Source organism: Amblyomma mixtum, chromosome 1 (assembly GCF_055824585.1).
Source record: "Amblyomma mixtum isolate Tamu chromosome 1, ASM5582458v1, whole genome shotgun sequence".
In the NCBI taxonomy this organism is placed as follows: Eukaryota; Metazoa; Arthropoda; class Arachnida; order Ixodida; family Ixodidae; genus Amblyomma; species Amblyomma mixtum.
In genome coordinates this window covers 67565147-67636207 of record NC_143012.1, presented here as the reverse complement: position 1 = coordinate 67636207, position 71061 = coordinate 67565147, and the positions used below count along the sequence as shown (strand labels likewise).

At 50.2% G+C, this 71061-nt stretch overlaps 3 protein-coding genes across 3 annotated transcripts in view; all 3 read left to right on the top strand.

The window, feature by feature from the left end:
• The window catches only part of LOC149366604 (carboxypeptidase M-like), a 19578-nt gene extending 16615 nt beyond the window's left edge, over window positions 1-2963 (top strand). Inside the window, exons 7-8 of the mRNA XM_089563723.1 lie at window positions 1-8; window positions 2831-2963. The exon at window positions 1-8 is cut by the window's left edge and continues 135 nt beyond it. Of these exons, the coding sequence (XP_089419849.1) occupies window positions 1-8; window positions 2831-2938 (116 nt within the window). The 3' untranslated portion in view covers window positions 2939-2963. The remainder of the gene's footprint in view (window positions 9-2830) is intronic.
• Window positions 2964-6128: 3165 nt separating this feature from the next.
• LOC149366603 (uncharacterized) lies at window positions 6129-30321 on the top strand. The gene is made up of 6 exons (XM_089563644.1): window positions 6129-6689; window positions 8696-8875; window positions 10534-10659; window positions 20100-20350; window positions 27646-27796; window positions 29574-30321. The coding sequence occupies exons 1-6, from the start codon at window positions 6129-6131 to the stop codon at window positions 29868-29870; spliced, it is 1566 nt and encodes a 521-aa protein (XP_089419770.1). The 3' UTR covers window positions 29871-30321.
• A 3063-nt stretch (window positions 30322-33384) lies between these two features.
• On the top strand, window positions 33385-65938 carry LOC149366602 (uncharacterized). The gene is made up of 10 exons (XM_089571496.1): window positions 33385-33423; window positions 35230-35253; window positions 38246-38433; window positions 40922-41010; window positions 42168-42526; window positions 53337-53774; window positions 54408-54692; window positions 59646-59990; window positions 63708-63911; window positions 65617-65938. Exons 1-10 carry the CDS (start codon window positions 33385-33387, stop codon window positions 65779-65781), a joined length of 2136 nt encoding a protein of 711 aa, XP_089427622.1. The 3' UTR covers window positions 65782-65938.
• The last annotated feature ends 5123 nt before the right edge of the window (window positions 65939-71061 follow it).

Below are 71061 nucleotides of genomic sequence, written 5' to 3'. Positions count from 1 at the left end.
TGCTCCTGGTGATGGACATGAAACACTTACGTTTACGCGTACTTATCGCGCTAACATCGTAGTCGAAATCAAGAAGAAGATATACGCGCTTGGGCAGGGCGAGTAATGCGAAGGAAAGATAGGCGCTGGTCCTTAAAGGTGCACTGAAGAGAAATCTGAACTCGTCTTTTTGCCGCGGGAACTCGATCTACACTTTCCGAGCATTCTTAGAAACTTCGACTTATTGTCTCGTGTGGCCGATTTCCCTAATTAAATCGAATTAACGTCCGGCTCCCGCCTTTATTTTTTGAATTCTCCCCGTACGGTACCTTTCAGGCGTGGAGTGCTTTTCAGCCAGCTCCGTGGAGGCTTTGCTTTCGCTTTATTTTGTTTTTTATGTTTTTGTGAATAAATAGTTTCATTCGGAGATAATATAGCCGCAAAATAAGCCCGCAGAAATAAAAATGCGCGCGGACTATTTGCTTCTACGGATTACTACGTATTACTCCGCCGATGGCAGAGCGGCAAGCCGCCACGGGACTGGGTGAAAGGCGATTCACGCGTTGGTCGACTACGCCCACTGTACGGGGGAGGATTAAAAAAAAAAGGCGGGAGCTGGACGTTAATTCGATTTAATTAGGGAAATCGGCCACACAGGTTAATAAATCGAAGTTTCTAAGAATGCTCGGAACGTGTAGATTGCGTTCCCACTGCAAAAAGACGAGTTCAGATTCCTCTTCACTGCACCTTTAAGGGTAACGGAGTGGATTCCAAGAGAAGGCAAGCGTAGCAGGGGGCGGCACAAAGTTAGGTGGGTGAAGGAGATGAAGGAGTTTTGCGAGGATACGGGGACCACAACTGGCAAAGGACAGGGTTAATTGGAGAGACATGGGAGAGGCCTTTGCCCTGCAGTGAGTGTAGTCAGGCTGGTGATGATAATGACTTTTCGCGGGACATTCCTACTTGTAAGATACTTGCACAACCCGGGTCCTAAATCCTTTCTTATATTATAAATATTAACTCGGAGTGAGGTTTCGTTGACACTGCTAAATAAAAAGTGGTTCCTACCGTCTCGAAACCGATATAGTTGCGAGTTTTGCTTGAAGCGTTGCTGAAATGGAAAAGAAAATGGTACAAAAATGGTGTAATTCTTAGAATACCGCTGTTTCTTCACTTCAGTGACAACGAGTGCGCAGGATAGATAACAACTAACTATTCTAAATTATATGCCGCACGTACGCCTTTCCCATTCTTATTAATGCGGCTGCTTCGAATTGCGCCCAATAGGTAAACGGAGCTTTGTGGCATAACTTTCAACTGAATGATTGAGTCTGTTTCAAATTCATTCTATTTAGTTCATTCGAACGTAGTCGACTTATGTCATCCATTTTTATATTATTATAAATCGATGATTTAAATCAAACTGAGTTCAGCTTGTCTCAGCTTTAGCCACCACAGATCGTGGTGCGCATGAATAGATGCACAAATTTCCTCAAAGGCCAGCGCGCAGTCTCATGTTATAGTCTCGTCTAAGCAGCCACCATATATATACCAGACTTTATACTACAGACAGTTAATGTCTCTTAATTAAACCTGTGTGTTCTGAGCTGCTTTTTCTAAGTTTTAAATGCGGGAAGCAAAATCCCACAACAGAATGGGATTTTCGCAACTTGCATGCACTCGCTAACGGCGACAGCGCCCCCTATTTCAAAACGAAAGCAGCAGACGATCAGTTCCATTCATGCGGCATGCGTTAGCATCAGAGTTCCCCCTGACCGTGGCAGGCGGTGTGATCCAGTCCACCAATCATCGTGTGACACGCCATAGCTCCTCTCCGCTCGGCTGTTCCAATCCAGCAATCACCGTGTGCCACACACTACTCCCTCGCCACTCTCACTACCCCTTGACTCTGATTGGCGACCACGGTATCCCCCTCGCCAACCGTCTCCTTTCACCGACTAGTCCTTTCTCTCCTTCTGCCTGCTCTCTCCCTCTATGCTTTCCTTTCTCTCTCACGGCATTTCTCTTTCTCCCCTTTGACTCCTCTCCCCGTGGTTTCACACGCCGCCGCCAGCGCCTGACATTTCTTGCCCTAATGGAGGTTCAAAAAGTGCTGCTGCTCGTACTTGGCAATCGTTAAGCATCTTCTTTTTAATTTAATTTTTGCGATCGTACACGGGGTCGCGTGAGCGTGGACCACTGAGAGAAACGACGTGAAGAGGCTACTGTGCGGTTAAGTGCTCGTAACTAGGGCTGCGCTGTGTTGGAAGTTTGTATCGCAGCCCATAGATGGCGCCGCTACTTAATCAGACGCACTGGTGCTGGACCAGTTTTCAGAATTCCGTATTCCTTCTCGCACCGCCGGCTAAGGAAGGTGTACACCTGCCGCAGATTTATCATCACCATCATCAGCTTTACTACGCCCACTCTAGGGCAAAGGCCTCTCCGGTTTCTTTCCAGTTAAACCTGCCTTTTTCCATCCGCGGCCACCGTATCCCGCAGATTAAGGTTTCCAAAACAGCGAGCATAAACTTTTGCTGATGATTTGTTTAGAAACGCTCCCTTCCAAAACGTTTGGCTCGTCCTAGAGGACCGGTTTCCCGTTCTTATGTTTCGTAGCAGTGCCGACAGGTGGCAGTTAGAAAGAAAGCGTGCACAGAGGCGATTAAGTGAGACAAGGAGAATGGAAGGAGTGATAGCAGCGAAACGCTGAGATCATGCGGCAGCGTGGCATTATCGGCATGTGGCATTATCGGCTGCGACGCGCTCGAGTCGGCGCTAGTGTCTGTGTTACTCCGTGTCTCGAACTATCTGTGCGATGGAACTGAACGCTGCTTTTCTTCGCGGACAGGTGAGCGCCGACGGGTACCTGCCAGCTGCTGTGGATTTCCATGTCAACAGCGGCCACGTCACAACGCTAGAGGTGAAACTGTTCACCGGCTACAAATATGAAGGTTGACAACGAAAAAAAAATAGTATCACTATCTTTGCCTCGACGTACTCATTATTTGCGAATGTCCAGTCCACAAGAGAGTCGTTTTCCGATGCCCCATTCAAGTAAAGCTTTTGGGGACGTCACCAAATAACGGCATTTGTCGGCCTCCAGTCATGAAGACTACATCTAATAAATTGTGCAAATAGCTAGCGTAACTCATTGGGGATACGTCCTCTAAGTTCTGCTTGCATCGGTGACACCTTGGTATTTCTTTTCAATGGCGAAAGGTGTCTGCGAACTTCGATTAGGCAAGGTTGTATTTAAAGCAAAGACCAGGTGCTTGCACGCTGGGGAGTATTGGACGTTTACTTTTTCCATTGTTGAAGTTTTGACGCATGTGCAGAAAATTGTCTTTCTTGCTTGTTTCACAGAAATAAAACTAGTTGGAGTACAGCGCCCGTCCTGTACATTGCCTGTGTGTCCGTCTTTGTTTAGCGCCGTGGAATTTTACCTGTGTTAAGAAAAAGCCAGTAACTCAGCAACTGGTTTCATGGAAGACCATGTAAGGTGTACCAGAGGTTCAAGATGCCAGCCATAATTTTGACTGCTGAAAGCCATGTGGCATGAGGTGGCAGGCGCACAAAGGTTTTTCAAGGGCATGCCTGTGCGTGAAGCCATTTTGAAACAGCGCGCTAATCAACCAATACTAAATATGAAACTTCGATCTGTCTGTACTATAAAACTGAGAACGTACACAAACACTTTTCGGCAAAACGGACAAGCGGGCTGACTGGCGATTTGGTGTTGAATGCATTGTAGGAGCAGCGTGCGAACACGTGTAAGTCCCGAACGTCGCGTCGGTTTTATTCACGTCTTTACCCAGGCTGTCCTGTTTGACTCCAATGATGCGTTAAGAACTGATCGTTAGTGCGGTCTTCCAGGTAAGCTGCGTACACTGCAACCGCATTCCTTCGCAGTATTACTAATGCTCCGCGATTTGTACATACTGAACCGGTCCTTGCAGCACTTGACATCACCGCGGCTCCCCAGCTGTATGACACCATACTATTAATGAGCTACAGCACTAGTAGCAAGCTGAATGCGTTCTCCAGGTAAACTAAACCTCTTCGTGTGACACTGCGCGAATGAGACTAAAAATGAGTGTCACTCGTTGGAAGTTGCTCTAAACTTGCCCGTGTGACAAGGGTTAGTGTACAGCTGGGGTTTGCGCTAAAATCGAGTGCGAACATCATCATTGGGACGGTTTCGCGATCGAAAATAAAGGTAGAAGTGAACACGAAGTCTGCAAGAACCGAAATCTTCAGGCAGACATTCACCACCTGCTGTGGGTTTGCCCTGCGCTGAAGCCGACGAGGGTTCGGCACCTGGCGGCAGCGGGTCTCTCGCCGAACAATAGTGCTTCATATACCGCTTGGACACAAGGACCACATCATCGTTCACTCCTCGACTTCATTAGATCGGCGAACCTTTTTTCATTTTTTAAATCATCGTCGTCATCCATCATTACATAGCGTTTTATGCTCTGAGGTAATAACCATAGCTTTAAAAAACTGTCAACGGGAGTTTTTGCGTAAAATTTCTATAGAAACGTGGTCGCTGCGGTCGATATCGAGCCCATAACTCCTGCTGAGCTGGATAGTGCTGCACCCACTGACCCGGTCATGTATTCTGCGTAAGATGGTCTTGAACACCATTATGCCGTCAGACACAGCACGAAAGGAACAAAGTAATTAAAAAGACCACCGCGGTGCTTCCACAATCACATTCTTTCAGCGTCTCTCAGGTAGGTGAAACGCGTTCTGGCTTAAGCATTTTCGTCCCCGTTGCTCTGCCGCCATGTTGCTATTTTTATATAAGTTGCAAAAACCACGCGCACGTCCTAACTTCCTCCCGACGCGCAACTGTATAATTACATCACTTTCATTCTGTCCTCTTGGCAGTGCCACTCCAGCTGTCCAATTTTAACGCGGCGCCTTGTAAAGCTAGAAGCTCAGGTGGATACGAGGAGATTTGAAGCACCTCGAGGAGTCAGAAGCAGTGCCTGACTACTGAGTTGGTTGCCATGACGGCCAATATTGCAACACAGCTAAGCGCGTGCTGTCTGCTAGTCGTAGCAGCGCTGATGTAGACCCATGTAGAAATGGTTTGTTCATAGAAGGCTGGGGCCATGTACTACACGAGGGTGGCTAAATCCTGTTCTGCTAGAGGCCCGTGTACTGTGCGAAGTCAGTGCACGTTAAAGAACCCCGGGTGGTCGAAATTTCCGGAGCCCTCCACTACGGCGTCACTCATAGCCTGAGTCGCGTTGGATGTTAAAATCTGTAAACCATACTAAACCAAACAAAATCCTGTTCTGATGACAAAGTGCGTCCTCGGTTCTGGCCACCAAGATAGGGCCGCACCCCACGCCTAGTAATGCAATTCCATCGACACGCGGAATTTTTTTTTTTCAAACCCGGTGGAGAATTTGCGCGGCACCGGGATTTGCACCCCGATGCCGCGTTATTCTCCACCGGACATGTAATGCGAAGGCAAGATAACCACTGCTCCTTAAGTTTAACGGAGTGTATTCGAAGACAAGGCAAGCGTAGCAGTGGGCGGCAGAAGGTTAGGTGGGCTGATGAGATTAAGAAGTTTGCGGGGATACAGTAGCTGCAACTGCCACAGGACAGGGTTAATTGGAGAGACATGGGAGAGGCATTTGCCCTGCAGTGGGAGTAGTCAGGCTGATGATGATGATGAGACCATGTCGACCTCAGTTCTGACGTCATGGCGGTCGTGGCCAATCGCTGTGGGGCGGAGGGCGCTGCTGTGCAGGCGGGGCTGCTGCGCGTATTCTTTCTTGAATTAAAGGCGTTTCCCTGCAGTTCAATCCTCTTTGCGAATATATTGTTATTATAGAGCAAACAATGCACAAAATGGTAACTTCATATTTCTATTGAAAACTAAACTACTTCGGCACCCACTTAAGAAGGCGGGTGTGATGTTTGGGCTCGAGTTTGATGCTATTGCTCTCAAATGGGCAATGACACATGCCCAATATGAAGCCACTGACCAAGGAAGAGACGGTTTTTAAGGCGGATGCATACTTAAGTTGCGCACTGCACATGACACGGCAAGCGCACGAGCGAGCTCCACGAGCATCTCCCGCTATTCGACTTGAAGAAGACGACGCTCGTATTGCACCACAGCCATGCCGCCCAAGCGCAACGTCTGCTTCAAGGGTCTCTCTTCCCTGACCAGCTCAGAGGTTCTCGGGGCAACCGGGGATACTACGGGCTCAGCAGAGGAATGCCGCGTCCCGCCATTGGCTTCCTCTGACGTCACCTCGACTACGGGCAGTGACATGCCGCAGTCCTTGGCCGGCCCTGCCCCCGGCAGCGGAGGAGAGGAGACGCCGTCTCTTCCCAGCGTCGCGTCCAGCTGCTTCGCCGCATATCTGCGGGCCGGGACCCTGTCGGGGTCCACCGGGACCGGTGACTCGGCGCGGCTTCTGCCCCCCAGTGCCAGCCCTTCCTCGGTCCTCGGTGACCAAGGGCGAGTCGTGTGGCGCCGTAACGCCCTGCTGCTCGCTGCCCTGGGAGTCTTCGCGGCGGCGTGCGCGGTCGCAGTGAGCGTGGACAGGAGATGGAACCTGTTCGCGGTGACCGGGTGGCCAGTCGTGGCGGACAGCGTTGCTGAATCGGGTGCTGCTGCTGTTCCTCTGGCGGGGCTCAGCGGTGCTACCACGGTCATCCAGAGAGAAACTACTGAGGTCATTTTGCCAGTGGAAGGGAATGATAAGGAAAAAAATGACGGTTGATTTGCGTAGTCAGGCCAGATGCGAATGAGGTGCGCTAGCAGTTCGGTTTTCACTTAGCTTCGCTGTCCACGTTCAGTGTTCACGGATGGCATTTTTGGGATACCGATAATGGGTTAATGCCCATGTATGAGGAATTGTTCATCCTCTCCCTTCATAGATCCCTGGCAGTCTTCCTACCCCTCCTGGCGCAGTGGTTCAGCGGTCAGGCGATGCGCCATTGCCATGCGATGGCAGGTGCTTCCATCGGTGGGACAAAGCCGGTTTCGGACGGACGGACGGACGGACAGACAGACAACAGACACCTTTAGCATACCGTGTACCGTGTTACCGTTACCGTTACCGGAGTACCGCGAGCCCGCGCGCAGCCAATGCGCATGCGCAAATCGCCTTGACGGCGCCAGATGGCGCCACGTACTCGGCAGCTACGCGCGCGCGGGGAGCATCGGGACGCGTGTTCGCCAAATGCAGCCGGTACAGCCAGCGATGACAGCGCCGCCCACCGGCAGGTAGCAGCCACATTAAGGCTGGTTATAAATATTCATTCAGAACGACGGCTTGGCATCGCTGCTATGGCGCAGTGGATTAGAGGCTCGTGTTGCGTATGGAAGGTCGGCCGTTCGACTCCGCTTTCTGTACTGTAGTTTTATTGTTTTTTTTAATTTCATTTTTTTCAATTTTTCCCTTTTAGGTCGCAAATCGTGATGCTTAGTGGCATATAACGCCATTTAAGAGGATTATTATCCCTTTTAGGTAAGGCGTTGTGACAATCTTCAGTCACCGTGATAAATTCACCGTGGTTTCAAGCCTTGAGGCTGTACAGGCTGCATTTGGCGAACACGCCATCGGGACCAATCAGCGCGGGCTCAGCGGCGGTGGGCGGGCACCCGGTACTCCGGTAACGGTAACGGTAACACGGTACACGGTATGCTAAAGGTGTCTAACGACTAAATGCCGGGAGCGGCCACTGTAAATGCGGGCGCACTGAAACATGAAGCTTAGGCAGGAGGAAAGCCTAAGTCTGGCTACTAACGTTTCGGCAAGATGTCTTGACTTGGTCCAGGCTATACTTATGATTGAAACGTCTGGGCTTGTCTTTCGAAACCCTTTTATTAGAACGTCTTTGCAAGTTTTTAACCGAGTTGCCTTTCTATACGTCCGCTGACAGAGTTCTTGTCTACGTTGGGAAAAGTACTCCTCCAATTTTTTCTCCCTTTTTTTTTTGCTGACACGTGGGTCGATAGCGAGCTTTTCTTCGACTGGCCAATCCTGTGTGTTGAATTGCTTAAGCAAGCCTTTCAAAGTCATTTCGTAGAAACGTTTTGTTAAGTTCTTATATAGTCATTCTGCATATTCCCTTAACCGTACGTTGGTGATTGGAAAGAGGCCCCCTCCGTTGCAGTGTTGTCAAGAATTCCATCTTCTTTACTCTCATCTAGCGCTGGAGCATGGGTTTCTCACCCCGTAATGTTTCATATATATGCCGAGTTTTTCGTTCAAATGCACTATGCTGTAGTGAGCTTTCTCCTGTCGTCCTTTTTGGTCCCACTGAATGGTAAAATATGGGCACATCTAAGGTCTCCGATTACGGCAAATGATGTGATGTAAGATGCTGTTGTACGTGGCTTAACAGCGATTGTGTTCTAGGAATTCCAATGCATTAGCGTTACTAGAAATATTACCTGCAGCTTTTTAAAGTTTACTTATGGCTCTATGGAGTTCGCGTTTTTATTAGTCGTTTTATTCTAGGGTGCAAATATTGCGTAACATGTTTTGAAATTTAATTCCAAAGATTGAAGCGAGATGTCCAGAATATAGGTTTTTTTGTAGTATCGTCATACCAAAGTTTTACACTGCTTTCAATTTTAAAGCTTTATCAATGGCAAAGATTTTGAAACATCGAAGTCTTCGTAAGGGTGCTTGCATTCCTGCGGTCACGATGTTGCGTATCAATCTCTCAGGCCGAGCTCAGTACTGCCGCTATGAGCCGCGCGTCCGCGACTACCGTTCCCTCTTCGCTTGCGGAGAGGAAAAAACCCTCAGCGACTCGCGCGGGAACGACTACCACCGCCGAAGGGTCCACCGAGCCTAGTATCGAAGACGACGCCACTCCTGACGAAGCCGATTACCTGACCTCGAAGGTGAGTCACGAGAAGAACACGCTGTAAGGAGTACTCATTTCAGAGCTTGTTCATTTTGCAGAGCAGACTTTTTCCAGCCTCTGTTGCAGGGCATAGGCTAAAGAGTGCATGCCTAACAAACACCTCTGAATGAAGGAAGCCAACAGTCACCCAAACCAAGGAGCATAGGGAATGTCTTTTTATTAATTTGTAGTTTTTCATCAGTTTGAGACGAATAAAAGCAGAAGAAAAACAACCACATGCCGCAGATGGGATCCGAACCCACGACCTCCACATTTCGCGTCCGATGCTCTACCAAGTCAGCTACGGCGCAAGGTGTCCAATCTGCTGCTTTCGGGGGTATTTATGTGTGCTGTAACTGAACCTCGAGAGAAGGGTGCCTCGAAGGGCGCGCGCATCGAGGCACCCTACTCGAGAGTGTTCACCAGCGCCACCCTCGTCCATAGTGGCGGACGGAGTACCGTATTTTCCGGTGTATAAGACGCGGAAAAAAAATCTCGCTGATGCGTCTTATACAAGGGTGCGTCTTATATGCGAATTTTTCGGTTTTTTTTTTCCGAGCTCAGAAATTATTCAGGTTCATGTTCAAGCTTTTTCACCCCAAAAATATCACTACCAATAACGTGGTTGTACCACGGTTAATACTTCAATACGGGGACGAACGTTCGCAACTTTTTTAGGTGAACTTTATCATGAAACGGCGGGAATGACGACTTCCGGGATCATAAACACGTGGCCGTTTCGGAGGCCCCAAGCAAAAGTAATTATCAAATGCTAAAAGATGGCAACAATCACGCTTCTCGCCATTGTCAAGACAAGCCAGCATTTTTTTTTTCAGTCACCCTTTGCTACTTTGTTTGCTATGGCTCTGTGTACGTAGTGCGAAGAGAATGTTTCAGCCCCGTTGCCTCTAGAAATGGGCAAACTTTTTGATAGCGCATCCGAAGATGAAGACTTCGATGTTAAGCAGAAGTAAAATGTTGTTATGAACATAAGGAGAGTTCTTTCGTTCTTTTTTTTTCTTTTCTGCTTAAACGTGGGCGGGTATGAAGTGAGTGTTGCCTTTTTCAATCACTTAGCGTTGCTTAAGAACTTCTTACGGGTGCGGTACATTTCGCAATGGTCGCACAAGCATGTTTAATTAAGCCTCATTAGCCTAACTTGGTAAATTTGGGTGCGTCTTATACACAGGTGCGTCTTATATACTAACTTTTTCAACGAGAGCCTGCATATATGGCGAATGCGTCTTATACACCGGAAAATACGGTACGTCCTGTATTAAAGCGAGTACCGCGACTGCGCCCGCCCACTTTGTGAACGCAGTCGCCGGCGGCGGCGCCGGTAGAGGTACGAGTACTCGCCGCCATTTATGAATCTTAAGTAGACAATGACCAGTTCTGCATATTTCGTCATTAATCCACTCAAGCTATCGCGTCATACCCTTAAGGGCTTAACTGTCCCTCCAACTGAAGCCAACAGTCAACGAAACAAAGGAGCGTAGGCTCCGGCACGCTTGTCATAACGAGCCCCTTTTTTGCCGTCCCTTGTTCCCTCCAATTGAAGAATGAACACAGGGTATCGCACGTCTACTCGGTTTAACTACAGGAAACCCTTACCACTTTTTTTTATTAGTGTTGTCTTGTTCTCTTCTCGTGCAGAAGCACCGCTCCTCCTCCTCCACGCGGCGCCTCGGCACAGGACGGAAGGCGGAACGAGCGGGAAGAGCTGCGCATGCGCCGCGAGAGCCCCGCATAAAGCAGAAACCGCACCGGAACTGGCAGCCGGTAAGGACCGGGGAATCAACGGAGACATTCGAAATGTCAGACACTGTGCCAAAACAACTTGCTTGCTGCGTGTCCGCTGTAGCAGCTGGTTTCCCCAATAAGTACAGTCTTTGCAAAAGTAACCAGGCGGCATGGTCTGCCTCTCATTCGAATAATAAGTCCTTACGGCATCCCTAAAGGTCAAAAAGTTCTTGGAAGGTGGGGTCAAGGGTTCTCCTTACCATACTGAGATTTAGAGCTCGAAGGCTAGCTGGCACATGAACTTCAACATACGACTGAGAAGCAAACCGCCTAGCCTGGTTACTTTTGGCAAAGACTCTACATCGGCCATTCTTACGCGTGAGTGGTGGTGGTAAAACTTTATTTCCCACAGTAGGGGTCCTGAAGGACACTCGGCTAGGCGCCAGGTGTAGAGGGCAGCTCCCACGTCGGCACAGAGAGCCCGAAGCTCTCCGCCGCCTCGCGGGCCTCCTGGACAGCCCGAAGCTGGTCGTGTAGTGAAGCACTTTTTAGTACTTTGTCCCAATAATACGCTGGAGTGCGTCTCCTAGAATTTGAATGCACGCCTTACTTCTCGATGCATTTCTGTGGCGGAGAAATGCTGCGAAAACGCTCCACTGGCCAAATCTTTGATGATAATATTACTTGTAAGCAAAAGGGAAGATTCAGTCAGTTGTCCGAACTTGGCAGCGATAGCACCGTGGCCGGTAGAAGCAAATATTGCACTCTAAGCCATAATCCTACAACCATAGAGTTATTTCGTCATTTATTATTCGAATTCATAGAGTTATTCGAAGTTATTCGTAGAGTTATTCGTTATTACCTAGAAGACAAATTGGTGCTACGATATTAAGGCAGAAGCCTTTAATGCCTCAGCGTTGTAAGCAGGAGCTGTCGACAGAAATGTCACGCTTTTCAATTCATCATCATCATCAAAACGTTTATTTCCACCGAAATGAGACTCCTTTTTGGACCCCCCGGCAGGCAGGCCTAAGGGAGCCATACTTAGGAGCCTCGCAAACTAAGGTCTGGTGAAGACACACTGTCTCTTCACGGTCTCAGCAGCCAGGCGGATGGCTTGTTGCTGCTTAGCGGGGTCCTCGCTCCGCAGCGAGGTCTCCCAGGCTTCTCTATCTTCTATCTTTTGCTCGGCGCCCGGGCTTCCAGCACATTCCCATATGACATGGTCGAGAGTGCCCCTCTCCCCGCACGTTATACAATATTGGTCTTTCTCCTCTTTGGAGATTGTTATGTATACCCAGAAGGGGCTTATATGATTCCCCCCTTGCAATCTTCTCCACGCAATTGCCTCCTCTTTTGCGAGGGAACGGTCGGGCGGCGGATAGACCCTCCTGCTCAGCTTATAATGTTCCGTGATCTCGTGGTATGAAATTAGGCTATCTTTCAAGGGGTGGAGACACCAAATTTTGAAGCTATAAAAAGCCTGCTATTGGATTCCTATGTATGCAAGGGCACTCACAGCCAGATGTTGGACGCAACAAACGTTTAAAAAATATTTTAATTCGCTTCCAAAGATTACCTAAATGCTCACTCTCACGATCTAGACCCATCGCTAGCGCCATCAACCATGACGTCACAAGGGGTATAGAAAAATTAAAGTTTTAGTGACGTCATACCAAAATACAGTGACGTACGATGAGCTGGGCACAGCCGCGTGAGCGCAGTCGACGCACCAGCGAGCCGCGTTTGCTGCTAACCGCCACTCGCTCGGTTTGCGGCGCGCTGTTGCGAACAGCGTCGCAACGTCCGATCGCAGCTCGTCGCCTGCGTCCGGCCTGCTAGATGTCAACGGCGGGCCGCTCGCGGCAAACGCAACGACGGGAAGCGACAGGCAATACGAGCGCGGATTGCGGCAGCATCATGACGACATATAGGGCGCACTCCTTGGAGCCGGACGGCCTGCGCCAGTCTTCGTGCCGACCGCCGGCATCTGAAGAACGCGATAGTATTGTTTGTTCACGTTCATAGCAAACCCTTGGATATATGAATATCAAAAATGCATCGTTTCTGACGATCGTTGGCAAATACCGAGTTCCTGGTAGAAGTGATGACTGCGATGCAAGCAAATTTCGTCCCATAGCCGGTTCTGTGCTGCTGCTACCTGGTGCGGTTCGCCTGCCGTCTGCTAGCTCTGTTGCTGAAGACGTCGTGGAAATCGAACATATATTTTATTATGGGACGAGTTCACAGTAAAGGGGTGCCGAGCGGAGCACGTTTCTGAGCGCTGGCCAGTCCCGAAGCGCCCTCAGCTGCGGAGTTAATGCGAAAGCAGCTAGGCCTAGCGACGACTAGGGCAGTCTGGGACCAGCGCGCAGGTCGTCGGCCGGCGTTGCCGCAGGCAGTGTCGCTGCCGAAAGGTCCACTTTTAGCACAGTCATGCTGTCGTATCTCGAATCTAGAAAGCATCCTTTCTGGTAGCAAGGCTGTTTTGTATTTTCTTGTGCGGACGTGAAGTACGCCGAGTCTGCCGGCCGGTAGGTCAGCCTGGATACCGTCTGCCGACGTCATAAAAGCGAGCTACAGAGTGTTCTTGAAGTAAATTATAAACCATGGGACAAGAAATGTGAAAAAGGTGTCAGTTTTGAGGATCGCTGACCAATACTGAGCTGCTAGTATAGGTAACAACTGTGATATGAGCAAATTTCTCACAACCGCGCCTAGCAGCTGCCGCTGGCGCGACGTTGGGGTCCGGCTCACCTGGCGCCCGCTAGCTCCGCTGCCGAAGGCGTAGAGGAGATTGACCATACTATTATTTTATTGTGAGATAATTCTGTTAACACTACAGTTACTTGTGAAAAGTAGGCCTTTTATTATAGCGCAGGCGACTTCCGAAGCGCCGGCCGCTTGCTAAACAGGCTATAGGCCTAGCGACGACCACGGCAGCCAGGCAGCAGCAGAGCTCGTCGCCCGGAGCGCCCGCGAGCGGTGCCGTTGCCGAAAGCTCCCAACATAAGCAGACATGCTTTGTCGCTGCTCGAGTATAGCTGGCAGTTCTGATAACAAGGCGATCTTGTCTTCTCTTGTGATATTTGTACACCATCCCAAGCAGCGCTCAGTTACTGCTGCACGGCAGCGAAGTGTGACACCGGTTGTGGGCGCAGCTTGGGTAGAGCGGCGCAGCGATGCTTACTGGCATTTTGCAAAGTGTTTCGCATCATCACGCGAACCCGCGAAGGCGATATTAGCGCGCGAACAAAAAAAAAAGTCGACGTCCTCACTCATTGGAATCAGATCTGTCAGAAGCCGAGCTGCTGGGACTAGACATGCAGTTGTTTGCTTTCATGCGCTGGTCAGCACGTGTGTGAGAAAGCAGACGATGCAGCAGTAGGTGCGTCACAACTTTTGTGGGCCCACGTGACCAAGCGAAGCAGTTGATCTTCCCCCTCTGTGACGTCACTGTACAACTCGGCGTTCCGAAACCGAAAATCGTTCACCTAAAAATGCTATAATAAATTATTCACTGTGAATATATGAATGTTTGAGTGTGGATCATGCTTCCTGGAGCCATAAGAAACGTTTGAAACTAAGAACGCGCGAACCACAAATTTGGTGTCTCCACCCCTTTCATGTCTATGCTTGAGGGCTGCTCTGCGGCCGCCCGGTGATAGAGAGCTCGGGCAAGCTCGTGTGCAGCCTCATTTCCTGCAATAGACTCATGCGCTGGGATCCATATTATCTCTATGTTACGTTCTATCGGCCTCGCCTCGAGGGCGTGTTTGGCCTCTTCCGAGATTCTTCCTTTCGCGAAGTTTCTTACCGCAGTTTTGCTGTCACTTAAAATCGTCTTGGCCTTGGTACCGACGCAAGCGAGCGCTATCGCCAACTCTTCCGCCGCATTGGCATCTCTCGTGCGGCTCGAAGCCGCTACCGTTGGTACTCCTGCCCCGTCGACCACAGCGGATACAGCCGCCCCGTGCTGTCCACACGCCGCGTCTACGTACGCCACCTGGTCTGCTGGTCGCTCCTTCATCTTCCTCTCGTAGGCCTTAGCCCTATGTTCTCGCCTTTCCTTGTTATACACGGGGTGCATGTTCCGCGGCATAGGTGGGACGCATATCTTGTCCCTGATTTCTGCCGGGATGTTTACCATCTTGTGCGTGCTACTTTCTGGCCGGATTCCTACCCATTCGAGTATTGTCCTGCCCGTTTCAGACTGGCCGAGCCGTTCTAATTGGGATATTTTCACCCCCTCTGCCAGCTCAACCCATCTGTTGTGTACCCCCATTTTTTCAAGCCGCTCCGTCGACGTAGATATCGGAAGTCCCAGAGCTCGCTTGGCTTTCAAGCCGCTCCGTCGACGTAGATATCGGAACTCCCAGAGCTCGCTTGGCGCATTTCTTCAATATTCTGTCTACCTTCTCTATTTCTGCCTTGTTCATGTTTAGGTACGGCGTCGCGTAGCAGATCCTACTTATTACGTACGCCTGCGACATTCTCAGGAGATTCCTTTCTTTTAGTCCTCGCCCTTTTACCGCTACCCTCCTGAATATGCCTACCACTTGGTCTGCATATGTGGCATATGTGTGACCTCACGAAGGCCTTCGACAACGTCCGACACGCTTTTCAGTTGGTCGAAACGGTCGTGACGTCACAGTGCGCGAATTTCAAACGGGGCCAATTGTACTTTGGCTACTAACCATGCAACCAATTAAATTGATCGTATAGTGATGCTCCAAGTAAGTTTGACCGAGTTTAGTTAATTGCTTACTTAACAAATTAGTCCAATTAACCTTTCTAGTCAGACCAGATAAATAAATAAAACCGAGTAGGAAATTGGCTGAGCTTGGAAATCCAACCCCGGTCTCCGGAGTGCGAGTCGAGCATGCTACCACTCCGCCATGCCAGCTCGATGCTTTGGAATGAACAAAGGTGCGTCTAGTGAATACGGTGTCTTTGTTCACTCCCATCTTCCTCCCTTCCCGTTACAGCGAGGTTTAGGTGTCCACCGAGATATGAGAGACAGATACATTTCCTTTCCTCAAAAGCCAATTTACCGACGAGCAAGGCGTATTTGTCCGTGTTTCAGATTGGTCCAAATTGTCGTGTCGTCACCACGCGCGAATTTCGACGGGTGTCCACCGAAATATGTGAGACAGTTACTGCGCAACTTCCTTTCCTCAAATACAATTTTCGACGAGTGTCTACTGAGATATGTGAGACAGTTAATGCGTAATTTCCTTTCCTCAAATGCAATTTTCATTTTCTTCACTATGGCCCCTCTTTCTTCTTTCACTCACACTTCCTCCCTTCCTGTACCGTGCGGCTCAGGTGTCCACCGAGACGACAGAGAATTACAGCCCCATTTCCTTTCCTTAAAAAGCGTTGCGTTCAAAGGGCAACGCATCGCGCCGAACGGGTGGTGGCATTGCGTGGACTCCCTGGCAGCGCTACAACACGCTGCCGCGTTCCACTCCTAAAGGCGAAGCTTAATCGTCATTAATTGGCAGTTAATTAATGCACCAACAAAATGTGAAGTGAACAATCGCGTAGCAGAATGCAGCACTCAGGCTTTCGCCTTTCACCACTTTAGCCGCTAAAGTTACTCGTAATTTTTTCATGCACCATGGAGAGGCGCAAAAATGTCAGGAAGGTGAAGTTTCGCATTCAGCTTGGCCATTGTTAGGCATGAAACGCAGATTCAGCCGTAACAGGCCAGGCACTTCTCGCTGCAAACCTCGAAGAAACGCTTGAAAGTTTCCATCTTAGTCTAACGCTTGTGTTAAATTTATTGCAGTGAAAAACGCACTATTAAATGAACTTAACCTGTGTTTTGGTGTGTTTATGCTGAGCCTAACTATGTACTGCTTACACTGTCGTGCTGTGCGATGTCAGTGCACGTTAAAGGGGCCCAGAAACAAAATCTCAGTTAACTGTTTTGCCTGTTGATTGCATACAGTGAGTTATAATGGTGCTATTAGCGTCGGTAATACCGCGTACATCCCGTTTTTTAATATTTTAATGTCCTCCCAAAAACTACTTCATGGCTCTGATGGTGTCGCCACACAGTGGCGGGTTTTTAGCAGTGGATATGACATCACCTGGCGCGAGCTTGATGACCGGACAAACAGTAAATATACTGCAAATTGTGTGAATAAATAGAGACACATTTTGTCACCTGTCTGCGTTTTATATTAGATCAACAAAAACAATTTGTTTCCCTTAGATGAAAGCCCTGCAAATCAAGTAAAATAAAAATACACCACCAGGGGCGCTCTGGCATGGAAACAAAACGCTGCCAGTCTCACAGAGAGCAGGCAACCATGGAGTACAAACTTCCGCGACGTGCTCTGGCTGGCTGTTTTGATTGGTTGCGCCAGGTGCCGTCATTGGGAGAGCGAAATAGGAGTGGGAAGCCCCGCCAAAATCGAGTTGAGGGCAGCGTTTTGTTTGCTTGTATTTTGAAATTTCTACACTGAATAACTCCCGTTCCTGTGCATCGATTCCTGTAATTATTTTTAAGCCAGCATCTGTGTGACATAAAGAACCCACCTGAAGTATAGCCGGTATTCCCGCAGGCAGTGTTTCGCAGCCCCTTTAAAGAACCCCAGGTGGTCGAAATTTCCGGAGCCCTCCACTACGGCGTCTCTCATAGCCTGAGTCGCTTTGGGACGTTAAACCCCATAAAACCAAACCAAACCAAACCAGCAACGACAGACTACGAAGTACTTCTCCAACTTTGCACTAGAATTTACAATCCAGAGGTAGAATTCGTGTGTTTTTGTCGCAAGATATGCTACGCCAAGTACAATACCTCCTCTTCCCTGCATTTAGCGGTGAATGAAGTCCTCTTTAAGTAACTCGCAAAGATCGTGGCTGCAGCTTTTCCTCTAGGCAATACTGAGAAAATTTATTCCAACCAGGAACCCGTGGGATCCTGGACTTAGGAACACCAACGCTCAAGGCCCCTCAATACCCCTATTCTCCTGCTCATTTTGCGGAATAAAGCTTTTTGTACTACTGCTACTACGCCGCCGTGGACCCAGATAGGGCTGCCATCTTTGTTTTTGTTGTGCAGTGTTGCCAGACACGTGACGTTTTCCTGAGTTAAGAATAAATACGACCGCTGTTGCGGCTACCCCTGAGAATGTTCTCTCGTTGTGCAATAGCGAATTTCGCTTGCTCCTTTCCCTGATCACCGACGTCACCTTGTGGCCCACGTAGACGTACAGGGACAGCTACAACCTTGTTCGTACTTCGTATGGAATTTGTATCAGTGTCACGCCACCGAAGTGACGTGGGGGCTTACATTTAACGCTTCGCGTGTTCGTACATACGGAGACCTTGTACTATCAGGGACAAAAATACTGAACCCCCTTACATTTGTTCCAGAAAGTGCATTATGAACGCGAAAACCGAAAGTGGACTTGTAAGAACCCTAGCGGCGAGACTAAAAATGAAATTGCCTTTATATTGTGCGCCCATTCCGACATCGTGCAGGATGCTCAGGTGCTAGGCAAATTTGGGCATAGCGAGCATTGGATGATGAGGCCTATAATTTACTGGGCGTGATCTAGGGAGCAGAAGAAGGTAGGATATAGTGGGAAAGAAGCATTTTAACGAGTCAGAGCTTGGAGGAAAATTACATGAATTAAGGATCTCATCCAGTTTAGAAGAGAGCGGTGGCCTTGATGACTGTTTTCCCCTTCAAGCTAGCTGAGCAAGATCCTTGCATATTTGAAACGCAAGAGACACAACGACGGAAAGACGCGGTGCGCGTCACAGCACATGATACGTGCATTGCGAGGTTGGCGCGGTATATGGGATCTCGTAGTAGTGTAGGGCCCATCCTTACGTGGGAGCTGCATACCATGTATCCGCTATTCTGTCACGGTGCCGAGATTTGAATTAAACAGACACGTAGGTTGGTCAGGAGTTCCCAGGCCGCAGGGTCCGCTTTTCTTCGGTATATCCTGGGGCTTAACAAGCCAATAAAGCTATCAAGGTTCTGGTTTGGTTTGGTTTTGTGGGGTTTAACGTCCCAAAGCGACTAAGGCTATGAGAGACGCCGTAGTGAAGGGCTCCGGAAATTTCGACCACCTGGGGTTCTTTAACGTGCACTGACATCGCACAGTACACGGGCCTCTAGAATTTCTCCTCCAAAGAAATTCTAGCCGCCGCGGCCGGGATCGAACCCGCGTCTTTTGGGTCAGCAGCCGAGCACCATAGCCACTGAGCCACCGCGGCGGCCCTATCAAGGTTCTCAGAAGCTGGAACGATACTTCTACGCTGTACAGATATTTTGAGCATCGGTGGTCTTGTAACTGCTTCACTGTACTGTTAAAAATCAGAACCTGTGGCCTGGGAACTTTTTACCGACCCTGTACATAAAAAAATGTCTGCGGGAGATGCAAAGTCGCTGGAAGGCTCCGTTTTGTCGAATTGGTCTCACATTCTAAAACCTGCGAATGAGCTCCTTATTTGGACAATACTGTTTTGTCGCATTACCACAAAGATGAACATGTGGAGGAAATCACATAGGCCTATCATATCTGTCAAGAATCTGATAGATCTGTGAGCAGGCTTCCATAGCATTGACTAAGCGTGAGATAGGGCTCTTGGGTGGAGGTGCACACCTGTAGCAGTATCTCAATGCTCACTTTGAGATATCTTCATTTTGTTTTTTCTTAACTTGGATACGAGCGCGTTTCGCGATGACATGGTATTTAAGTGTACATTTCCTACTACAAAAAGCGAGTTGTAAGTTGAGCGCTGCACATTCATTTTCCTTTTTTTGTTATTCGCGCCCTTACGGTAGTTTGAGTCACTAGACACTAGACACCTTTAGCATACCGTGTACCCTGTTTCCGTTACCGGTACCGGAGTACCGTGAGCCTGCGCGCAGCCAATGCGCATGCGCACATTGCCTTGACGGCGCCAGATGGCGCCACATACCCGGCAGCTGTGCTCGCGCCCGCAGCGTCAGAACCAATCAGCGCGCGCTCACCGCCGGTGGGCGGGCTCCCGGTACTCCGGTACCGGTAACGCTAACACTATATGCTAAAGGTCCCTACTTTTAGCATACCGTGTACCGTGTTTACGTTACCGGTACCGGAGTACCGGGAGCCCGCGCGCAGCCAATGCGCATGCGGAAATCGCCTTGACGGCGACAGATGGCGCCACGTACCCGGCAGATACGCGCGCGCCTGCAGCATCGGGACCAATCACGCGTGCTCACCGGCGGTAGGCGGGCTCTCGGTACTCCGGTAACGGTAACACGGTACACGCGGTATGCTAGATGTGTCTGCTAAAACGAAATCCGTTCGGCGTACTTTAGCATGTTTTACTCCGTAGATCTTTCTTGACCCCAGGTGGTCGAAATTTCCGGAGCCCTTCACTACGGCCTCCCTCATAGCCTGAGTCGCTTTGAAACGTTAGACCCCATAAACCAACCAACCATCAATTCTTCCTGTGTTCCACAGGCGAAGGCCAAGTGCGGAACGCCCCTCTTCACGCTGTGCACCCGCCCTCGGCGCGAGTATTACTACCAGCCCCAGGAGGACACCTGCATACCGGCCGCGGGGACTCCGGAGGCGGACAGTGCTTCGTTGTCTCTGTGCAACCGGAGCCCCAACCGGTTCAGCTCCCTGGACAGCTGCCGTCGGAGCTGCATGACCTCGGTCATGCCGGCCCAGCGCTGCTTCGACAAGCCGGTCTTCTCGGGATGCTCGAGGTCAGTGACCCCGAACGGTTTGGTTTGGTTTATGGGGTTTAACGTCCCAAAGCGACTGAGGCTATGAGAGACGCCGTAGTGGAGGGCTCCGGAAATTTCGACCACCTGGGGTTCTTTAACGTGCACTGACATCGCACAGTACACGGGCCTCGAATTTCTCCTCCAAAGAAATTCAACCGCCGCGGCCGGGATCGAACCCGCGTCCTTCGGGCCAGCAGCCGAGCACCATAGCCACTGAGCCACCGCGGCGGCAGTGACCCCGAACGGCTCGGAACAGTTATAGTAGACACCTTTAGCATACCGTGTACCGTGTTACCGGTACCGGAGTACCGGGAGCCCGCGCGCAGCCAATGCGCATGCGTAAATGGCCTTGACGGCGCCAGATGGCGCCAGATACCCGGCTGCTGTAGAGTTATAGAGTAACTCTAGGCTGCTGCGCATGCGCCTGCAGCATCGGGACCAATCAGCGCATGCTTACTGGCAGTGGGCGGGATCCCGATACTCTGGTAACGGTAGCATGGTACACGGTATGCTAAAGGTGTGTAGTGAGGGCAGGCTGCGGGCCCTTCCATTTAACCGTGTTTATAGGTTTGATTTCAGAAGAGGTAATCTCGCCAAGCCTCACTGGCTCAATGGTTAGAGCGTTTGGCTACTGAGCAGGAGCACCCCGGTTGAAACCCGGCTGCCAAAGCTGCGTTTCAATGGAGGCGAAACTCAAGAGGCACCCTTGCGCTGTGCGATGTCAGCGCACGTTAAATAAGGCCTGCCGGTCCAAATGAAATCCGGAGCCCTCCACTATAGCGTTCTTCATGCGCATCGCGTCACTTTGGGATGTTAAGCCCCACAATTTACTATATACAGATAATGTCATGAGGATTTACTGCATTCAATTTTTCAATCGCTGTGGCATCTTTACCGTTGCAGGGGAACGGTGCATTATATTGCCACGTATCATTGCAGTGTGTGTTCGTTCACGCTCAAGGCAGCAGAAAGGGTCGTTATCACTTTTGTTCGTGGCGCGAGAAGCGACCAGACTAATCTCCATTGTTCGCAGCCATGAAAGGCTGCATCTAGGTTTTTCCAGATTACCGTAGATGATCTTGACCTGTTATCTGGAAGTTTCCTTGCCGGCTTTAAATTGAGCGATGCCGCGAGCGGCGGACATTCGTAGTTCGACGACCGACGAGCACGTTTGTTGCTTACGCCGCCGCCGCCGATTCAGTTATTTTGCGGGCGCAAGTCAGCCCAAATAAAGAGCTTCATTTCCAAGACTGGCTGGTGTCTTCCTGACCACTGGACTGCCGTCACTACAACGTGACATCTGATGGAGGTGCTGGGTAGCCTCCCATGTTCCGGACACCCCCTACAAGTCGTGACGCCAGCCCTTTGAGTCATCTACCGCAGGACCTGAGTCCAGTCCACCGCGCAAGCCGACGCCTGCAAGGGGACGAACCTGAGTTCGGGATTTTGCCGGACCCTACCCGGAAGCGAAAGCCAGCAGCAACATCTACCATGAGCTTGCCCCAGACGATGACTCCAATCATTCTTCAGCAGCCCCGGGTGCCACCAACCTTCGACGCTTCGCCTGGCGCCGACCCCGAAGAATGGCTGGAGCAGTTCGACCGTGTGGCTATCTTCAACAACTGGGACGATGCCACGAAACTTAGGTACGTGTTCTTCGCCTTGGAGGGACCAGCAAAAGTCTGGTTTGAGAATGAGGAAGCTAACCTCACGAACTGGGAAACCTTCAAGGAGCAGCTTCTAAAGACCTTCACGAACGTCGTGCGAAAGGAGAGAGCCCAGCAGCTGCTACAGTCTCGCATACAGCACCCAAACGAGACCTTTGCTGTTTACACTGAGGAAATGAAGCGTCTCTTCCGGCGTACCGACGCAAACATGAAGGAAGAAGAAAAAGTCTTTAAAGCTGCTCATGCGAGGAGTTAAAGAGCAGCTCTTTGCCGGCCTCGTCCGCAACCCACCGAAAACTGTCGCGGAATTTGTAGAAGAGGCATCCACGATGGAAAAAACTCTTGATGCCCGAGCCCGCCAGTATGACCGCCAGCAGCGCGTTTTCTCAGCAAGCTGCCTGGACACCGCTAACAGCAGTGACCTGCGGGAGGTTATACGTCAAGTTGTGCGAGAGGAGCTCCGACGATTGCTGCCAACGGGAACGCAGCCGCAACCTTCATCGCTCACTGACGTCATCCGGGACGAGGTTCAACAGGCCTTGGGTGTGACGCCGACACCCATGCAGCCTATGCAGCCCCCAGCCATGACTTACGCCGCAGCTGTGCGCCGTCCTGCACCTCGACGACGGGACCCAAGCCCCTATCACCCTCAGCCAGCTGCGTTGGACCGCCGCCCACTCGCCCCAACCCGCCCGTCCTACGAGCGACGCGCGCAGCCGAGGAAATGCGACGAGTGGAGAACTCCCGACCAGCGCCGCCCACTATGCTTCCACTGTGGCGAAGCCGGTCACGTCCTCCGGCACTGCCCATACAGAAGACTGGGCATCCGAGGGTTCTCTTACGACGCTCCACGACCCCGACCCGGCCAGCGACCAGCCGAAATCGAGGAGTTTTTGCGTCGGGAAGAATACTCATCGCCGAGCCGCCTATCACGTTCCCCGTCGCCATCTTCCCCGCGCTTTGTATCTCCTAGCCGAGGTTACGCCATGCGTGGACGCTCCCCCAGCCCCCGAAGGTTAAACTAAATAAAGCAGCCTCTGGAGGTGAGGTTGCTTCTAAGCGCAATGATAAAGATCCTCCATCGACGAGTACTCAAGACCATGACTCAACTACGACGACAACACCGACGACGACAACACCGACGACGACAACACCGACGACGACAACACCGACGACGACAACACCGACGACGACAACACCGACGACGACGGCTCCGACGACGACAGCTCCGATGACGACACCGACGACGACGACGCGGCCAGACTTGAAGCTTTTACCGTTGCCCAGTGAAGTAACGTCGCAGTACGCCCACCGCAGCCTCACTACTCGACGAAGCCGAGATCGTACACCGAAGACAACGTGAAATGCGAAAACGCGAACAAGTGACCTTGAAGTTATGATTGACGATCACGCGGTTACTGCCTTGGTGGACACCGGAGCTGACTACTCCGTCATGAGTAGGCCACTCGCTGTCCGACTCAGGAAGGTAACAACAACTTCGCATGGCCCGCTGATCCGCACCGCAGGTGGTAACCTGATTACGCCGTCAGGACGCTGCACCGCGAGAGTTACTGTAAATGGGAGAACCTACGCGACAACCTTCCTGATCCTACAGCAATGCTCGCGAGACGTGATTTTAGGAATGGACTTCCTGAATGAACATCGGGCGATCATCGACCTTCGATCCAAGTCGATCAAGCTTTCCACGGACAAAGCCATATCTGCAGCGACGACAGCGACTCATCGCGTTGCCTTAAACGTCCTTGACGAAGTACTGAGCGTGCCGCCCCGATCAAGTGTCTTCGCCTGCATAGGTACTGGAGACGTCGAAACTGCCGAAGGCGTCGTCGAGGGGAACACCCAGTTACTCCTTGATCGAGGACTGGGCGTCGCAAGGGGAGTCGTCCAAATCCGAAATGGCCAAGCCCAGGTGCTGCTAACCAACTTCACCGAAGAATACCGGCATCTAAACGAAGGTACGACGATCGCTTTCCTCGACGAGCTGGCAGACATCAGAGACATATTTGCCCTACCCGACCAACCCGTAGAACCATCTAACCAAGGTCATCAACCAACGTTTGATATCAACCCGGCATTACCACGGAGCAGACAAGAACAAATACGCAGTCTTCTTCAAAAGTACAGCGATTGCTTCTCATCAGCATCGAATGTGCGAAGAACCCGGCTTGCCAAGCACCGCATTGTCACAGACGAACACGCCCGACCACTGCGACAGAGCCCCTACCGCGTATCGCCGCTAGAACGCCAAGCTATTCGTCAGCAAGTTGAGGAAATGCTACGTGACGACGTCATCCAGCCATCAAGGAGCCCCTGGGCAGCACCAGTTGTCCTAGTGAAAAAGAAAGACGGCACCCTTCGCTTCTGCGTCGATTACCGCCGCCTGAACAGCATTACGAAGAAGGATGTCTACCCCCTCCCCCGCATCGACGACACACTGGATCGGCTATGCAACGCTAAGTACTTCTCATCGATGGACCTGAAGAGCGGCTACTGGCAAATTGAAGTCGACGAAAGAGATCGCGAGAAGACTGCGTTCATCACGCCAGACGGACTCTTCGAGTTCAAGGTGATGCCATTCGGCCTCTGCTCTGCACCAGCGACGTTCCAGCGAGTAATGGATACGGTGCTCGCAGGCTTGAAGTGGCAGATTTGCCTCGTCTACTTAGATGACGTTGTTGTCTTCTCCTCAAACTTTGAAGACCACCTCAGAAGGCTTCGGATAGTGCTGGAAACGATCAAGTCTTCAGGCCTGACACTGAAACCAGAGAAGTGCCACTTCGCCTACGAGGAGCTGCTGTTCCTTGGTCACGTCGTAAGCAAGGATGGAGTTCGCCCAGACCCCCAGAAGACAGCTTTGATCGCAGAGTTTCCACAGCCTAATGACAAGAAAGCTATACGCAGATTCCTTGGATTGTGCGCTTATTACCGGTGATTCGTCAAGAACTTTTCGCGCATCGCTGAACCTTTGACCCAACTTACCAAGGCTGACGTGCCTTTTAAATGGGAAAGGCCGCAAGAGGAAGCTTTCAACGAGCTGAAGCGCCGCTTACAGTCCCCTCCTGTGCTCGGGCACTTTGATGAAAACGCCGAAACCGAAGTTTATACCGATGCAAGCGGGGTGGGCTTAGGAGCGGTCCTCGTTCAGAAAAATGGCAGACAGGAGAAAGTTATCGCGTACGCTAGCCGTTCACTGTCGAGAACCGAAGCCAACTATTCGACGACAGAGAAAGAATGTCTCGCCATTATTTGGGCCACGTCGAAATTTCGCCCCTACCTATACGGACGACCATTCAAGGTTGTGAGCGATCACCATGCTCTCTGCTGGCTGGCCAATTTGAAAAATCTCTCCGGCCGCCTTGCTCGATGGAGCCTGCGTCTTCAAGAATTCGACATAACTGTAGTCTACAAATCTGGCCGCAAACATTCCGATGCAGACTGCCTATCGCGAGCCCCCGTAGACGCAGCACCGGAAGAAGAAGACGACGATGCTTTCCTAGGCCCGTTAAGCGCCAGCAGTTTCGCGCAGCAGCAGCGCTCGGATCCTGAGTTGCAAAGCCTAGTTGATTATTTGAAAGGCAAGACCGCATCGCCTCCCCGGGTGTTCAAGCGCCAACTGTCGTCCTTCGTCCTTCACAATAATGTCCTCCTGAAGAAGAACTTCGCGCCCAACAGGACAGTACATCTTCTTGTCGTGCCCAAGAATCTCAGGCAAGAAATTATGCAGGCATGTCATGATGAGCCGACTGCAGGGCATCTCAGGATTGCTCGCACGTTGCACCGCATCCAGGAGAAGTACTAATGGCCGCGGCTAGCTACCGACGTTTCCCATTACGTGAAAACGTGCCGTGAGTGTCAGCGACGCAAAACGCCTCCGACTAGACCAGCCGGACTCCTCAACCCCATACCACCTGCAACTAAGCCCTTTCAGAAAATAGGAATGGACCTCCTCGGCCCCTTTCCGACTTCATCATCAGGTAACAAGTGGATCATCGTGGCCACCGACTACATGACCCGATACGCCGAAGCAAAAGCGTTGCCTAATGGTACCGCAACAGAAGTCGCAAAATTTTTTGTCGAGCAAATTCTCCTGCGACACGGCGCCCCCGAAGTGCTCATCACAGACAGAGGGACGGCATTCACAGCGGAGCTGACGCAAGCCATTTTAAACTACAGCCAGACAAGCCATCGGAGGACAACTGCCTATCATCCACAAACCAACGGACTCACAGAGCGTCTGAACAAGACCATCGCAGACATGCTCTCCATGTACATCGACGCCGAACACAAGACGTGGGACTCCATTCTGCCCTACGTGATCTTCGCGTACAATACTGCCGTCCAGGAGACAACCAGGTTTACCCCATTCCAGCTGGTATACGGCAGGAAGCCCACGACAACGCTCGACGCAATGCTCCCGCACGTTTCTGACGAAGACAACCTCGACGTCGCCGCCTACCTTCATCGCGCCGAGGAAGCCCGAAGACTTGCGCGGCTTCGCATTCAAGACCAGCAGCACACCGACGCCCGACGCTACAATCTGCGCCGACGAGACACGCATTACAAGCCAGGTGATCGTGTTTGGATATGGACGCCAGTTCGCCGCCGTGGATTGAGTGAAAAGTTGCTGCGACGCTACTTTGGCCCGTACAAGGTTCTCCGTCGCATCGGTGACCTCGACTACGAAGTCATCCCCGACGGCACGACAGCATCTCAGCGACGCCGCACACGCCCGGAAGTCGTACATGTCGTACGCCTGAAGCCATATTATGAACGCTAAAGGACTGGAAGTTTTCATTTTCCGTGTTTATTTCCGTTTTAAAGCATCGAGACGATGCTTCTTTGGAAGGGGGGTAATGCCACGTATCATTGCAGTGTGTGTTCGTTCACGCTCAAGGCAGCAGGAAAGGGTCGTTATCACTTTTGTTCGTGGCGCGAGAAGCGACCAGACTAATCTCGATTGTTCGCAGCCATGAAAGGCTGCATCTAGGTTTTTCCAGATTACCGTAGATGATCTTGACCTGTTATCTGGAAGTTTCCTTGCCGGCTTTAAATTGAGCGATGCCGCGAGCGGCGGACATTCGTAGTTCGACGACCGACGAGCACGTTTGTTGCTTACGCCGCCGCCGCCGATTCAGTTATTTTGCGGGCGCAAGTCAGCCCAAATAAAGAGCTTCATTTCCAAGACTGGCTGGTGTCTTCCTGACCACTGGACTGCCGTCACTACAACGTGACAATATAGGCTCTGATACTTTGGGAACTATTTCGTGCAATAAGCAGTTTTCTCCAGTACCTTTTGCATGCCTTCCTTACTGCTTGTAGTTAGTGTTATGCGGCAGCCAGCTGAAGAACTCATCACATAGGATTTTCCATTTCGCATTTCTCCAACGTAACAGACTGCAGTGCTCTCACGGTTTTGTTATTTAGTCGAGATGGAACCTGGGCTATTTTCGAGATGAACTTTGCCTTCACCCAGGAGAGATGCTCCGCCGCGGACGCACGAAAATGTGAGGACACAAAGACGCGAAGATCTGGACGTATCATGCATTCCTTGATGGACATTGCGTGTCTGGTACATACGCTGTGCAGGCAGCTGGTCATCTCTCCGTGGTGGTTCTTCAACGGCCGCCGCTGCCAGGCGTGGCACTTCCCGGAAGGCCAGTGTCCCGATCCGGCCCACGTGTTCCGCAGCCGGGCCCACTGCAGCCGCAAGTGCGGTGCTCGCCGCACCCCCTGGAAGGTATGGCTGACTTGCCTGGATGCACCACCTAGGAGAAATGCACTGAAGTCTCGTTAGTTCGAACTCTCGTTATTACAAATTTCCATCCCCAATAAGTGAAAAAAAGGGACATAGATGGGAATAAAAGCTGTAATACTTGGACTAATTGCCGCATTCTAGTGACAAAAACATTTTCACTGAAAACGGAACTTCTCAAAGCTAGAGCAGGCCGTAAATTGAAATGTAGGTACCGCCGCCACTAGGCCTATTTGCAAGCAAATTTCAAATATCAAATCGGATGCATACATATGTTGTTTCGCTGGAAAAGTAGAAGCAGGTGGGCGAAAAAGCCCTGCATCTGCGGTTAATGTTCTCAGTGGTCTATTGCTGTGTTTCTGACGTACTGCTTCGCTTTGTACACCCTAAACACGAATAAGTCTACACGGGAGTAAAAAGAGAGTAGCTCTCCTCCAGCGCACTTTCTTTTAGGAGCAGGGCATGCTTTTCAAGTAGCGGAATAAATTTTGATCCCTAAATGAACGCAGTGCTTACTCTGGGCACCGGAGACATTCGCACCGCAAAGAAAAGCAACTTGATTAATTTAGAACTAGAAGGAGGCTCTTGATGTTAGCAAATAAAATTCACCGGTCGTCTACAGGTGTGTTAATGTGTAGTTAAGTGACACATGAAGCTGTAAAAAATTATGACGCCAGTTAGAGTGCTTAGTAACTTTGGATACACGCGCGGAATGCCTCTTGAATTTATCCGCTACACTTGCATTAGCGCCACGGCTAAGTTCAGTAAGCAATGAGTTTGGACTCCGCGGTGAAGTTACGCCGAGATTTCGCCGAGCATGGTATGTGCAGCTGTCGCTTTAAAGGCAACAGCTTAAAAGTGAGGAGTGCACACCTTTCCTCTGTTGCTTACTTAATTGGCATGCGTGTTGATATTATCGAGTCTGAAAGCCGTGCTACCAGACACTTGAGGCCGTTGCGACCTAGTGTTGAGCACTATAGGTGGCCGCTTGTTGAGCACTGCGTTGGCGGTGGTGGTGGTGAAAGCATGTATTAGGAATGGACAGGAGGTATGCTTGGATCAGCCCGTAAGGGAGCGATCTTTGCAAGCACTAGGTGGAGGTCCCTAGTAGGGGACCCCAGTGGCGGTGGCCGCCGCCCGGGCACCACTGCGTTGGCGGTGGTGGTGGTGAAAACATTTATTAAGGAGGGACAGGCGGTATTTTTGGATCAGTACGTAAGAACCGATCCTTACAAGCACTAGGTGGAGGTCCCTAGTGTGGGACCCCAGTGGCGGTGGCCGCCGCCCGGGCACACCCGACTAAGGTTTGTTGGGCCTGTAAGTCGTGGCAGCCGGGCAGGGTCGCCTCCCAGTCCTCCCGGGTTTGGTTGGGGAGGGGGGGAATGGCCGGGTTGGAGGGGCAGGCCCACACCATGTTATAGGTGTTCGAAGACACCGCACTACAAAGCGGGCAGCTGGCGCTAAAGGAGGGGTCAAAATGTTTTAGTGCTGCCGGGCACAGCAATGTATTGATGAGAAGGCGGAGTAGAAGCCGCTTATCCGGTACTGGCTTTAAACTCGCATGCACGTATTATGGGCCCTAAAAGAAAAGAACGAGACGAAAGGGCTCGACTCTTTGGAAACAGCGATGGTTCTAAACCATCAACAAAGCTCCCTTTCTGCGCTGGTGACTGTCCAGAAATTAACCAGTGCCCTCACGGGTGAGGCTGTCGACCTCTGCACGCGGCAAAGACGTTCTGCAGCTGTGTGTCTTTGCTCGCAGCCTCCGGAGAGCTGCCGCGCGCCCTCGGCACGCCCCTGCGGACCCCTGCAGCTGCGCTTCCCTTACTTCGCCGAGATGTCCCGCGGAGGCCACTTTCGTTGCCGGCTGACCTTGGTGGAGAACCTCCTGCGCTCCCCTAGGTGCCTGGTTGGCGCCAACCGACACCGAAGCCTCGGCCGGTGCCGCTCGAGCTGCGTCCGAAGCCGCCGAGAGATTCGAACCCGCTTGCTTCGGAGGAACAAGGAGCTCGCTGTCCCAAGCACTGGCTGGCAGTCCGAAAGAAGCATCCTCCAGTGAAAGGCGAAATAAGAGCCCAGAGATAGGGGTGAACTTCGCCACAGTATTGTTCATGCACAAAAAGAATGTTTTCTTTTTGGAATTGCTGGCTGTGCAAGGTTGTGATGACTGTCACCATGGGTTTGAAGCGATGTCGGATAAAGATTGCGATTGCAATGAAGCGCAATCTGTATACAACACGTAACACTACACAGCGTTTACTGAAGAATCAGGATATGGGTTATGGTGACAAAATTTATTACTTTTTTTTTTACTGCAGCATATTCATCAAGCCAGTTATAAGCTACCTGATAGGCCTCCCACGCATTAACGGCTGAGGAGTCGAAAGGAATTTATGGCCTTTACTAGAAGCGAGGCCAACAAATATTGATATCAAAACAATATCCTTCTTGCTAATGCAGCAAAACTTTATTCGCTGGAGAAATTTCATGCTTATGATCAACTATACTGAATGGGGAATTTTCAACTGTTTCGAAGAGATTTACAACCAGTTGAAAGAATAGTTAATCGGTAGGCCTGTTTTATACCTTTGCATGTGCTCTTTATTAGCTGTAAGTTCGGTTCTGTTGAAACTAACGTCGTCTTTATACTTCAAATCATTACTAAAAGGAAGTTTAAATTGTCGACGTAATATATTCTATGTCAATAAAGAAGCTAATGTGCACCTCTTGCAGTGGTTTACTTCAATATACTCTGTGCATGCATACATGGTTATAGCTCGATGTACTTAATTAGTGTTTTTGTATTCACTACGCGTGCAGTGCAGTCTGTTTTAGAGATCTGAGGCCCAGTCAGGCCAACAGTTTTTCGCAGTTTCCCGTTTTTTGTAATAAATTAACACGAAACGAACCAAAATAAAACTCTTTGCTAAGAAACATGAGGTTCGAAACAGGTTATATTGCCGCCCCGAACACCGTCTATAGGGGCGCCACTGAAAGCCTCCTAGCGGTCGCTTTAGAAAGTACGCACGGGACGCAGAGTCAAGCACTTCAAGCCGCGCTCCCCAGGTTTCAGCAGTGCCCGTCTGTGTAGTAGTAGTAGAAGTAGTAGTAGTAGTAGTAGTAGAAAACTTTTATTGAGATCTTTTAAGAGATTCGCGGATTCGAAGCCTCCGTCGTCTTTCGTGGCGCCGGCGACTTGAGGCTTCTCTTCAGCAAGGTTGGGCCCCTAGTCCAGGGCTCCACTGAGTCGCGCTGCATCAGTAGCGTGCCGCACTAAGGCCCTTTGGGCCGCGAGCTCGCTGCTGGTGAGCCGGCTCTCCCATTGCTCAAAGTCTCCGGGTAGCACTGTCTCTCTAGATAAGTGAACACCTCAATCCCGCCTTGAGGTACGTGGCTAACTGGCTCCCTGGATAAGTGAACACCTGAATCGCGCTTTGAGGTACGTGGCTGTCTCCCTGGATAAGTGAACACCACAATCCCGCTTTCATGTACGTGGCTAACTGGCTCCGTGGATAAGTGATCACCTAAATCGCACTTTGAGGTAGGTGGCTAACTGGCTTCCTGGTTAAGTGAACACCTGATTCGCGCTTTGAGGTAGGTGGCTAACTGGCTTCCTGGTTAAGTGAACACCTGAATCGCGCTTTGAGGTACGTGGCTAACTGGCTCCCTGTATAAGTGAACACCTCAATCGTGCTTTGAGGTACCTGGCTAACTGGCTCCCTGGATAAGTGAGCACCTCAATCCCGCTTCGAGGTACGTGGCTAACTGGATCCCTTATTAGTGAACACCTCATAAGTGCTTTAAGGTACATGGCTGTCTCCCTGGATGAGTAAACACCTCAATCACGTTTTAAGTTATGTGGCTAACTGGCTCTCTGTTTAAGTGGACACATCAATCGCGCTTTGAGGTACGTGGCTAACTGGGGAGTTTAACAGGAAAGGCGTTCGGAACAAGGCACATCAAAGTAAAATCCACAACATCAATGCATTATTGACACAAAAAGTGATCAAGAAAAATGATTGAAGGGCAATATAAAGTGACTACAGTTCCGCACTTAATTAAGGTTCAGTACATAACATACAGTCATGGGATACAACAGTAGGATCGTCGGAATGTACAGTTAGTCGAAGACACGATCACATGTTCAATACGTGGGATATATGTGTAGATTAGAGACACACAAAGACTGGTGTGAAAATGGCAAGGCAATAAAAAGGAAGCTGCCAACAAAGGCTCAGAATTGAAGTCTCATTACGAGTGAAGATAATTTTTTATCAACTGAGTAAAGATATCTAGTGATGTGCTGCTGGTAACGGAATTATCGAGGGTGTTCCATTCTCTTATAAGTGGAACAAAGGAGTATTTCAGGCAGTGAGTACGAAATATGTGCTCTTTTAATGTTTCTGAATGTCTGTGACGTGTAGGTCTTGTCTCTGGGGCCATCAGGTACCTAGTTTTATCAAGGTTAAGTTGATTGGGGAGTAGCTGGTAGAGTAGATTTAGTCAAACTGCATAGTTTTCCATTCTATATCTGGAAGGTAAGATAAGTCCTGAACCTAGCGTGTGACGCTGCATGTAGTTGACAATGAGGTCATCGCGGAATGGTCTGATGAAGGGCTACGATAAACACACCCCACTGTGATAAAGTGCTAGCCAAGCTTCATCTTGCAAAACATTTCCTCCGCATCCCGAACCTCTGGCAGAATAGAGAAGGAAGTCTGCTTTTTTTTTTATTAGAATAGCCACTCCACCGCAACGTGTTTGCCTGTCCTTGCGGATGATTACGTTATTCGGAGGTGTAATCTCGCTGTGCAGGATATCAGGCGTTAACCAAGTTTCTGTTATCGCCACAAAGTCTGGCTCGACACCAAGAAGTAACGATTCGAGAGAACCTGATTTGTTCAAGGTGTTGCGGCCGTTAACGTTTGCAAAACTTTTCTGCGATGTTGTTGGGGCCGCTGTGGGCGTAATGCCGGTCCCTCGCCTTGTTTTTCTTGCATGCTTTTTGGGTGTCAGTGGTGTCACTTTCAAGTACGCCTTGTTTTTCTAGCATTTTTTTTTTTGGCTGTCAGTGATGTAAGTTTCAAGTTCAGCCTTCTGATCCAGAAGTGGTCGCATGGTACTAGGCCGGCCGAGAGCGTGAAGACGACGCAAGAAAGGCTAAGCGGGCGGCCGAGACGCCCGAAGAACGAGAGGACCGTCTCGCGAAGAGACGCCGCCAAGCTGCTGAACGACGACGACGGCGTGTCGCTACCCAAATCTCAGTAGCCGAAACTGCTTTCGCTACATATATCCTGGCCTAGCTGAGTTAACCCACTGCCAATTTTTTTGTTGCGGTGTTAGGCCTCAAGGAAGAAGCTGCCTATCCAGAGTCTTCGCAACCTTTGAACGTCTTTACACTCTGTCATCATCAATGCTTTCCTGCTCTAGGCCCAGCAACTCACGTGAGAGCGCGCGTGCCGTGAAGACTAGAAGAAGAAGATTCCTCTCGCCTGCGTGCAGACGCCGATGCACCAAGGTGCGGTCTTTGAAAAGCGCCTGGTTCGTGCAGCTACGCCTGCCGCCGCTTCATCATGCTTCCTCCTACATATCGGAAGAAGATAGAGCGCGAGGTGAGTTTCCCTGGTTGCGACTCAGTGCGAGAGTACTTGCCGTGCCGCGGAGCGAGAAGCCTTGACGAAACTTGGCAGACAGGAATTCGCCCTGTGCGCTGGTGGAACGCAGTATCCTTTTATTATCCTCAGCCATCTATGCTGACCTACGGATAGCTACGCTATGCGTATCTGCGAGATGCCTGTACTAACTAAGGTACCCTTTATAGGAGTCTGTTGTCGCCAAAGGGCTGTTTGCAGTAACTAACAGAGATCCTTGGTAGAGCTTCAAAAAGAGCCCACATGCTAAGTACGCGATGTTTTGGGTGCAGTTGTGCCGTTCCTTCCAATAAAGTGTAGTACAGGACGTCTTTCAAGGCGCTGCGACGCGAACGACTAGCGGTACAATCCTAGTACAGACCAGAGGAAGCGATCGGTCCAGCACACGCACGAGCATCGGAACGGTTTTCACTTGTCGTCGTCGTCTTCCTCAGCGCAAGCCGCCGAGAGTTCGGGAGCCGAAGGCCTGTTTTACAAAAGGCGCTGTTCGGGTTTCCGACTGTAACTGAGTGTTTGTGCGCCTTTTCTATCCTTAGCAGCGAAATATTCTACATATGCAAAACCAAAAATTGGTGTTTGAGGAAAGGAAACGGCGCAGTAACGTTCTCGCATCTCTGTGCACACCTGAACCGCGTCTTAACGGAAGGAATAAAGTAGGGAGTAGGAGAAGAAAGGAAGAAAGAGGTGCCGTAGTGGAGGGCTCCGGAATAATTACGACCACCTGGGGATCTTTACCGTGCACTGACACCGCACAGTACAAGGGCGTGTTTTGCGTTTCGCCTCCATCGAAACGCGCCCGCCGCGGTCGGGTTCGAATCCAGGTACTCCGGTGATAGCAGTAGCTGAGCACTCTAACCACTGAGCAACCGCGGCCGGCGGGAATGCATATGGTCCCTTCTTCTGAATTAGGGCGCTTCTTAGAAGCAGCGATAGGTGTTTTTCCTTTTCGATTCGTGCCGCCACTCTTTTGTTGCGAAAGCAACACTACGCGAGTGGCCGAGCCATTTCACGGAGCTGAGGCAAGGCCATACTGCGCATGCGCGAGGAGCAGTGACGTCACACGGCGCACAGCTGGCGCGCCGTCGGGCGGGTGACTCAGAGGAGCCGCGCTGACTCAGAGGGGCCGCATTCTAGAGGCCCCGTGTGCTGTGCGATGTCAGTGCCGCGGCCGCTTGATGCAAAGCGCAACACCTCGCTTTGCGCTTTGTATCTAGCGGCCGTGTCAGTGCATCAAGAACCCCAGGTGGTCGAAATTTCCGGAGCCCTTCACTACGGCGTCCGTCACAGCCTGAGCTGCTTCGGGACGTTAAACCCCAATAAACCAAACTAAAAATCAATCAGAGGGGCCGCCTCTGAGCTCGCCGATTGCGCATGCGCAGTAGCGGCGAATAGCTAGCGTGCTGGGGCCGCCGCCGCTGCCGCGCGCTTTCCATCGCCTCTCTCTCCTCGTTGCTTTCGCAATCCTTCGGGTTTAATCAGAGCTAAACAACTGCCAATTTCTTCGCTACAACCAATATAGAGGGGCCAGCCAACTGGCTTCAGCATGGCCTAAAACAACCGCAAGTGGCACAGCAGGTCAATCGGCAAAGACATATGAAACACGTTGGGCTGCTAAATTTGATTCGTTCGTTAACCCAAGAAATGTATTACTAGCTCCCAGTTATGTCATTAAATGCAGCGCTCGCCTCGCTGGGCTTCTACGACAGCCATGATGCATACACCAATGAGTCCTCTGTCTCAATGTCTTTATCTCTCTCTCTGTTGCAGAACAAGAAAATTAAGTCGGCGCAGGTAAGTACAATCAATATTTTGGGCATATTTACGAGCCAGTGTGTCTAGGTTCTGTAAGGCTGGTCAGCAAGTTCGACTCATCATCAGCCTGACTACACCCAATGCAGGGCAAAGGCCTCTCCCATATCTCTCCAATTAACCCTGTCCTCCTGGACCAGTAGGGGACCACCCCGGAAGGTTTTTTTTTGTGTAATAAAGTTGTTTCCATCCATCCAACCCTGTCCTTTGCCAGTTGCGGCCACCGTGTCCCCGCAAACTTCTTAATCTTATCCGCCCACCTAACTTTCTGCCGTCCCCTACTACGTTTGCCTTCTCTTGGAATCCGCCCCGTTACCCTTAAGGACCATCGGTTATCTTGCCTTCGCATTACATGCCGGAATACCTTCTGTAAGCAGGCGGTGAATAGCATTGGCGAGATCGTGTCTCCCTGCAAGTTGGACTAGTTGGGTCCCATTGCTATTTAAAAAAAACAGCTAAAAAGAAAGGAAGGCAAACAAACGATAACAGAAACGTCTCTATAGGGACAACTGCCGTATGTGATCTATATGTGTACCACTATTTTCCGAGTTATATAGAAGGGGCTCCAGCAAGAGATGTATAAAGTAGCCCCAACAAGCCCAACCTGCATCTCCAGAAAAAGTCATACATCAGTTTGTTTCGTAGGCAGTACACGTTTTTTTTTATCAATGTCTGCAGTCATGTAGAGTTCAGCTCTCAGGGCCTTATCCTTAAACTGCCACTGGCCTCCTTCCTTGTTTCTTTGGCCACGAGGAATACATTTTAATGTTTGTTTTATATTTTCAGCTGTAAGGATGGCAAAGTCTTCGAATTCACTTCCAATTCATTGCCATTACGACATGTAGAGTCTTGGTCAGAAGTCTCAAGGCCTAAGACTTTTCAGTTCAGCCCCATAATAGATCCATTATGGCACTATTAAAGGACGAATGACATTAAAATAGTAGCAGAAGATTTCTTCTGGATCTAGAGAAGTTTCCTGCTTGTCTCGCATTTTGAATGATCCGCTGGACGCAACATTCTAAGGACATTCATTTCGCATCAGGCGAATGCTGTAGCCTTATTATTTTTGACCAAGACTGTACTTATGAGCCCACGGATTTGTTTGTTTACTTTTTCACCATAGTTAACTCTCTGGTCACATCTTCTGGCCTGCATTCATTGTCCTGGGGTTGATTACCATCAAGCGTCTTACTGTAGGTTTTATCGCTATTTCCGTTATTTCTGGTAAATGAAGGTACGAAATATTGCAACAAATACTATACCGCGTGAAAAAATTCAGGGGGCACTTTGGCTCTCTAAAGTGCTGCAAGGCGAGAGCATTTCCTGGCGCACTGTTTAACATTGACTGCGAAACTGTTTGTGCTGTGCTAGTGCTTAATTTGACTACACACTACGACTACACATTAAAACTACACACTTTGACTGCCGACTTTACTTCTCAAGCAGGACTCTTTTTCTGCTTCGATGCGTTCGGTTGTATCAATAGCTCTGTTCGCAGTAATGAGGTATGCAATGTGGTCACCCACGGACGCCTTACGTCCTCTGACGGAGCGGACGACAACTATTTTAAGGCGAAAGCCTTTAATGTCTCATCGTTGTAAGCAGCAGTTGTCGACAGAAATGTCACGCTTTTCAATAGGTCTAAACGGCCGTGACGTCAGAGTGCGCGAATTTCAAACGGGGCCGATTGTACTTTGGCTAGTAACCATGCAACCAATTGAAGGGATCGTATAGTGATGCTCCAAGTGTGACTGAGCTTAGTTAATTGCTTTAATTACCCAATTAGCCTACCTAACTTTTCTAGTCAGGCCATATAAATAAATAAAAACGAGTAGGAAATCAGTCGAGCTCGGGGATCGAACCCCGGTCTTCGGCGTGCGAGACGAGCACGCTATCCACTCCGCCATGCCAGCTCGATGGTTTGGAATGAACAAAGGCGCGTCTAGTGAATACGGTGTCCTCGCTCACTCCCGTCCTCCTCCCTTCCCTTCCGGCGAGGTTTAGGTGTCCCCCGAGATATGAGAGACAGATACATTTCCTTTCCTCAAAAAGCAATTTACCGACGAGCGAGGCGTAGAACCGAATGGGCAGTGGCGTTCTATGGACTCCATGGCAGCGTTGCAAGATGCTGTCGCGGTCCACTCTTAGAGGCGAAGCTTAACATCTTAACTACACATCAGTGACCACACTTTAGGTCAAAAAAGTGCCCCCCTGAATTTTGACGGGTGTTCACCTAGATATGTGAGACAGTTACTGCATAATTTCCTTTCCTCAAATACAATTTTCATTTTCTTCATTACGGGCCCTCTTTGTCTTCTTTCACTCCCACTTCCTCCCTTCCTCTGCAGTGCGGTTCAGGTGTCCACCGAGATGACAGAGAATTACTCCGCCATTTCCTTTCCTCAAAAAGCGTTGCGTTCAAAGGGCAAGGCATCGCGCCGTACGGGTGGTGGCGTTCTGTTCCGTGGACTCCCTGGCAGAGCTACAACACGCTGTCACGTTCCACTCCTATAGGCGAAGCTTAAGCGTCATTAATTAGCAGTTAATTAGTATTCAGGCATTAATCAGTAATTAACCATTAATTAGTGATTTGTCATCACTTAGTAATTAGTGCTCAATTATATATGACGCCACCAGTGCCACAGAAGCACTGAAAGTGGTTCGGAAAACGCTTTCGCCTCTACGCACTTTAGACAAAGTGCCCCCTGAATTTTTTTGTTAGTTGTCGTCTGCTCCAAAAGGGGGCGCCAGGCATCCGTGGGTGACCTCATTACTTCGAATCCGCGCACTCTTACGTCATAACCATTTCGACCTACCGAAAAGCGTGACACCTCTGCTGACAACCTTCTGTCGACAACCTCCTGTCGACAACGATGAGGCATTAAAGGCTTTCGCCTTAAAATGAGCGAGTACTCAGAATGTCAGCTACGTAGACGCTATTAAGCGGTCTCTTTGGCGCGCCTCTTTCCGGCAGCATCGTCCTCGGAAGCCGCGAACGGGGACCTCGTCGGTCGCTTCTCCCGACCTCGCCAGCTCCGCGCGCTCGCCTCTCTCTCTCTCGCCGTCGGCCATTCCATCGCCGTCAGCCCTTCCTTCGCCGTCGACCATTCCATCGCCTCTGTCGCAAGCGCAGACCACCGGTCCGCCGTCGACCGAATCCAGGTGAGGCGGCCTTTTGTGTTGTTTCGCTGTGGAAGTGGAGGAAAAACATTTATTAAGAGCATAAATACTGGGTTTGTTTAGTAGGAGAACCCATTGGTCCCCATCGTATTCCGGACTCTCTCGACCGAAAATTTCTGGTCGAGGCGACTGCGGCTATGAACGGTTGCCGCCCAGCGTTCGTATGTCGAATCGGGATTGGTGTAGAAATCTGGGTTATTGATCAATTCGCTCTCGCCCTACCATAAGCTTGCCGTCCTGGTTAGCTCAATTGGTAGAGCGACTGCTCCGGTGAAGCGGTGGTCCTGGGTTCGAACCCCGGACCAGGACGAATTTTTCTTTAACTACGAAGTTTCTGAGAAAGCTGTATAGCTTTCCTTTGTAGCCGTATGGCTGCGCTCGGGTGGATGCCAATGAGTAATTACTCCCTTATTAGAAATCTGGGGTTTCTTTGCATTCCCAAACTTTGTGAAAGAGTGTGCCAACTCCTCCACAGAAGGCGCACGACGAATTGTATCTCAATACGTTAAAGAACCCCAGGTGGTCGAAATTTCCGGAGCCCTCCACTACGGCGCCTCTCATAGCCTTAGTCGCTTTGGGACGTTAAACCCCATAAAACCAAACCAAACCAACCATTTAGACATTAAGTAGGGTTTCGGCAGAGTGTTAGTTTGCAGTCGCCTGCTTATGTGCTCTTCACACTTGTTAAGGGTTTTGTGAGGAAGAGGATATTTCCTTCTTATGATCTTATAGTACTCCGTAACTTCTGCGGAGCTTAGTAAGGGTGAGGGATCGCCAATGGCTTTAGAGTGTGGCTGCGTGCCTGCCAGATGCTCGGAGGAGGAGAGCTCAAGCGGCTATCCCAATGAACATTTAAACACCAATAGACGTCCTGCAGACGTCTAGAACGTCTTTAGGGCGTCTAGGACGTCTTTAGGACATCTAAAGGACGTCCAAGGGATCTGTACATTGGGTCTGTTGGCCGCCTACTTGCCTGTTTTTGACAGGTGCCCTATCGTCTAGAAGATCTGGACATTCGAGGGATTAGTCATTTCCAAATTTTTCAAACACGGAGCAGCCACGCGACCCGTGATGTAATCGCGTACCGCTGCTTGTCAGTCAGACATAATAGTTGCCTCGCTGTTCTTGGATATCGCTGTAGAAAAATCGACCGCTGATGACGTCTTCCGCACAAAAACTTGTAAATGATTGGAGGCGGGCAATGCATGACAGGGTCTGTTTGAAGCATTTCTACGTGGCGGCCTCCAATAGCGTAGCCGTGGACCGTAGGCTGAAACTAAGCAATAAGAGCTTAAGGTAAACACCCCGCGAAACTGTTCTATACATGCGATTGTGATTTGTTTTTTTCTGGAGTTTGCTATACTTTTGTCTTCATTAAAAGGACTGGCAGCTGACTAACACCTGTCATAAGATTATGGTGGAAATAGAGAGTCCTATGATAGTAAAGGAATCGGACATTGTACATATCCAACTTTCTCGGCCCAAAATTTTTGAAAATTGAAGTATTGTTAGGTACTCTTATGGAAATATTGAAGGTAATGGTCCATTCTTTCGATGTGTAGCAAAATCTTTTTTTATAGCGTTTCCATTGACCGCATCGAAAAGTTAAGACTGCCATAGAAAACTAATGGGGAAATCTTTTCGGGATATAAAAACGTTGATAAAAAAAAAATGCAAGACTGCCATCGGCTGATCAGCGGATATATTGATCGTTGCAGTGAAATGTAGCATTATAGGAAAAAATTTCTTTCATAAAAGGTTTCCCGCTCAAAAATGCTTTTGTCCAGATTGATTCAGTACTGGCTGCGGTAACACCGTACACGGTATGCTAAAGGTGTCTAATGTGCTACAGCACGTGGCCCAATCTCGTGAAGTGTCACCGAAGGCTTCTTTCGGTTCATCGCCTTCGAATAGACGTGCAGTGCGACAGTCGTGCAATGGTCTTGTGTGGCACCGCCGAAGCCCTGTTCCCCTAAGATCGCCTACTATCCTTCTCTCGCTCCGTCATGTGAACAGCGCCGACGACGTAATCTCGGGTAGTGCAGTGCTGACCCCTGTCGCCCTAAAAGAACACGAATGGGCCGGGAAGTGTGCCGCAGTGGCGTTTGAGGCTACCCAAGCAGCACAGGTGATCGACCCAATATTGGAAATGTATTGCCAAATACCGCTCCTATACAAAGGACCACAGTGAAACCATCCATTTGCAATATTGGGCCGATTGCCTGAACGATAACGCTCTCCATTGATACAACTTTCATCACCCTACGAAAGTAGCACGGGTAATCGGCCCAATATTGGAAATGTATTTGCCAATGCAGGTCCCACCATGGACCAGACTGAAGCCACCCATTTGCAATATTCGGCCGAATACTCGTGCTGCTTGGTTACGGGCATGTTCGAAGCATTGTGCGGCGCGCCCAGTTAGGTTCTCCACATAGGTGAATAAGCATCGCATCCGCTTTCTGCACAGACCGGATGCGGCGCTCAATCAGGAATCCAGCTTGGCGTCCCCAACAGCAGCAGCCACAGGCCAGGAGGGGGCATTGACCGATAAACCTGGTAAGCATTCCGGCTTCCATGGTCAGATTGACTGGGAATGTGGTTCAGCGTTCGATCGAAATTCGACTGTCAAAGCTTTCATTGATTAAATAGAAAAGCCATGCGATCGTTGGTCATAGTCACAAAATATATCTATGGAAACCGCGTTTAGCGTTTCCTGTTCAGAGTCGTCAGCCTGCTAATCAGCCTGCTAATCAGCACCTTTTAGCTGTACTCTGATGCATTACACCGCTGATAATGGTGTAGCAAAAAAAGCGCTCTTATAACTGAACAGCCTCTTTTTGAAAATTGTAGAAAGTGTTAGGTGAAACACACTGGCAGGTTGGGATCATGTAACAAGTTTGCTTGACCTAAGTGGCATGTGAGACACCTGCTTTTCTGCTTTCAACACCGCTGAGGACAACCACCACAACGCCGACGACTCTGTATTTTCCGCAGAGCATCAGTCGTGACTGACATGCATGCATAGAGCAGCGGTGGCTCAGTGGTTATGGCGCTCGGCTGCTGACCCAAAAGACGCCGGTTCGATACCGGCCGCGGCGGTCAAATTTCGATGGAGGCGAAATTCTAGAGGCTCGTGTACTGTGCGATGTCAGTGCACGTTAAAGAGCCCCAAGTGGTGGAAATTTCTGGAGCCCTTTACTACGGTGTTCCTCATAGTCTGAGTAGCTTTGGGACGTTAAACCTCATGAACCTAAGCCTGTAATATACATTGCGTCATGTAACCACTCTGGTTCATCTATTCCTATATACCGCGGGTTCGATCCCGGTCGCGGCGGTTGAATTTCGATGGAGGCGAAATTCTAGAGGCCCGTGTACTGTGCGATGTCAGTGCACGTTAAAGATCCCCAGGTGGTCGAAATTTCCGGAGCCCTCCACTACGGCGTCTCTCATAGCCTGAGTAGCTTTTGGACGTAAACCCCAAAAAACCAAAACCAAACCAAAAACCGAACCGTTTCATTTCTTCATGAAAGAAGACACTGGCAATACCTTTGCGTACCTACGTTGATTGATGTAAAAATTGTTTCGCATTTGACCTACCCGCGAAAATCGGCTGCCATTGATTGTTCCTCCTCTTCTGTCCTACGCGCCGAAAAAAACACTACGTGTTTAGTCGAGCGGCCACACACCATCCATTCTCTTTCTGCCCTGCGCAGCTGACCCGGTGCACCAAAAGGCTCCACCAGCGCACCCCGGAGGCCGGAGCGCGCAGCAATGGCGCAGGCGCGTCGTCATCCTCTCCGCCCTCGGCTTCGTGGTTGCCGTGGCCGTCTTGGCGCTGTTGATGCTGGGCCGGTTGGTGCCCGTGGACTGGATCCGGGGCACCACCTGCCACACGGAGGTCTGCGAGCAGATGAACGCCATGCTGGTCGAGGCGAGGGACGCCGAGGTGGACCCATGCGACAACTTTTACCGGCACGTGTGCGGTCGGTGGCCGGCCGGGCACAACGGGTTAACCGTGTACGACGTGAACGTCAATGCCTTGTTCGAGAACCTCAACGCTTTCCTGGCCCAGGTGGGACTGGGGAGAAGACAGCTCCAAGATAGCTGGAGGGATGTCTACTTAACGTGATTTTTTGTTGAGCTCCAATGGCAAATCGCGAGCGCTCCACCGGATCACGAACGGAGGAGGAATAAACACTTTTAGGCTTTTCTGTCGTCGTTAGCCCACTTTCGCCCCAGGTGGCCTCCATGAAGGGGCGACCTCGAGGATCTAATCCGGGATATTGGCATGTACCTGTTTGTCTTCATCTTTTCCCAGCTATCAGCTGAGGAATATGATAGGAGCTTTTGGGGGAGGGGGGGGGGGGGCAATTTCCCTCGCATCTCCAGAGAATATGGGCATCATCTGCGGCAAGGTTTTTGGTATATTTTGATTTATTCGGGTTTAACGTCGCAAAGCGACTCAGGACTCAGGCTATGAGGGACGCCGTAGTGGAGGGCTCCGGAAATTTCGACCACCTGGTCTTCATTAACGTGCACTGACAGCGCACAGCACACGGGCCTCTAGAATTTCGCCTCCCTCTAAATTCAGCCGCCGCGGCGGGGATCGAACCTGTGTCTTTCGGGCCAGCAGCCGTGCGCCATAACCACTGCGCCACCGCGGCGGACGGATGTGGAGGAGAGATTGTCAAAAGGGAATGTGGGATTCGGCCACGAGGCTTCACAACCTACGTTCATTCTGCGGTGTGTACATTCAAGTTCATCTTTCACGGCGAAAGCCATTTTACTGAGCCCCGCGCCCAGCTCAGCCGTGCTTCTGTGTAATCCGTAGACATAGCTAGCATAGCGCCAGATCCATCGCGAAACTAAAACGAAAAAAAAAGGCAGGCATTTAGATAGAACTGGGGAGCGGCATATGTTTGATGGCAGGCGTGGCGCGATGCCAAAACTGCATTGCGCTTAGCTTAGAATAAACATTTTTTTCAGGCATGACGTGGAAGAAAATAAGTGCCACACCATCCAGTACCGCTGACATGCAGAAGGCTCAACCCAGACGTAATGACAAATGAAGAACGCCAAGGAATGGGGAAAGAAACATTTGATACACCAGTATATGCCATAAAATGAAATCAATCAATCAACGAGTTTATTTTGCACTAAGGAAAGTACTTCGCAAGTTCAGGCCTGCCAAAGCCTCATTGGGCTTATGTGGAAGCGCCCGGCAGACGGCGAAAAGTCGCGTTCACTGCAAACATCATTGGACAGATACAAGAAAATTTAACTCCGCAATGCTGACATTTAATTAGAAGTAGAGCCGGATGCATCAAACCACATGAACACCAGTCAACACTTACAGGGGCTTGAAAACACACAAAAAAAAAGGTTCAAAGAAACACCCTGCCGGAGGAGAAGTGACCACGTAGACTTTTTTGGCCCGTGTACTGTGCGATGTCAGTGCACGCTAAAGAACCCCAGGTGGTCGAAATTTCCGGAGCCCTTCATTACGGCGTCCCTTATAGCCTCCTGAGTTGCTTCGGGACGTTAAACCCCATAAAACCAAACCAAACCTTTTTGACCACTATGGGAAAAGATGGGAAGAAATAGGATGGAGAGTAGATGGTATGGGACTGCAATGGGAATGAGGATACGTTGCCTGGGGAGCGAGCCCTCTCGCCCGTGCTGGACTCTGAGGTGACGTGGTCACGATGACCCTAAGAATGCTGGCAATAATGGAGACAGGATGTTTTGCGGCTATCTTTTGTACCTTATTGCCGCCGCGGTGGCTTAGTGGTTATCGTGCTCGGCTGCTGACCCGAAAGACGCGGGTTCCATCCCGGCCGCGGCGGTTGAATTTCTTTGGAGGAGAAATTCTGGAGGCCCGTATACTGTGCGATGTTAGTGCACGTTAAAGAACCCCAGGTGGTCGAAATTTCCGGAGCCCTCCACTACGGCGCCCCTCATAGCCTGAGTCGCTTTGGGACGTTAAACCCAAATGAACCAAACCAAACCTTTTTTTATGCGTATCTTATTGCAATCACTCAGTTCAGCCCTTGGGCGCGGCCGGGCAGCCACCAAACCAAGTGACGTGACGTCACGTCGTTTGGTGACGTGACGTCACCAAACCACGTAAAAAAAGCAAAAGAAAGAAGAAGAAAAAAAAGAAAAAAAAAGGACGGCTGAGCATGGTGGCGGTTGCCACCGCCCCGTTTCAAAGGGGGCGCTCCTATATCCATCCATCCATCCATCCATCCATACGTCACGGAGGAAAAGCTGCTGAGAAAATCGAGTGCCGCCAAGCAATACCTCGCGCAAAAAGACCGCGCAATATGCAACGCATTCTTGGCTTAACCAAGCTAAGCCTGGGCATTTTTTTATCTTATTCGACGGCAGACAGACCGCAGAGTATAAACTTTGTTTTCGCTTTTCTCGTTTCGTCTGCTTCTGCGGCAGGTTGATGTGGGCACCCAGGAGGGCCCGACGGAGAAGGCCGCCCGCTTCTACCAGACATGCACGGCCATAGTGGTCGACGGACAGGATCAACTGGAAGCCTTCCAGCGCGTCTTTCAGGACGCTGGCATACACTGGCCTCACCTTCGTGCTTCCGGAAATCGGACCAAGGCCACTGAGGACGCCTTTCTCGTTGCCGCAAAGGTCTACGCTTCCTTCAGCTTCGGCTCGCTCCTGGAAATCCGCCATCGTAGAGTGCAGACAGGCGAGGTATCATTATGCAATCGCTCCGTGTGTGCGTGATTAACAGTGCTCCGTGGTAATATGTTGTGGTAGAAATAATGATGGAATCGTCCGCGTACAGAGGACAGAACGTTCTGCAGGACGCATGTGGGGGTGGTACAATCCACCTTCAATATACACTTAAGACTTGACCATGAAAATTGGGGTTTGAAGAAAGCAAATAGCACAGTATCTGGGTGCCGCATGATAGCGCTGCGACTGCACGCCATGCATGAAGGAAATTCGCTGGAAACGTATTTAGCTACTCGCTTAATTGGTATATCTACTTTACATGCTCATAATTAAGATATTCATGCACGGCTTAGTGCACATCTCGAAGATACGTTTCTTAGATATTTGTGCATTCACTAGAAGCGACTTCATTCATTGCGAAAAATCGAACATGGCGTTGGTCCGGATTCGATCCTCACCCTCACAATAATTTTCTCTTTTAAGATTATATATATATATATATATATATATATATATATATAGATATATATATATATATAATATATAATATATTGCCACACTCTACCGGCGCCCCCGTGCGGTCTGTCTTCGACCGTTGTCGCGCGCTGGACTTCCTCTTCTGCTCGGTGCTAGGGTCGGCAGGGTGCGCTCCTCCCAGTGTGCTCGCCAGGGATAGAACGTTCTACCGGCGTTCGTGACATTTTGGTGGAGGTGCTGGGTACCGATCCATGTACGAAGAGGTCCCAGGAACCTCCAGCGCTCCGCCACACCCCCTGGATACGACACCTGTCCACAAGTCAAGCCGCTGCTTGAAAGGCTTAGCCCCCGAGTACAATCTCCTCACCGCGCCATCCCGCACAATGACCTCTACGGTGGCCAGCCAGACCTTCCAGCCATCTGTGAGTTCGCCACCGCTACTTCTTCATGCGCCTCGTACGCCTGCGTCGTTTCATGGTGACAAGTTTGTGGATGTGGAGGACTGCCTGGACGGGTATGACAGGGTCGCTGAATTTAATCTGTGGGACGAGGACCGCAAGCTTCGGAACGTCTACTTTGCCCTCCAGGATGCCGCCGAGACGTGGTTCGAAAACCACGAGTCCGCCATCCACACCTGGCAAGACTTCCGGCGGCAGTTGCTGGATACCTTCAGCAGCAATGAACGGAGGGAGCGTGCTGAATTGGCCCTGCAATCGAGAGCGCAGCAGCCAAACGAGAGCGTGGCGACGTACGTGGAGGACATGACCCGGCTTTTCAACCGCGCTGATCCTTCGATGTCGGAAGCCAAGAAGGTGCGCCATTTGATGCGGGGAGTGAAGGAGCAATTGTTCGTTGGGCTCGTGCGCGATCCTCCGGCTACAGTCGCCGATTTTGCAAAGGAAGCGGCAGGCATGGAGCGCGCCCTGCAACAGCGGTTTGCGCACTACGGCCGTCCATCAAACATCACTGCTGTGGAGTGCCACATGCCGAGGCCCGGGGATGAGAACACCTCCCTCCGAGAGCTCATCAGGAGCATCGTTCGCGAAGAGCTGCAGAAGCTTCGCTCTGTGGAGCAGCCTCCTAGTGTGACCGCCATCTCGGATGCTGTCCGTGACGAGATACGCCGCACGATGCAGCCCATTCCACCTCCCGAACCGCCAGCGCCCTATGTGATGACATACAGCGAGGCATTGCGAAGTCCTGCGCCACCACCGCCGGCGTTCTACTCTCCTGCCCCTACCGCGCCGTCCAACCGATTCCCGCATACGACAGCGCTGGCAGACGACCGCCCACCCGTCACGAAGGCGAACATGTGGCGCACGCCGAACAACAGGCCCCTGTGCTTCCACTGCGGCGAAGCAGGCCACATCCGTCGTCACTGCCCGTACCGCCGGATTGGCCTGCACGGCTTTTCGCCAGACGCACCCCTGCCACGCTATGGTGAACGACCCCGCGAGATCGATCAGTACCTAGCGGCCAACGTCCCACCTGCACCCACTGCCCAACGTCAGTCCAGGTCACCGTCGCCTCGACGGTTGTCTTCACCAGCCCGCCAGTCCTACGTCCGGCAGTCCTCCAGCCCGCGCCGGGAAAACTGAGGACGGCGACCCCCGGAGGTGGGGTCGCCGTCACTGGACATAACGACGAACACACTCCGCTCATCGACGTTAGCATGCGACCCGACCTCCGACCCCACGCCGCTACGCCCTTTCGACGCCCAGAGACGCCTTCGCTTGACGCTTCAATTGGACAATCTGAACGACCCTTAAGTCCGACGACTTTTCGACGAACAGAGACGTCTCCGCTTGACGCCCCAACTCGACCGCGAGGACGATCCCCAAGTCCGACCTCCCCCGCACAGCGTTTTTCCGAAGGTGACCAAGATTCGGCTGAAATCCCGATCATCGTTGATGGCCGCCGCGTGACTGCTCTCGTAGATACCGGCGCCGATTTCTCCGTAATGAGTCGTGGTCTGACGCTTGTCCTGAGTCCTTACAGTCCTTACACCTTGGCCTGGAACGCACATCCGGACAGCTGGAGGCCATCTGGTGACACCGGTTGGAGTCTGCACCGCTAGAATAGAGATTCGCGGTGTAACCTTCACTGCCTGCTTCGCTGTGTTGGCTCATTGCTCGAAGGACCTCATCCTCGGGTTTGATTTTCCTCGAGAACACGGTGCGATAATCAACCTCCGCGAACTTGTCGTGACGTTCTCACCTCAGTGTGCCATAGCCGACAGCAGCGAGCCCGACAGGCCTGTTTTTCGTGTGTGTGACAATGTCACGCTACCACCACGCTCCAGTTTGTTTATTACGGTGGAATGCTCCAATCCACGCACGCCTCACGGGATTGGGGAAGGTAACCTGTCGTTACTGCTGAGTCAACAAGTCTGCGTTGCGCGGGGTGTTACTTCCCTCCGCGGAATGCGAACGCAGCTTTTTGTTACCAACTTTAGCGCCGAATACCGCCACTTGCCGCAAGCAACAGCCATAGCCTATTTCGATAAAATTAGTGACTCAGTCTCCCACTGCGCCTTGTCCCTCAACGATACCCATGAATCCACGTTTGACGCCCCCGTTATGACTGACGTGAACCCCGACCTAACCGCCGATCAGAAACACCGCCTCCACATGATCCTCGACTCTTTTCGTGATTGCTTTGCGACCACGTCTAAAGTTCGGCAAACATCGGTCGCTAAACATCGCATTGTAGTTGAAGGCGAGAGGCCTATACAACACCACCCCTATCGAGTGTCTGCGAAAGAACGGGAGGTGATTCGGAGGCAGGTTGAGGAAATGCTCCGCGACGAGGTTATCCAGCCGTCAACAAGCCCGTGGGCTTCGCCCGTTGTGCTGGTCGCCAAGAAGGATGGCACTCTACGATTCTGCGTCGACTACCGTCGCCTCAACAAGATTACTAAAAAGGACGTTTACCGTGGCCCGGATTGATGACTCATTCGATCGCCTGCGTCATGCCCGGTACTTTTCCTCTCTTGATCTACTCAGTGGGTACTGGCAGATCGAAGTCGATGAACGTGACCGTGAAAAGACCGCGTTCATAACCCCCGACGGTTTGTACGAGTTCAAGGTGCTCCCCTTTGGCCTGTGTACCGCTCCTGCCACCTTTCAAAGAATGATGGACACTGTCCTAGTTGGCCTCAAATGGCAGTCGTGTCTCGTCTATCTTGATGATGTGGTTATTTTCGCTGCGACCTACGAAGAACATCTCAAACGCTTGAGTGCAGTATTGACGGCAATCCGATCGGCCGGTCTGTCTCTAAAACCCGAAAAATGCCACTTCGCGTACCAACGGCTGAAGTTTTTGGGCCATGTTGTGACACCTGAGGGCGTCAGCCCCGACCCCGACAAGACGGCCGCTGTAGCTGCGTTCCCGACTCCCACTGATAAGCGAGCTGTGCGCCGGTTTCTTGGCCTCTGCGCATATTACAGACGCTTCGTGCAAGACTTCTCCAGGCTGGCTGAGCCTCTCACACGGCTGACAAAAGATGATCAGCCTTTCGTCTGGGCACAGGAACAGCAGGACGCCTTCGAAAAGCTCCGCAAACGCCTACAAACAACGCCCATTCTTGCCCATTTTGACGAGGAGGCGGACACGGAACTTCACACCGACGCCAGCAACATTGGCCTCGGTGCAGTCCTCGTCCAGTGGCAAGATGGTCTTGAGCGCGTGATTGCTTAGGGCAGCCGCACGCTGTCACGGTCCGAGGCAAATTACTCAACCACTTAAAAGGAGTGCCTAGCTGTTGTGTGGGCGATAACGAAGTTCCGGCCCTACTTGTATGGTCACCCGTTTCGGGTCGTGAGTGACCACCACTCACTGTGTTGGCTCGCGAATCTTAAAGACCCCTCGGGCCGGCTAGCTCGTTGGAGCCTTCGCTTGCAAGAATTTGACGTTACAGTTGTCTACAAGTCGGGCAACAAACACAGCGATGCAGACTGCTTGTCCCGTGCTCCTATTCCGTCCAGCTCTGATGACCTCGAAGATGACCCTCTATTTATTGGCGCTCTGACCACGTCCGCCCTCGCTCAACAACAGAGGGACGACACGGAATTGCGGCCACTCATCGATTATCTCGAGGGTACCGCCTCGTTACCACCTCGTCTATTCGCGCGTAGCTTGTCGTCGTTTTGCTTGCGGGATGGCGTTTTCTACAAACAAAATTACGGCCCGACGGACTCTGGTTACCTGCTCGTGGTTCCAACGGCGCTCCGCACTGACGTTTTGCAGGCGTGCCACGACGAGCTTCCTTCCGGCCACCTCGGATTTTCTCGAACGATGGCACGAGTTCATCACCGTTATTACTGGCCCAGGCTTTCTGCGGCTGTCAAGCGTTATGTGCGCACTTGCCGCTAGTGTCAACGTCGGAAGAAACCACCTTTCAAGCCGCCTTGCTTGCTTCAACCCATTGCTTCGCCGAGAATTCCTTTCCACCAAGTCGGCATGGACTTACTCAAAAAAAAAAAAAAACAGCGCGAACAAACGGGAACGAGACGAAGAATACACAGGAACAAGCGCTGTTTTTTTTTTTGCATAATGTATCACCAACTCGCCCGCTTAACTATCCTGTTGGATGGACTTACTGGTCCCATTTCCCGCGTCATCATTGGGTAGCCGGTATATTGTGGTTGCCACCGACTACCTCACCCCGTATTGTGAGACGAAAGCCCTTCCCCGCGGTACTGCTGCTGAAATTGCTGACTTTTTCATCATCAGCATAGTCCTCCGCCATGGCGCCCCTTCTGTTGTTTTAACTGACCGAGGCACAGCGTTCACGTCCGCGCTTACTCAGGAAGTTATGCGGCTCAGTGGCACGAGTCATCGTAAGACCACAGCTTACCATCCTCAAACCAACGGCCTAACCGAGCGCCTAAATAAGACTATCGCTGATATGATTTCTATGTACGTCGGCGATGACCACAAGAACTGGGACGAAATACTTCCGTACGTCATGTTTGCCTACAATACTGCCCTTCAAGAGACGACGGGGTTCACGCCATTTCGTTTGGTACACGGTCGTGAAGTCGTGACTATGTTGGACACAATGTTGTTGCCCGATATCGCGCACCCATCTGTTGCCGACGCTGATGCATTCGTTCGCCATGCAGAGGCTGCCCGCCGGCTGGCTCGGCAACGAACCTGCGTGCGGCAAGAAGTCGATGCTCACCGCTATAACCTTCGTCATCGCGAAGTCATTTTCCAGCCTGGCGATCAAGTGTGGGTTTGGAGCCCCATTCGTCTGCGCGGTCGCTCCGAGAAGCTTCTGCGCCGTTACTTCGGCCCCTACAAGGTACTCCGCAAACTCAGCGACGTTACGTATGAATTGCGCCCGCAAGGGAGTGCTCGTTCTTCAAGACGCCCGCCGACATCCGAAATTGTGCACGTCGCAAGACTCAAGCCATACCATGCCCGCTAGAACAACTCTCACCACGTTCAGTGCCTGGGATTCTGTTCACGCACACATGTGACTCCCCCTCACTTTCAGCCATAGAGTCGATGCCTTTCCAGAGGGGAGGGGCAATGCCACACTCTACCGGCGCCCCCGTGCGGTCTTTCTTCGACCGTTGTCGCGCGCCGGACTTCGTCCTCTTCTGCTCGGTGGTGGTGGTGGTGGTGAAAAACTTTAATCGAAGAGAGCTTGAGGGTTAAAAAAAAAAAAAACCCTGCTGCATGGTCGGTATCCTTAGTCCGGTACACCGCATGACGAGGCCCCGTCTCGCGCCCGCTTGACCAGAGCCCTTTGGGACTCCAGTGTGGAGCAGTTGAGGAGGGCAGCCTCCCATGCCTCTCGGGTGGGGGTGGGGGAGGGGGGAAGGTGAGGATTCTGAGTACATGCCCACACCATGTGAAAGATATCGCAGATCTCTCCACAGTGCGGGCAGCGCCCATCTGTGTTCGGATCGAAGTGTTTTGCTATTGCAGGACAGAGAAGGGTTCCTGTCTGCAGGCGCCGCAGAGTTCGCTCCTCCGCCTTACTCAGCCCCTTGGCAGGTGCCGGGTAGAGACGGTGGCTGTCGCAATAATAAATTAGGATTTCGCGGAACCGCAGAAGCGGTTTATGAGCTTCTGAGCCATGAGAGCTAGGATGAGGAGCCCGGTGTGTGAGCGCTCGGGCGGCCGCATCAGCAGCCTCATTGCCTCGTAGACCCTGGTGGCCGGGAGCCCAGATCACTTTTGTGCGAGTTGGATCGGCGAGAGCGCGTCTTAGAATTTGCGAGGCAAGAGGTGATATTTCGCCTGCAAGATAATGTTCACAGGCCCGGCGAGAGTCTGTGATAACCGTTTTCGATTTTGGATCGGCGGCAGCGAGAGCTATTGCGACTTCCTCCGCTCGTAGTCCACCGGGGAATGAATGCTCGGTGCTAGGGTCGGCCGGCTGCGCTCCTCCCAGTGTGCTCGCCAGGGATAGAACGTTCTACCGGCGTCCGTGACAATATATGTAGGTTGGTTGGTTTATGGGGTTTAACGTCCCAAAGCGACTAAGGCTATGAGAGACGCCGTAGTGGAGGGCTCCGGAAATTTCGACCACCTGGGGTTCTTTAACGTGCACTGACATCGCACAGTACACGGGCGTCTAGAATTTCACCTCCAAAGAAATTCAACCGCCGCGGCCGGGATCGAACTCGCGTCTTTCGGGTCAGCAGCCGAGCGCCATAACCACAGAGCCACTGCGGCGGCTATATATATATATATATATATATATATATATATATATATATATATATATATATATATATATATATATATATATATATATATATATATATCGCTTGAAGGCCATATCTGCGCCATCAATGACCTTCAAGGTTTGTACGCGAGAAGTGAAGCTTTGGAGTGGAGAAGTGGTCCTTTTTCACCCGCCGCGGTGGCTCAGTGGTAAGGCGCTCGTTTACCGAGCCGGAGTACCCGGCTTCGAACCCGACCGCGGCGGCAGCACACGAAACGCAAAAGGCGCCCGTGTGCTGTGCGATGTCAGTGCACGTTAAAGATCCCCAGGTGGTCGAAATTATTCCGGAGCCCTCCACTACGGCACCTTTTCCTTCCTTCCTTCTTTCACTCCCCCCTTCCTCCCTTCCCTTACGGCGCGGTTCAGGTGTCCGCCGATATACGCGGGACAGATACTGCGCCATTTACTTCCCTCAGAAACCAATTTACCAATTTTAGGGAGTGAAAGAAGGAAGGAAGAGGTGCTGTAGTGGAGGGCTCCGGAGTAATTTCGACCACTTGGGGGTCTTTAACGTGTACTGGCATATCGCACAGCACACGGGCGCCTTTTGCGTTTCTCCTCCATGGAAACGCGGGCGCCGCGGTCAGGTTCGAACCCCGGGTACCCCGGATCAGTAGACGAGCGCCCTAACCACTGAGTCACCGCGGCAGGTCTACATATGTCCCCTCTTCTGAATTATGGATGCTCCTTAGAAACAGCGATAGGTGTTTTTCCTTTCCAGTTTGTGTCGTCACTCTTTCTTCACTACAATTAAGATAGAGGGGCCAGCCAACTGGCTTCGGCATGGCCTCGAACATCAACAAGTGGCACTGCAGGCCAATCGGCAAATACGTATAATACACGTTTGGCTGCTAAAGCTGATTCGTTTGTTAACCCACGCACTGTTTTACTAACTCCCGGTTAATTTCCCGGTTAAAGAACAATTTCCGATTTTCTTCTCCTTTTTCCCCCTTGGCAGGCATACCTGCACTTTCAGCCGGACATATGCCTCGAGATATGGCTGCCGAGTAGGGCCCTGTTCAAGAACGATTCCGACGACGCCCACTCCTACCGTAGCTACTACGAGAATGCGCGTGCCCTGTACGGTGGTGCTCAGGCGTCCCAGGCGCCCAATTTCGACGAGTTCCTGGAGATCGAGATCGCGGTGCTCGAGGAGCTGGACTCCCCTCAACGATACGCCGGCATGCTGGTGCTCAATTCCACTGCGGAGCTGGCGCACATAGTCAGCCCGACCCGGCTGGCGAAGCTCGAGAAGTACTTCACCAAGGTGTACCAGCTTCCCAAGAATCCCCGCGCCAGTGTCAGGGGAGACAAGTACCTAGAGCGCTTCGCTAAGCTCGTCGACAAACTGGGCGACGACAAGATTATCTTCTACCTCGGCTGGGTCTTCCTCCAGGTGCTTAGAACGGTCTATATGCTTTTGCCCGTGCTTACGAAGGGCCTCTTATTGATAATGATTGCCTCGCGTCTGTGCTTCGAACGGATCTTCCAGAGGATGTATGCGTGCTAGGAAAATTTCACTTCAGTGCTTGTCCAAATGCATCGTAATCTCCTTAACTAGAAGTTTATTTCTTCGAATGTTCGATATATCCGAACTGCCGTTTTCGTCACCATCCCATCGGTAGATTAAAGGTGCACTGAAGGGGATTCCGAGCTCGTCTTCTTAGATGCGCCAAAGAGGATTCTGAGCCCGTCTTCTTAGGGCCACTAAAGAAGATTCTGAGCTCGTCTTCTTAGGTGCACTAAATCGGATTTCGAGATCCCCAGGTGGTCGGAATTATTCCGGAGACCTCCACTACGGCACCCCTTTGTCTCTTTCTTCTTTCACTCCCACCTTCCTCTCTTCCCTCACGGCGTGGTTCAGGTGTCCGCCGAGATATGTGAGACAGATACTGCGCCATTTCGTTTCCTCAGAAACCAATATACCAATTTACGCATGTTTCAGTATGTGCGGTTAAGGGGACTCATTATGTGCATGGCGATGATCGTGGTTCAATTTTCCTTCAGCCTTTTCCCCTGTGCTGCGCAGGCGGTGTGGCGTGCGCTGGACAAGAAGCTGAACGCCCAGTGGTACCAAGTGTTCTCCGAGCTCCTCTCGCCAGCGGTGATCCATCAGTCGGAAGCGGACTGCCTCGAGCTCACCGAGGCGCTGTTCGGCTGGGCGCTGTTCCATCGCTTTATGCAAATCAACCGAGGCGAGAGCCCCACCAAGATCGTGAACATCATGATGGAGCACGTGGCGTCGAGGTTCCTCTTCGAGCTCACGGCCAACACGTGGCTCGGAGAGTTGGGCTTCGTCGAGAAGAACTTCACGGTAACGCTCTCCTTTCGATACAGTCATCATCAGCTTACCCAAGCAGCATATGTAAACGGCCCCATATTGGAAAACTATTGGAAAATTCTGGCCCTACAGAGCACCAGAGTAAAGCTATCCATTTTCATTACTGGGCTCTTGGGTAACTGCGTAGACTGCAGGACGAAATCCTCACCAATTAACTTCTAGTCAGCTCTGTCCTGCGCTAGCTTCCTAATATAATCGGCCCACCTGATTCTCTGCCGCACCGTGCTGCATGTGCCTTCTTTAGGAATACACTTCGTTACCCCCAAAAATTAACGGGTATTCTCGCTTGGCATTACATACCCTGCCCATATGCCAAATACTTTTCTTTTCGGCTAAGATATTATTATTTCCACTTCTTGAGTTGAGCCGCCGCGGTGGCTCAGTGGCTATGGTGCTCAGCTGCTGGCCCGAAAGACGCGGGTTCGATCCCGGCCGCGGCGGCTGAATTTCTTTGGAGGAGAAATTCGAGGCTCGTGTACTGTGCGATGTCAGTGCACGTTAAAGAACCCCAGGTGGTCGAAATTTCCGGAGCCCTCCACTACGGCGTCTCTCATAGCCTTAGTCGCTTTGGGACGTTAAACCCCATAAACCAAACCAAACCAACTTCTTGAGTTGAGTTGTTTTATTCCTTAAAGGCCCCCTTTTCCGGGTGTGTTACATAAGGGGTGGGAATACACTTGAAAATTTGTAAAAACAGCAATGATTACTTAACATTGAAGATGATCTGTTACACGCGCTTGAAAAACAGATGGCGAAGCGACGACGACGATGTCACAGGGAAGGCCGTTCCAGTCTGAAGCTGTTCGAGAAATGAGCGAAGCAGAAAAAGTAGTGTGCGATGGTCGGCGTGCAACTTGCAGTGGATGACTGGTGCGGTGAGATATGCGTGCTGCGGCTGTGATGTACGGTGCTTGATTCAGAGAAGAGTAGAAAAAAACTTGTGAAAAAGAGCGAGGCTAGCGATGCGGCGACGATATGAAAGTAGTGTCAATCAGGATTTCACTTTCAAAGTTGAGGCACTGGTGTCGTACGTGTATGAGGAATGAATGAACCGGACGACGCGATTTTGAACCGATTCCAACGCAGTGATTAGATATGCTTGATGTGGGTTCCAGATGGCAGATGACTCTGCTCTCTTTACGTCTCTTAACACTACCCTCATTGTTTTCCTGTCCAAATAGCTCGCTGCTCTGTCCTCAGTTTTTTGATAGCCTCCACGTTTCTGATCCAAAGTTAAGTATTTAGGATTCAGATATAGCCAGACGAAACTGAAGGCTCAAACGGCAATTGCACATCGAAGCAGGCGCTCCAACTGTAATCATCATCATCAGCCTGACTACGCACTGCAGGGCAAAGGCCTCTCCCCTGGTCTAGCTCTTGGCTACAATCTTTATGAACAAACCGATCAACCCAATTATTGGCGTCCACCTATTGTCTTAAAGTCGCAGTGAGCCGTTTTGAATTTTTCGCTTAGTCTGTTAGCTGCACGGTAGCATGTGCGCGGCGGTTGATCGTGACGTTATTACAGTATGTCAACAGCATTGGTTGGAGCGTGTACTTTCCGGGGCATTGGCGACTTCATTCTTTATAGATGCAGCCGATGATTTGCCGTACGGAAGACAACAGCAAACGGGATATGGTGCATCATCATCACAATCAGCCTGACTATACCGCTCCCTGCAGCGCTAGGGCTTCTGTCATGTCTCGACAGTTAACCCTGTCCTTTGCCGGCTGCGGCCTCGGTATCTCCGCAGACGTCTTAATTTCATCCCGCCATCTAAGTTACTGCCGTCCCCTACTACTTTTAGCATGGCATGGCAGAGCCGTTTGATCATACCATTTCCAATACTGCGCGTCAAAACCTGTATCGTCCCTGTGGCCACTTCGCGTAGGTTATTAGTTGCAAGCGCCAGCTAGGAGCGGGAAGTAAAACTGTTGCGCCTTATTTTGCCTCTCGAGCCCAACAATTCTGGGCAACATGCCCAACATACCCAACATAGCCTGGGCAACATACCCAACAACTCTGGCCGAAAGCTTTTATCAACCGGAAAGAGTTTATGAGAGCATTTTTTTTTCATATATAGCAAGATTTCACTCATCATCATCATTTATTGTACCCTTTAAGGTTCCTTCTGGGACATTACATAATGGGGGAAAAGACAGTAGTGTGAAGCGATCATACAAAAGCATGTGAACTTAAAAAGAACAAAAATAACAAGAATAACAAGTTTCACGTCAAGTCAACGTTAGGTAATCCAAACAATACAAAAAATATGTGACAGACAAAGCAGTAGGATATAAAACTGAACAGTAAAATGCGCGGAAAATAAATAAGTGGGAAAGTACTTGTAGGGGATAATGCAATGGCACAAGCAGTTAAAATTTCAGGCAGAGAATCGCGAGGGGAGTAGCTATAGATGGTTCAAGTGGTCTGTTATTAAATGCCTAAATCTGGTGGAATTAGATTCGATGACAATGGTTTCAGAAAGATTGTTCCATTCTTATATGGCGATTGAAAGGAAAGACGTGTTGAAAGCATTGGATGAGCCGTGCAACCGTTGAATGCTGAGGGAGTTGAATAATCAGCGAGATGAGCGTAAGGGAGCATGTAAGAAAGTTTGGTGTAGTGCAGGGAAGTTAAAATATAGTTTGTGTAAAAGACAAAGAATCGATATTTTTTTGTGGAGTGCTAATGGTTCAAGGCCGAGAGACGAAATGATTGTGATGATGATTTCACTATAGCAATCATTATATCCGCAGATCCTCCCGAACCCAACAATTCTGGGCAACATGCCCAACGTACCCAACCCAGCATTGCAACATACCAACAATTCCGGCCAAAAGCTTTTATCTACTGGAAAGAGAATTCTTCATTTATAGCAAGATTTCACTATAGGAATCACTATATTCTCAGATCTCCCGTCGGCAGTCTAAAAATTTTTTGCTATTAACGTTTTTGCTAACATCAAAAGCGTTCCCCATTGGTTTTCTATGGCAGTCCCAACTGCTCTAAGTGAGCGATGTAAACCCTGTAAAGAAAAGATTTTGGTACGTATCGGAAGAATGGACTATTATCTTGAATATTTTTATACCAATACCTAACAGTTTACCAACATTAAAAATTTTTGTCCAGGAATGTTGGACATGCATACGTTTATGGCCTATGGGCTTATGGGGTTTAACGATGGGGTTTTACGTCCCAAAGCAACTCGGGCTGTGTGGGACACCGTAGTGGAAGGCTCCGGATAATTTCGACCTCCTGCACAGTACACCGCACAGTACACGAGCCTCTATAGTACTTCGCCTCTATTAAAATGCGACTGCCGCGGCCGGGAGTGGACCCACGTTTTTCGGGTCAAGAACCGAGCACGGTAATCACTGAGCCACCGCAGTGGCTTGAGTTTGATATAAAGCATTGATATTTTGATGCGTCTGCTTCATTCATTTCGTTTCCAGGCGGCAGCGCATCCATTAACCTTCTCGGAGCTTGTATCTTGAGTTTACGATACTGCCCACGGGCGTCGCGACAGTCTTCCTAAGCAGCGTAGGTAATCGGCCCAATATTGCACATGGATCGATTCACTCTGGTCCTTTTTATACTATAGGACCGTTATTTGCCAATACGCCCCGCCGCGGTGGCTCAGTGGTTACTGCGTTCGGCTGCTTGCCCGAAAGACGCGGGTTCGATCCCGGCCGCGGAGGTCTCATTTAGATGGAGGCGAAATTCTAGAGGCCCGTGTACTGTGCGATGTCAGCGCACGTTAAAGAACCCCTGGTGGTCGAAATTTCCGGCGCCCTTCACTACGGCGTCCCTCATAGCCTGAGTCGCTTTAGGACGTTAAACCTCAATAAAGCAACCAATTTGCCAATACGTTTGCAATTTTTGGCCGATTGCTTGGCTGCTTTGGTTCTAATCCCTGTGTTTTGGTTCAGTCAGACCGGCGGATTTCAGTACATGAGCCCTGTGGGAAGCTTTGGAAATGGTATGTTCAAAGAGCTCTGGGGAGCTGCGAGACGCGAGAAGAAAAGAAACGCACTGCTAACGGAAATACGTCGCGCAGGCTTCCGGTAGAAATCCCCGTTCGCCGTTAAGTTGTATGCGGCGGAGTACGACTTTCTGAGCAATTTTGTTTGTGTGAGGCGATAAGTCACGCCTGCAATAAGGCACGTGGTGTGAAAATGGGGGCGTTACCTGAGGCTATAAATGTATGTTTTTCTAGCAACAGACAATTGGAAGTTGGCGCCTGTCCGTTGTCTCCTCGTCTCTTTTGGTCCTTGTGAAATCATTTGCGCATAGGTGGTTTTTCCAAAGTTTCAAGACGGGGTCTTTAATGCTGATCAGGGTGGATGTTTGGGCGAGTTGGTTGCTCATGATGAAAAACTGTAGCGCTCGAGACAGAACACTGTGAGAACAGTGTTTTTTCAGAACACTGTGAGGAATGTAAACCAGGTATATGCATGCCGAAGTTCGATGAATGCCAGGTGATTAACAAAAGCAGGAAACAGTTAACACGTGAGATTGTTGAAGCAAGACGAATAAAAACTTAGAAGATAAGTGTGTAAGCATCCCGTCTGTATATTTATCAAAGAAGGAGATGATTTTCATTGATGGCTTGGACAAAATGTGAAAAGTGACTTGCGGTGTGATAGGCTTGTGGGAAGATATTTTGATGCTTGCGCAGTATTTAAAAACTGTTTGTGCATTGAATAAAGATTCAGTTGAAAGTTAGCGCATGTGTTGTCGTCTTCGTTGTGTCCTTGTCTCGAGCGCTACAGTTTTTCATCTTTAACGCTGCCTAGTTGAAAACTTGATTCGTAAGTTCTTAGAATCCGACTCTTAAATGTTAAGTTGCACCCGACAGTACCACTTCTCACTGACCCGACAGTACCACTTCTCACTGTCCCCCTGGAACGCGCTGTTCACAGGAGGTCCTCTACCACCAGAAGCGTTTCAACGACATCACCATCTTGACGAGGCTGGGCAACCTGTCCGACATGACCGGCTCGCTGCCCGAGAACTGGGTCACCGCGGCCAGGGTGGTGCGTTCGCTCGCGGACGAGGCCAGGGGGGACCTGCTCACGGGCTACATCTGGCGGTTACGAACCTCGTCGGGCTACTTCGCTTTCGACCCGTTGCTGCACGTGCTGCGGGCGCCGCCGCTGTACGCCGAACTTCCGCTCTTCGGCGGGGACCTCGCGACCGCGGCTGCCAACTACGGCGCCCTGGGGACGGTCATCGGGGCCGCGGCCGTGAGGCTCATCATCGAGAAGGTTTGACACGCTCGTTAACACCGCGAACGCAGTGAAGTGAAGTTTGAAAAGTTTATTCGGCCATATTAAGGCGAAAGCCTTTAATGCCTCATACTGTCGTTAGCAGACGCGTCGGCAGCCGTGTCGACAGACGCGTCTGCAGCCGGGTCGGCAGATCTGTCCGCCTTTCGGTGTCACTGCTTAAAAAGAAACTGCGCCGAGGGTGGGAATCGAACCAGGGCCTTTGACATTTGAAGAGGAGACGCTACCACTCAGCCACGAAGGCTCAAGGTTCGAGCATGATTAAAGGCGCATCTAGTGAATGCATGGGTTTCATAAATAAAATAAAAGGAATAAAGTGAAGGAGAGGGAAATAAAAATAAAAATAAGAAGATAAACAAAAATAAAAGAAAATAAAAATAAGATATGAAAACAAAAATAAAAAAATCAATAAAGATAAGAAAAGGAGCAAACATAGAAAATAAAAAAAAAATATGAAAAATAAAAAGTCAATGAAAGCAAACAGTGCGCCAGGAAACGCTTTCGCCTTGCAGCTGCAGCACTTTAGAGAGCCAAAGTGCCCCCTGAATTTTTTTCCAATATGCCCCCGGGGAGAGGCAAAAGGAGGCAGACAAAGCATGCCTCCTGACGAGGCCTACACCCCGGCTAGTACATGAGGACACAGGTGACTAAACGGCAAATCACATATGCAATAAAAAAAAACACTTTACAAGAAAAGAACAGCATACTTTAGGGTAGCAAGCCTAATCACGAAGACAAAAGAGAAAGTCATTCCTAAAATCTTAACAAAAAAAAAAGAATCTTCCCTACAACTCAGCCAAACTTAGAAGAAACGTCGACGAATTTATGTTTACGCTCGCTCCGTAAATATTTGAAGCCTTTGCCAACTTCATCCCTTTCTTAATCCAGTTTTTAAGGGCCAGATGTGAACCTACATTGAGATTGCTACCGCGCAATTCCTTTCCTTATATCTACCTAAAAGAGCTACGCAGAAGCGAAATCTCTGTGGCTTTGCTCGAGCGAAGACACTCATGCATTTAGCTATGCCTTAAATTAAGTGTGGCGCCGTACCACGGGAAACTTTCGAGATTAGTACAAAAAGTGGTCGCTGTCAACAACTGAAGAGTCACTGACTTCATTTAAGACGAATTAGGCGTCAGCTGTTGCTTGGCTCAAGGGTTCAGGTTATGTAAGGGCGTAATGGTCATGTTTGAAGGGTATTAATGGATTGTACCGATGAAAAACTAACAGGCCGAATATGCTCTGGCCAGTATATGATGACGGAACTTGTGCAAGTGACGCGGTTTCCTCCCAACATGCGTTTAGGAGATGATGCTGTAGAGAAACACAGGATGAACTGCCAAAGACATCTGTGGGGGTGGGTTTACTTCCCAATTCTTCACCTCAAATAAGCTGAGTTGAATGCTACACTTCGTTACGACAAGAAGAGCTGCGTCTTACTGGTACTCATCTAGGGGGCAGAAATGTGGAGGCTGAAGAGAAGGAATATCTAAAATTGAGAGCAACGTAGCAAGCTAGAGAAAGGAAAATGCCAAAACAGGATGGGACTGCGCCCCGCCCTCGCGTACAGTCGGAGACAAAAGTCTCCGGACCACGTGTTCCTCTAACGAAGCCGATAGCTCTGCTATCAGTCGGCGGCTGGAGACCACACTTGTGGAGGTAAAAGTTAATTTTTTGTTCTTTCATCTCCACAAGTGCGGTCTCCAGCCGCTGTCTGATAGTAGAGCTATAAGCTTCGCTTTAGGAACACGTGGTCCGGAGACTTTTGTCCCCTGGCTGTACGTTACGCGTCGACCACCTGTTTGTTCACTTCCGGGGGCCGCACTCGCTACCCCCATCGTCGGCACAATCACTTGTGTACCTTTCACGGCTTTCACACTTCAGCAAGTGTCCACCGCGAAGCGCTTCGAACCCTACAAGGATAGCCTATTTACAAACCCGCTGCTAAACACCGGGGACGGCATCGACGACTCGTCGACGGGTTCATTTATTGTGTCCTAACCGACTGAAGGCAGCGGCGCACGTGCGATATTCCCCCTCTTCTTCACTCTGGCTGCCGGGCTGACGAATGTTGTCTAGTGTTCCTATATCATATACCGGAACACTAGAATGCAGAGCGAGATTGTCCCCCTACCGGAAGTAGAGCTGTGACGCCAGCTTGAGCGAATGCATGGGGAGTCGGTTACGTCATGTTTTTTGAAGCCAGGTGTGAAGGCTCCCCTTACCCACTCCCCCCCCCCCCCCCCCAACCACCCACCTCCTTGTTCGCTGTCTCAGCACGCTTGCGCATGCGCAGCAGGCATTGCGGCAGACGACGCCGCTGCGCCCAGCGTTACTATTGGCTACGTCGTCAGCCAGAGACTCCCAGTAGTCATTGCGAAAGCGCGCTACTACCGGTACACTTTAGGCAGTGCCGCTCGGATAGCGAGGGCCTCTCATGAACTTTCCTTCCTTCATGAGCGAAGTGCCGCGCCGGCCTGCCTGTTGCTCATGACGTATGCATTTGCCCTGTACATTTAGAAAAAAAATTGTTCCAAAAGCTGTCACTACGCGGTTACAAATCGGCCCGCTACGTTTGAAAAATCATGGTACTCAGAAGTTAAGAACTCCTCTCGACACTTAACGCGACCTCTTACCAAGCTCTTTCCGGCGAATAAAATGTTTTACAATCAAGAAATCCTGCTTGGGCGGAGAAAAGCACGAAAGAAAAGGACACAGATAGAAAGCGCTAACTAGCAACTGAATATTACGAGGAAATGCATCGAAAGGCTGTTCAGCACCTAAGCGTGTCAGCCAACCAACTAGCCCGGCTAAAAATTCTTACTCTGGTCATTAATAAATCGCCGGCTGCATTCAAGGCACTCATCTTTAGTGCCAATGTTCGAAGGCATTCGTTCTGCGCATTGAACACGTTTACCAACGATCTTCAAAACTGTTTCATAGTCCCTGTAAGGGGGCGTGGAAGTCTGCCGGGCACATCCAGTGCGCCACAGGAAAGAACGACACGAAGCCGCAACCTTCGAAGCATGAACCCTCGTTGGCGCGCAAGGCAACCATAGAGGTCAATGGCGTTCACACGGCTGAGGTAGCTGTCGCCGTAAAGAAGTTCGCATGACATAGTATTAGAATCGACCTACTGAACTATACTGACCTGCACAAATGGCCCTGCTCTAGCGCGCATGTTCTAGTTCATGCCTCTTGCCGCTAGGATAGAAACATTACCGACGGCGTGGCGCTAATATATACCTGTTGAGAGAATGGCCTCCTCCATCATTTTGTTTTAAACAAGGCAGTTTTGTCGTTTGTCCACGTAATCATTGTCATCCACTTATCTATGCTAGGCACGGTGGTGCCGACGAGAAGAAAGCGGACAGAAAGAAAGACGTTTTTTATACTCTTCCAGAGCGAAAAAATGCGTTATTATGGCTATTTTCATTGCTTATGTTACGACAGCAGAGAAAGACAAAACAAATGTGTTAAATAGCGCACACAAATTGGCAAACGATGATGATGATCGTAGCAGACGGACTGGTTAACGAGCGCTCTCATCGGCCAAAAAGCTAATGAATTCTGGCGCACGCTGCACCATAGGATCCCGCCATGTGTGCAGGTCTGTAGTTCAGTAGGTCTTGATTAGAACTAAACGAGGTATTTGCCTGCTCTGCGTTCTATTAAAGCTTAGGCAGTACATTCCAGGCCTCGTTCAAGCCCTCACCGGTGCTGGAGGACCGCTTGCGTTGCTTCTTCGAGTCTTCCAAGGGTCCCGAAGACGTGCTCGACCCTGTATACTTGTCGGCAGCAGTGGATCCCGTGTTCAAGGCTTACCAACACCGGCTCCGCCAGACCACGAATCGCAGACAGGACCTCGCTGACTTCCGCCGCGACCAGCTTTTCTTCCAGGTAGACATGTGGCTGTAGGCACTGCATGTAGGCTACGATCTAGAGCAGCGACTCAGCATATTTGGCGGTAGTCTTTCTGTGAAGACAAAATGCTCTCGAAGTCAGTGCAGGTTGCGCACCAAAAGGTGACCGAAATTAGTAAGCGACCCGTTTTTACAGCGGTCGACATAGCCCGCATAAGCGGCGTTTACATGAACCCGACACCGGCGGGTCGAGTCAGGGGATCGAGTTGAGCAAGGTCAGCCCAACTCGACGACTGCGTGTTTACATGAAGTCGTTTTTAGCGAGTCTAGACCGCTTCAACTCTAGCGACACCAAGCGTCAAACAGCGCAAGCGGGAGAGGGCAGTGGCAGCCTCCAAGTTGGCGGCACAGCACCGCTGTCTCGGAGGCGCGACGGCGCAGGCGAAAAAGGATTCGCATTTATCCTCTCCCCCCCGCTAACCCGAGTCGTCGACTCCATGCTTTTAGAAAGTAGGGTCGAGCGAGTTAACCTACCCCCTACAGGCGAGTTAACTCGACTCGCTCTGCCACTTATTTTAATCGACCCGACAGCGTTTACATGAACCCGACAACTGGTGTTTTCACCTGACAGGCAAACTCGACTAGACTCTATCGAGTTCATGTAAACAGGCCTATGGAGCTATATACCATGAAAGAAAGGTTGAGTTTCACGGGCTGGCCTAGAGGGCAACTTCGAGGGTTTCACGTCCAACAATCTTGGACAGAAGTTTTGAATATTGGAAAAATTTTAACCACTGTTATTGAAATATGAATGGTCCGTTCTTCCGATGTGCAGCAAAATCTTTCTTTTTAAGGTTTTTCCATCGCTCGCATCGAGAAGTTAAGACTACCATAAAAAACCAATGGGGAACGCCGCCGCGGTGGCTCAGTGGTTATGGCGCTCGGCTTCTGATCCGAAAGACGCGTGTTGGATCCCGGCAGCCGGCGGTCGAATTTCGATGGAGGTGAAATTCTAGAGGCCCGTGTACTGTGCGATGTCAGTGCACGTTAAAGAACCCCAGGTGGTCGAAATTTCCGGAGCCCTTCTCTGCGGTTTCCCTCATAGCCTGATTTGCTTTGGAACGTTAAACCCCCATAAACAAACAGAAAAAATTGGCGGGGGCTTAGCTTTGGTTAAGCCTGTTAGGTTGCGAAAGCAAAAGCGCAGCGCCTCCAACTGAAGGAACGCAGTGCGCCGCGTCTACAGGTCACGCGTGGCTACCGGCCGCCGCTGCGCGACGACTCAAAGCGTCTTCGGTAATTTTTTTATATTTTGTTTTTGATGTTGTTGAGACTGAGAGAAAAAAAAAAACAATCTACAGCTGGTATGGCGTCACAGCGGCAGTAGCGCCACAGGTGCGCAGCGCGGCAGACAGACACCGTAACTGCAGCCGGGCTATCTGAAGGAGCGTGTTGGTCGCCCAAATTCACTCCGCTAAAGGTCAAACGTAACTGCGGCCGGGTCACGCGAAGACTTGAAAGTTCGAGTAGTATTGCTTTCGCATTAAAAGTAGAGCGTATCGATGGGAGTTCTGCGGATATATATACATTGTTGTAGTGGAGCCTCACAATATATGTAAAAATAGCGGTCATAAACACTTTCCTGTTAAAAACTGCTTCTATCCAGAATTGTTGGTTACGCAACTCCGCAAGGTACTCTGGAGAATTCACTGCTCTAACGCCTCACTGCTCTCCGGTCGCAGGTCATGTGCTACCTCCTCTGCCAGGGCACGATCACAGCGGACGCCTCGATCGCCGAGCTGACCTGCAACCAAGCCGTGAAACATAGTAACCAGTTCCACACTGTGTTTGGCTGCGCCCCAGGGACGCCCATGCACTCGGGTGGGCAGTGCCGCTTCTTCCACTAGCCTCCTTCGTGAGGAGGAGAAGGTCGCCATCCTGGTGGAGGGCATCGGGACTCCACAGACCAGCGCGGCGCGCTTGCTTATTTTATATGTGTTGAGCCTTTCGTCTTGTTTATCTCTCCTATACAGTTCTTGTCATCTTTCACATACCTTATCTCTCCTATACAGTTCTTGTAATCTTTCACATGCCTTCTCTTCTATGTCTGCTATTTCCGTCCCAAAGATATGCGAGCATGCCACAAAGATATACAGGTTGTATTTCTAGTTTGTATATATACCCAGTATGTGTATGTACATATATCTAGTTTGTATTTATATCCAGTATATATATATCTAGTATGTGCTAGTTTCTTATTTCACCATGCTTTCAGTGCTTCTTTGATTTCTTACGTTCCAATGTCCACGTCATTTGAATAACCGCAGACCTGTTTTTCTATGCGACGTGCTTTTTTGTTTCTTTTTTTTAACTGATGCGCTAGCCGTTTTTGGCGACCATCGTTTATACGCACCTTGCAATGTTGCCTGCATATGTTACTTGCATGTTGCCTGCTGTCCTGCAATGTAGGGGCCGAGGGGCATGTCAAGCCACAATTTCTGGCTTTTTCTTTTTGACCCTCACCATGTGCACATTGGACAAAAAATTGAATTGAAAATTGAATTCAATATTCGCAAAAAAGTGCTGATATGACGTTATGAGAGCACTACACTATGCTCTGTAGTAAGTCGTTTAGTAATGCGCTATATGGCTCGACTCCTTCTGACAGTATCTGCATGTCCAGGTATTACTGCATACGAACAATGCGATGCTTCATCGCTACGTATGGGACAGGTTTGACGCCAGTCCAAGATAGTGGAAACCTCACAATACGTTTGGACTTTCTGACTCTACTCCATGAGGGACACAAATACCATGCTCATTGGGTTTGCAGTGCGTCATGGACGGTCTCGTAGCGATGCGGAACCCCGAAAACTGCGCACACTGTTTTAAAGAACACCGGCGCTGCACTATGTAATCGATGTTCGCGAGTGACTTGAAATGATGTTTTGTCCCGGCGTTCGAAGGACTATCAGTGGATGGACTATGCCGGCTTGAGTTCTGTTTTTGTGTTGCCGTTTTAGTTTTTTTTTCTTCCTATACGTGTTTGTATATAAGCATGTGCATATGTTGTCTCGCTCTAACACAAATCTAGCGTACGACTCCTTCACTGCAACGTTGGTGTGTCCGCGTGTTCTGTACTCGACATACAGCTGTAGGGAGCACAGTTACGATTAATATGAAGGCGATCGCTTCCTTGTGGGCCGAAGGATACTCAAGCATCCTTCCTGCGGTGATGTTTGCTAGCTCTCTCTTAAGACTCATAGTCAATGACAGCTGAACGATGAGGCCTGCAGTGCTGGTCTTTTTTGTTCACTTGTTAAGCCTTCTTGCAAAGAAATTGTGGCGCAACACTTTATTCTGAATAGTCTAAGCCTGAAGTAATCAGCTTTAAATTGATTTGGATGTTACGTTCGTTTAAATAGACAACGTTGACAATCGTAGATTTGTTTTTTAATCTGATACAACTCGAAGAACGCAGATGCAAATACCGCTAAAAGGAAGCCCTGTAACCAATGGCGTCGACCGTGTGTCACGACCTCGGTTAACCCCATTTCACGGAGGCACTTTCCACCCTTATAAAAATGGTCTATAGACAGTCTACAAACTTCTTATTGACTCAATTTGTCTTCCTATAGATATTTCCTATTGTCTATTCATAGTCTATAGACTGCCTATAGACAAAAGTCTACTAAAAGTGTATATGGCCATAAATTTATAGATTGACTATAGACTGTCTAACATTTGTATGGCCTGTCGACTGTTTTTAGGATCTGTCTATAGAGAGTCTATGGACTTTATAGGCAGAAGTCTATGGACAGTCTATAGACTGTCTAAAAAAATTTTTGTAAGGGCAGCCAGCGGCCATTTCGCGGAAGGGGATTAATCGCGACAACACGAGAACCCGTATACGTGGTTTGCTGGAGGGCGTCCTTAGATGGGCAGTCGCCGCTGCCTTCTTGAGTTGTATCGGATTACAGGCAAACAAAAAAAAACGCCCGATTGGCTTCTAGTGGCGGTGCTGATGTTTCTTCGGCAACTAAAAACTCATTTCTTTTGGAGAAAATTGAGTATAATACTGGAAGCCCCCCCCCCCCCCCCCCCCCCCGTTTTGCACTCGTGACGTCAAAATCGAAAAGTACTCTTGATCACTGGCAGTTAATGGCTTAGTAGTCACACCATAGAGTTAAGCACTGGAAATCGGTTTTGACGTCATCACAATTTACTTATGAAAAGGGCCGCTAGTGGTGAAACTTGGATTTGATTTCTTGCTCTTTGCTAGCTTATAACAATTGCACATTTAGTGAAAGTAGCTTCTTTGTCCTTGAAACACTGTAATCTGTATGTACAGCCAAAGACCAGTTTTTCGTCAGTGCCCCCTTAAGGACGTGAAGATTACCCGGGGATGTTGGCTACCCTGCACATGAGACGCTGCAGAAATGTTATACTGGGACAACAAAAGGGAACGGAGACTAAAGATGCCGACTCGGGTGAACATGCTTAACGGTCTTTTTTGCACGGGACACATATTTCGCTTGGACTAAGAAAAGGAAATGAAAATAGAAGGCAGCCTCTAAATAAAAGACAGTAGCCCGTAAGTCTCGCACAGCCAATGGAACTTCTGACGCCCGCAGGGCTGCCTCGACTTGCCGCAGACCGTGACAGGTTACACCCAGTGGCGTTTTCTCAAGGGGCTTTGACGGTTTGTTTTTAGAAATGGATGAAATCCAGACATTGAATTGCACTGAAGTCCAGCTGACATTGTAAGTACGGCCGTCAATTGTCCTTTTAGGAGCTACCGAATTTAACTGGGCCGTATGTAACGGCATTTTAAATTATCACGTTGCAGGTTCCATTGCATTGCTCAAGATAAAAACTTTCGCGTTTTTGACGGTTTCTTTCAATGTAGATTTAGCCCATTAAAAAAAACAGTGCTGAAGTGTCCTGATAAAAAAAAAAAACGATTCCATGGAAGGATCCTCGGCTACTGAGGTTAAAGTCTACATCCCATTGGCCTCCAAGAAAGCCGAGTAAGAGAGGAAACGCATCACAGCTGCAGTAAAAACTCTAAACACGAATGCTCCTATATGAGCGTAAAAGGGTGCAAGCTGTCCTTTAGCGCACCGCCTTTCATAGAAGTGAGTGCGCTATAGGACGGCTTACACCGTTTTTACTACTTTCTGTTTAGAGTGTACCACAGCGTGGACATGTAATGACTTCCGCAGAAGCAACAAATATTAGCGCACCAATAAGTGATTGCCAAAGAATGATAGTGGCTTAGCTCAGCTAGCCAGGATATACTTAGCGAAAGCAGTTTCGTCTAATGACATTTCGGTAGCGACGTCGCATTTCGGCTGGCGAAGCAAGCGCAACGACGGGGCGCGCGGTGTGACGTCATACCAAACGGCGGCGGCGGCTCCGCGGCGAGGCGCGCGGTGTGGCGTCATGCCAGGTGGCGCGGCGAGCGCGCGGCGTCCGCCAGCTGCGGCGGTTGCTAGGCAACGGCTCAAGGTCGGTCTCTGTGCCTCCTCGGAGCACCGCCACAGCGAAATCGCAAGTTCGTGGCCAATGTAGCTTTCGTCACAAAAGAGTTCAGGAAGATTTCGATGCCTGAGTTAGCAGCGCTAATGCTAGCACGAGCGAACAGTGGGCGATATGCGAGCGAAATAACGAGACCGAAAAAACTGTGCTTGGCAAAAGACGCACTTTTCCTTTACTGGTCACGCCCTGATTTAGGGAAAGGAATCTTTCCCGTGAGCCGCTTGCAGGCTTCCTCCGATGGGTCCCTGTGACGTCACTTGCCCTGGCTGTCAGGTCACATTTGCGACCATCTTTTACTTCTTGCCGTACATCATTCCCATGCCGTACGGAAGACCTCCTGCAAGAAATGGCGCCAGAAGCATGAATGGGGATTAGAGAATAAGCACTTCATTTTCCAAACTATTGGCGGCAGCTTTACACGGAAAACACAGCGCGGAATAACGATGGAAGCTCGTGCAGCAGACGGGCGAGGAGGTTGCGTCACTTAAGCAGAACAGCCACGCAGACGACGCGGCTGCTGGCAAGCGTTCTGTGCGCATGCGGGTACTCTCGTCTGCTTCGATACTGCAGCCTTGCATGGGACGTTGAACGGTCGTCTGTTGCATGCTCCCGCGAAATTGCTAAAAAAAAAATTGGCTGTACATTGTGAGCGCTGCGCTTACTTTCCAGTAGTGGAATTGTTTTCCAACCGCGCAAAATACGTACTCATGAGTGAAAGCGGTGCCCTTAACCTCACGCACACCCTCTCCACGTTCATCCTAACTACTGTTGCATTCGTAATGGTAACGCCTCCTTAGAGTTTGTCGTTATTCTAGTACCTAGTGCACGGTGCTCTCATCCACAAAAAAGAATGTTTTCAAATCTCAAGATTCTTAGTGAGTGGTAGCATGACGACGGCTATTACCGTGAAAATGATGCTGACATACAACCTTCCTTAGAAGTACACAGGGCTTGGAAGTGCTAAATCGAAACATAATTAGACGCTTATTGAAGCGGAAAGTATATTTGTGACCCCTTTTTGGCAAACATTCTTGGAAGTACCACAGCGGCACCGCAAAACCTTGGGAAAAATTTTCCTCCGCGCTTAATCCTCTTGATTCAGAGTATCCGCGTTGAATTCCCGAGCGCTGAAATCCCGTGTCTAGTACCCTTTTGAGGACATTCAACATCACATTTTGAGAATATTCTTAAAAAAAAAATAGTGCCGCCATGGCCGATTTGACTAGCGTCTGCTGGCTGTGTCGAGGATAGAAGCGTTAGTGCCGTCGTCATGTGTAAAATTTGGAGACTAGCCCAGTTCCCGAACACCGTCCTCTAAGCCTTCACAGATGCGTGACGACTTGAAATCGTCTTAATTCCTCGAAATCCGACGGCAATCCGCGATATTTCTGTTAGTACTGCTACTCACCCATGCCGTAGTAGTCGTAGTCAAGTAAGCCCATCATACCCAGGCCTCCCATGCCGTAGCCCATGCCGTAGCCCATGCCGCCCAAGCCGTAACCCATGCCGTAGCCCATGCCGTAAGGCATGCCCATTCCGTACATGCCCATTCCGTAGCCCATACCCCATGGCATCCAACCCTGCAGCGCTGCACGGGAGTGGAAAGGGTGAGCGAATATTAATCACAGATCATATCTCCACGTCGC

Excerpts from the sequence above, each read along its gene's own strand:
- LOC149366602 (XM_089571496.1), top strand. The coding sequence starts at position 33,385 with ATGCTTCCTCCTACATATCGGAAGAAGATAGAGCGCGAG. Across the intron at positions 33,424-35,229 it reads GGAAGAAGATAGAGCGCGAG|AACAAGAAAATTAAGTCGGC; the intron begins GTGAGTTTCCCT and ends TCTCTGTTGCAG. Across the intron at positions 41,011-42,167 it reads GGCATTGACCGATAAACCTG|CTGACCCGGTGCACCAAAAG; the intron begins GTAAGCATTCCG and ends TGCCCTGCGCAG.
- LOC149366603 (XM_089563644.1), top strand. The coding sequence starts at position 6,129 with ATGCCGCCCAAGCGCAACGTCTGCTTCAAGGGTCTCTCTTCCCTGACC. Across the intron at positions 8,876-10,533 it reads CCGATTACCTGACCTCGAAG|AAGCACCGCTCCTCCTCCTC; the intron begins GTGAGTCACGAG and ends CTTCTCGTGCAG. Across the intron at positions 10,660-20,099 it reads CGCACCGGAACTGGCAGCCG|GCGAAGGCCAAGTGCGGAAC; the intron begins GTAAGGACCGGG and ends TGTGTTCCACAG.